This window comes from Camelus ferus, chromosome 1, assembly GCF_009834535.1.
Source record: "Camelus ferus isolate YT-003-E chromosome 1, BCGSAC_Cfer_1.0, whole genome shotgun sequence".
Taxonomy (NCBI): Eukaryota; Metazoa; Chordata; class Mammalia; order Artiodactyla; family Camelidae; genus Camelus; species Camelus ferus.
This window is the reverse complement of record NC_045696.1, coordinates 109,636,742-109,708,275: the sequence shown is the minus strand read 5'-3', so window position 1 is coordinate 109,708,275 and position 71,534 is coordinate 109,636,742. Positions and strand designations below refer to the sequence as shown.

Genomic DNA, 71,534 nt, shown 5'->3' with positions numbered 1-71,534 from the left:
AATTTAAAAATGAAAAACAAAAATCTTTAAAATTTACCCACATCTTTACTGTTTGTGGCTCTCTCCACATTTCTGTATAGGTTACAGAGTTTAGATATTTTGTGGGTACCTCTTTCTGGCATGCTTTCCTTGTCTGTAGGGATGTTATTTTTCTCCTGATTTATTATTTTTTGTAATAACTTTGTATAGTAATTGACCATGGTACTGTCTATTACTCAATTCAAGGTGCAGTTTGAGCTTTTAGAACAAGGCTATTTTCAGGAAAGAGTTTCTTACTTTACAGAGACCCCTCTTCTGTTGTTTTGTGATTTATTCAAAAACATAGTAGCTTGCTTTCTTGGGTTTCTTGGTTTTATTCCTTTGTCTGCTTTGGTCTAAACCTTTTTTTTTTTTACTTCATCCTCCTTGTTCCTTTCCTACACAAAGTTGACTCCACTTCCACCAATGTCTCTTGCACCAAATTGCTACAGATCATTTAGGTCCTCCTTGGGAAAGGTGTCTTCACGTCCAGTCCTAGGTTATCTCCCTGCAGGATGCCCCTAGGGAGCTACAGGCTTATGCTTGACACTGGGGCTTCTAGGCAGACTCTCTTCTAGAGTTTGACCTGCTACAGAGTTCTCAGGTTCTGCTGCCCAAAACCTCAGAGACTGTTGCCTCTGATGGACTTGAGTTTCTGCCACCAGTTTCCCCACCAGGAGAGCCACCCTTGCAGTCTTGAGTGGCACAGACCCGAGGCAGAAGCCTGAAGTTCCTGGTCCACCAAGAACTTTTCCCCGGCACTAGAAAAGAGCCATCAAGTACCCTACCTTCACTTCCTCCCAATTCTAAGACTTAGAAAGAAGACTAAGGTAGATCATTAATGTTTAGTATTTCAACATGTTGGGGGTACTAATGCGCCCCTTTGAGGATTAATAAAATCCTGAGACTCTCACCCTAGTAACACACACACACACACATGCACCCCTTGATGTACAATTTTTGTGTATTCATAGCTCCAGCCCAGTGATTCTTCTGCAAGCTCACATCACCCTCCCCTGGGGTGAAGGAGTTTAGATTAAGGAGCTACTTAATCCATTTTCAGGTCAATGCTACCCTCTGGGGCTAATAAGTCTTGTTGCATATATAGACACATTTCATATATTTATGTAAAAGGCCTATCTGCAGAACATTTAGGGCAACTAAAAGGGTAAGATAATTCAACTGCAGAAACCAAGAGTGGACACCAATTGACCACAAATCTGTGTAGGTCAGAGGTTTACTTTGGAACAGCTGAGAAGCGAGGTGGACTTTGCTAGACTTTTTCCATGGCGAGCCGGGACATCAATGGCGTTTGCCATTGGGGCGGTAGAGGAAACTGTGACCTGTTTGTTTTACCCCAAGAGCACTAGACTCTGCTCAGCTTAACCAGCCCCTCCTCATGGGCCCACCGGAAGATCCCGGGACTTGGATTCTCTTGGCAAAAGAGCAATGGGAAGTGAAATCCCTAAATGATCTTAGAAGACAATGTGAATGATACCTTCCAAGAAAGCGTGTCACAGGGTGGTGGGGATAGCTCAGGATGCTGAGCCCGAAGTCCTAGTTCTAGCTTTGTCTACTTTGCTGGGCACCCTACCAGTTATGTCCTCTGGCTGGGCTTCAGTTTTTCTGTCTGTAAAATGAGATCATTGTGCTAGATGCTCTTGCAGGGTGTGTTTTGCTCAAGGGCCCGCTAGCAATGGAAGAGGCCATAAAGAAATTATGTGGGGCCACTTCATTCATTCACTGAATGTGATTACTTAGCCTGGGCTGGCCGTTCTGTAATAATGATAGTCACTGCCATCTGTTGGTGACTGCTACCTGTCAGGCAGGACTAGCCCTTTAATAGCACTGTGAATAATCTTCAAAATGACCTGAGGAGGTAGGTAACCATATTCCTATTACTAAAGAGAAAGCAGATGCTAGGAATAGATTAGTAAGTTGTCCAGCATCATGTAGCTTCTAAGTGGCCTACGATTCAAACCCAGGAGTCTCTGACTCCAATTTCATACGCTTTTTATTCCACAGATCGTGCAAGACAACACCCAGTATCTGTCCTCAAGAATGGACAGGTGAATAAAAGGCATGCACAATATGCAGAGGCCTGAGGGACCTCTGGACAGATATTCCATCCTGGGACAGATGCCGCCTGTTTCACAATTTTGCCTGAAATCAACCCAGCCATGGGGCTCTAAACTGTGCCCCTGGCCCTGACATCTAACCCCTCCCCATCTTTGCCATAAATGTCCAAGTGACCTGCAAAGAGCATGCCCGAGAAGACCAAATTCTCCTGCATGCCTGCCTTTGATCAGGGACTTTCGTTTATTTACACATGACAGTTTCCAGAGTCCACTCAGCTTCAGGGTCAGTGGCTTCTGTACCTATTTGCCTAGAGGCCAGCTGCAGCTGGGTTAGGTTGAACGTTATACTGATAAGGAAAGGGTTTTCTTAGGAGGTTCTTTTGCTTGCAGAATGGAAATCTCTGGCTTTCGAAACAAGGACAAATAGGCTCTAGTCTGTCCCATTACATTCTAGAAGAATGACTGAGTTGAGGGAAAGGAGCCCAGAGGTTTGTTTAATGGTGAAAAATGCTGACCATCCTCTGTTCAGTTATTCCTCATTCTGCCCACGATCCTGCTCAGCCCTTCACAGTATACTGTGTGACTGTGGAGACAGGTAAAAAGCTCCCCTTTCTTTTCCTTTTCCCTGCTTTGTTCTCTTTCCTTCCCTTTTTTGTTCTTTTCTTCAGTTAAAAAATAGTTATTTGTTCTCCTCCTTTTCCTTGAGGTGGCCAGAGGCAGTGGAGCCTGAGAGACTGGGGCCAAGGGCAGCTGGAGGATCAGGAGATTGATTATACACAGAGGAAGGGAGCAAATAGTTAAAGATACTGAGAATATTGGGATCCAGCTTTCTCACTGCCAGAGAGAAGGGAGTTGCAAATATGAGGAGAAAGAAAACTAGATTTGCTGTGGTGTTCAGCTGGAATCGGAGGAATCGGTGTGAACTCATGGTTGGAGAAAGAGACGGAAATGGATAGAGGTGTGTGTTATTATGGAGATCTGTGTCAATATCTATATATCTGTCTCTTGGGAGGTCCTACTGTCAGTTTATCTCCAAAGCAGTGACCACACCTAGCACCCACGTTTTGGTTCCCAAATACGATTCTGTGCTAAAAGGATAAAGTGTCTTAGAGAAATGAGATTCCAGAAACAGAGATTACAAGAGCTGAGATAGAGACACTATGAGGTAAGCCTGAATGTCTTATTCTACCAAAAAGTGAAGTGCTTAAAAAATTATCGGGCTTGTGAAAAATAGCAGGCGCGAGCCTGAAGGGCCACAACAATCTGATCATCAAAATAAGGGAAGAGGAGGATTCCTGGAAGATGGCAGAGTATAAAGCACCAAGAATTTGTCTTCCCACCCAGACAATAATTACAGCGGTTGAATCTGTTTAATATAAGTATTTTTGAACTTTGGAGTCTATTAAAAGCTTCCAACTTCTAGGCGAAGGCTTAAAGGGTAAATTGCCATTAATTGCAGTCAATCTCAGTTCTTAGCTTGGCAGTGGCTACCCATCCCCCTCCTCCCTGCCTCATGTCAGGTAGCTGCGCGTGTATTCCAGGAGCAGCTTGCACATAGCTTGTGAATCCAGGGTGGGCAATAAGGATTCTGTCGTGCAAATATTGGGGATCTGTGTTACGGTCATTGATTGCTGCTTCTGAACATGGAAGTGCAGATACAGAGGAGGGAAGTCATTGTTATTGCCCCTCCCCTCTTTGTTGCAAGACCTTCCTCCTCCAAGAGACTTCCAGAGGATTTAAAGGACTGACACCTTTTTATCCTCTCCACCCCCTTCATTTTTCTGTCTTTCTCCCTTTTGAGAGCCAGACCTTTAAGACTAGGGTATTCAAAAGCAAGTACATATTCAGAAGAAATTAGAAAGTCATGTGCATACCCAGGGGAAGGAACAGGATCAAAAATATATCAAAAGACCTTAAGTTTGTATTTCAGGCTGATCCTTGGCACAGAGATAGCCTACAGCAATAAAAACAAAACAAAACAAGAAAAAACTGTAAACCCTGAGGAAGAAGGAGAATCTGATTTTCAGAGTTACTATATTGTTAGATTCAAATCTCCAGTTTTCACAACAACAACACAAACACAAAGAATACAAAGAAATAGTACGGCCCATTCAATGGGAGGAAAAAAACAAAACAGGAACTAGTCCTGAAAAAGACCTCTTGATGGATCTACTGGACAACAACTTTAAAATGACTGTTTTAAAAATGTTCAAAGAACTAAAAGGAGATGTGGAAAAGGTGGGGAAAAAAAGATGTATAAACAAAATGGAAATATCAATAATGAGATAGAAAATATAAAAAGAGAAACCTTAAAGAAATTCTGAAGCTAAAAAGTACAATAACTAAAATAAAAATTCAATAGAGGGGACTCAAAGGCATATTTCAACAAGCAGAAGAATCAGTGCACTGAAAGATGGGACAATTAGAATGATTGAGTCTGAGGAATAAAAAGGAAAACATGGAGAAAAAGTGAACAAAGAATAAGGGAACTATGAGTCACCATAATGCAGAATAACATATGCATTGTGGGAGTCCCAGAAGGACAAGAGAAAGGAGTGGAGAGAATATCTGAGGAAATAATGGTCAAAAGTTTCCTTGATTTGATGAAATATATATATTTTATTTATTTATAAATATATATAAATATTTATATTATATAACTCCAAAAAGCTCAACAAACACCAAGTAAGATGAACTCAGGACGTACTCTGAGACATATTTTAACCAAACTGTCAAAAGCCAAAGACAAAAAGATAAGTTTAAATGCAGAAAGGGAGAAGCAACTCTTGACATACAAGGGATCTTCAATAAGATTATAACAGAGTCCTCTTCAAAACCTTTGGTGGTCTGAAGGCTGTGGGCTGATTAGAGTGCTAAAAGAAAGAAAGAAAAAAAAACAAACACTGTCAATCAAGAATCCTATATCTGGCAAAGCTGTCCTTCAAAAGTGAGGGAGAAATTAAGACTTTCCCAGATAAACAAAATCTAGGGGAATTTGTTACCACTAGAACTGCCCTGCAAGAAACACTAAAAGGAGTCCTGCAGGTTGAAATCAAAGGACACTAGACAACAACTTGAAGCCTTCTGCAGAAATAAAAATCACAGTAAAGGAAAATACACTAGGGATTATAAAAGCTAGTATTATTGTAACAATACTCGGGTGCAACTCTCCATATTGTTTTCTACGTATATAAGAGACCAATGCATAAAAAATTATTAGTTTGTGTTTTCAGACACAATGTGTAAAGATGTAATTTTATGACATCAGACAACTGAAAGGGGTGGAGAGTGGAGCTGTAAAGAAGCATTTTTGTGTGTTATTCAAGTTAAGATGGCATAAATTCAAATTAGAGTGTTATAACTTTGGGATGTAATTTCCATTAGTGAGCATGAGGAAAATAGCTCAGAATACACACAAGAAAATGAGAGGAAAATTAAAATGTTTCACTACCAAAAGAATCAACTAAACACAAGAGAAGACAGGAATGCTGGAAATGAGAAGCAAGCCAAAAAAAGCTATAAGGCGTATAGAAAACAAATAGTACTATGACAGAAGTCCCTCTTTATCAGTAATTTCTTTCAATGTAAATAGATTAAATTCTCCAATCAAAGACAGAAATTAGCAGAATGGGAAGAACACATGATCCAATAATACACTGTCTATAAGAGACTTACTTTGGTCCAAAGACACAAATAGATTGAATGTGAAATGGTGGAAGAAAATATTCCATGCAAATAGTAGCCAAAAGAGAACAGTGTTGGCTATAATAATATTCGACAAAATAGACTTTAAATTTAAAAGCTTTAAAGAGATAAAGAAGGACATTATGCATTAATAAAGGTTTCAATACAGCAAAAATATATAATAATTACAAACATTTACAAACCTAATAATAGACCACCAAAATATATGAAGCAAAAATCAACAGAATTGGAGGGAGAAATAGTTGTACAATAATAGTTGGAGATGTCAATACTCTACTCTCAGTAATGGACAGAATAACCAGATAGAAGGTAAGCATGGAAACAGAGGACATTAACAATTCATTAAACCAACTAGATCAGACATACAGAACACTCTACCCAACAATAACAGAATATACATTCTTCTCAAGTGCACATGGGACATTTTCCAGGATAAACCATATATTAGGCCACACATTAAGTCTGAATAGATTTTAAAAGATAGCTATAATACAGAGTATCTTCTGACCACAACAGAATGAAGTTAAAACCAATTAACAAGAGGAAAATTGGAAAATTCCCAATTTTGTGGAAGTAAAACAATATACTCTTACACAACCAATGGAACAAAGGAGAAATCACAAGTGAAATTAGACAATCCCATGACCAAGTGGGATATATTTCCGTGATGCAAAGACAGTTCTACATATGCAAATTGATCAGTGTAATACATCACATTAACAAAATGAAGGAAAAACCCTATGTGATCATCTAAATTGAAGTAGAAAAAGCTTTTGACTAAACCCAACAGTCTTTCATTGAAAAGAATCACTCAACAAACTAGGAATAGACGTAAACTAACTCAACAAAATAAAAGCCATAAATGGAAAAACCCACAGCAGAAATCATACTCAATAGTGAAAGACTGACAGCTTTTCCTCTAAGATCATGAACAAGGCAAGGATGCTTATTTTCACAACTTTTGTTAAACACAATAATAGAAGTTCCAACCAGAGCAGTTAGGCAAGAAATAAAAATAAAGGCACCCAAACTGGAAAGGAAAAAGTAGAATTATCTCTGCTGGCAGATAGAATCTTTTACGTAGAAAACCCTAATGATTCTACCAAAAAAAGTGTTACAACTAATCAATAAATTCAGCAAAGTAGCTGGATACAAAATCAACCCACAAAAATGAGTAGCTTTTCTTTTTTAAAAAATGTTTTTGTTTGTTTGGGGGGAGGTAATTAGGTTTATTTATTCATTTTAATGCTCTACCACTGAGCTATACCCTCCCCCTCTCAGCTGCTTTTCTATATAACAAGGAACAAGCCAAAAAGGAATTTAAGAAAACCAATTCATGATAGTTTCAAAAAGATGCTTAGAATTATCTTGACCAGAGAGGTGAAAGACTTGCACAATGAGACTACAAAACACTACTAAAAGAAGTTAAAGAAGACATAAAATAAATGTAAAGACATTCCAAGTTTAGAGATTAGAAGACTTAACATTGTTATGATGTCAATACTACCCGAACACTCTACCGATTAAACGCAATCCCTATCAAAATTCCAATGACATTTTTTAAGAAATAAAAAAAAAATCCTAAAATGCATATGGAATCTCAAGTGATCCTGAATGGCCAAAACCCCCTTAAATAAGAAAAAGCTGGAGGACTCACATTTCCTGATTTCAAAACATACCTACAAACATAACATTCTATGTTACAGATATCAAAAGAGCATGGCACTGGCACACAGACAGACATAGACCAAAGGCATAGGATGGAAAGGCCAGAAATAAACACTGGCATATAAGGTCAAATGATTTTCCACAGAGGGCCCAAGTTATTCAGTGGGTGACAGGACAGTCTTTTCAACAAACTGTGCTAAGAAAACTGGATATAAACATGCAAAAGAATGAAGTTGGACTCACACCTAATACCATATGAAAATTACCTCAAAATTATTGAAAGACCTAAATTTAAGCCCTAAAAGTATAAAATGCTTAGGAGAAATCATAGGGCAGAGGCTTCATGACATTGGCCCTGGCAGTGATTTCTTGGATGTGACATCAAGGTACAGGCAACAAAAGCAAAAACAGACAGATTGAACTTAATGAAAATTAAAACTTTTGTGCATCAAAAGACACTATAAGCAGTGAAAAATAACCCATAGGATGGGAGAAAAACATTTGCATATCAGATAACTGACACAGGACTAATATCCAAAATAAATAGAAAACTCCTAAAACTCAGCTACAGAAAAATAAACAACCAATTCAAAAATGGGCAAAGGACTTGAATAGAATTTTTCTGAAAAGAAATTATATGAATGGTCAATAGGCACATGAAAAGATGCTCAACATCACTAATAATTAGGGAAGTACAAATCAAATCTACATTAAGATACCATCTCCTATCCACTGGAATGATAGTATCAAAAAACCAGAAAGTAGTAAGTGTTGGTAAAGATGTGGATACATTAAAACCCTGCTGGTCTTAATCAACCCACTGCTGGTGGGAATGTAAAATGGTACAGCCATTGTGGAAAACAGTATGGAGTTCCCTCAAAAAAATTAGAGAATTACCTTATGATCCAGAAATTCCACTTCTGAGTATATACCCAAAAGAATTGAAAGCAGGGTCTCGTAGAGATATTTACACACCCATGTTTATAGAAGTACTATTTGCAATAGCTAAAATGTAGAAGCCACCCAAGCATCCATTCTTAGATGAATGGATAAGCAAATATGATCTATACATACAATGGAATATTTTTATTATTCAGCTTTTAAAAGGAAGGAAATTATTGACATATGCTACAGCATGGAAGAAGCTAAGACATTACAGTAAGTGAAGTAAGTCAATCACAAAAGGCAAATATTGTATGATTCCACTTAAATGAAATACTCAGAGTAATCAAAAATCACAGAGACAGAAAGTAAAGGGGTGATTGCCAGGGTCTGGCAGTAGAGGAAAATGAGGAATTATTGTTTACTGTTTTATTACTGAATTATTGTTATAGAGTTTCAATTTCATAGCTTGAAGAATTCCGGAGATGGATGACGGTGACAGTTAGCACAATATGAATATATTTAATACCACTGAACTGTACACTCAAAAATAATTAAGATGATAAATTTCATGTTATGTATATTTTAGCACAATAAATAATGGGAAGAAAGGAATGATAGTAGAGTATTATATATAACCCACTGAGTAAAAAAGAAACCCTTACATCCATGTTGATAAAAACAAACAAAAGGAAATAAAAAATTAAATAGAGAAGAGAAACACTCATTTACTTTAGAATGTCAATTGATAAATATACAAGGAATGATATAATCAGAAAACCACTACTTGGCAACCAGTATGGTAATAATTGATTCAGGCCAGAACCATCAATGAATGCTAAAACGGGGGGATGAAACTCTGATGAGGAAAAAAATATTAAGTAGTCTCAAAATACCTCCCTACAAACTGCTCATTAATTACAAAGGGAAATTTACAGTGTGGAAACCTGTCAGATACCACCTTGACCAAGCAGAGGTAACAGAAGTGATAATGGATGCGTTACTATTGCGCTCCTTCTAATGCAACACCCTGAGAAGAACCCAGCATCATTTCTGTGATCTTACTGCCAGAAATGCACACGCTGAGTCAAATCATGAGGCAATTTCACACAAATTCAAACTGAGAGACTTTCTACAAAATTCTGCTAAATACAAGATAGTATGTCAAATCACACCGCAAGGGTCCACATCATTCAAATCCAGAATCTTGGAAAGGAGAAAACAATGCAGTTTCTTCAGTGAGTAAGTAGCATAAAAGGTAGGAGGGCTGTTTTAGAGTAAAAGAGATTTAAGAGATACCACCAATTCAACACCTGGATCTTTTTTTAGTCTCTAATTTGAACAAGGTATCAAAAAGATTTTTTAGACAACCAGGGAAATTGACTTGGATGGTAATAGGGAATAACTGTTCATTTTGACAAGTGTAATAAATGCAGTATGGTCATACATAAAAAAAACTGCTGAGCTGTTAGAGATGCATACTTTTGAGGGAGAAATAATATGACGTCTGTTATTCCAGGAAAAAAAGAAGTGGGTGGATGGATGATAGAAGGTTGGCAAAATACTGACAATTGCTGAAGTTGAGTAAGATGTGCATGTGAGTTTATTTCATAATTTTCTCTACTTCTGTGTATATCTGAAATTTTTCATATATATGTAAAAGAAGGAGGAAGAGGAGAGAAATCTGAAATATAACTTAAACTATAGCTAGTCAAGAGGTTAATTTACTTCTTAATGTGGAAACATTGGAATAAACATTAGAACTATATAACAATTGTGGTGGATATAGGTCTACAAATACTTATTTAGTAGACTATTAATAATTTTCACTCATACTAACAGTCCAGTATCAAGCTACAGGAAGAACTTAGATAATTTTACTGATAATGAACACCTGAATTGGATAGACAAAGCAATTATATTTTAGATGTCAGTACTTAGAGTTAGACAGAAAAGTTCAGAAAAAATCAAATACATTCTGTTCTTATCTTGATATGCTACAACCTACACAACCAACCAAATGTCTATGTAAGGTCTTTTGCATTTCCATATACACTTTGGAATTACATTGTCAATTCCCACCAGAAAATATAAAACACTTATTGGGAGTTAGATTGTGAGTGCATTGAACCTATGTATTAATCTGGGAAGAACTGACATCTTTTAGCATTGGGCCGCCACTCCACTTTCTGGGTATAGCCCTTCATTAATATATAGTTTCTTTAATTTTTCTGAGCAATATTTTATAATTTGGAATGTAAAAATTTTAGACATCTTTTGGTAGACTTGTTTCTTAACATTAGTTATTCTTACACTCTTTTAAATAGCATTTTCATGTTTTTTCATTTTGAATATAGAATTATAATTGATTTTTGTGCATTTACCTTGTATCCAGCAATACTGCCTAACTCATTTATTTTTCTAATATTTAACCTTGTTTCTTTAGAATTTTATACATTTACTATCATATCATCTGTGAAAGTAAAAGTTTTATTTTTCCCTTGTCAATCCTTTTATTTATTATGTCTTTTTCGTACCTGACCAGACTGGCAAGGACTGCAAGTGAAAATGTTGAATAGAAATTATAATAGCAGACCGTCTGATCTTTTTTCTCATCCTCAAAGGGAAAGCTTTCATTGACCATTTCACAACTAAATATGATTTCATATATAAATTTCTAATGTACATGTTTCACACACACACATACATACATTTTATCAGATTAAGCAAATTTCCTAGAATAAGTTTGCTAAGAGAGTTTTTAAATAAATGGTTATTGGATTTTACCAAATGCTGTTCCTCTACCCACTGATAAGTTCATATAATTTTTCTCCTTTATCCTGTTAATGTGATCAATTACAGATAGATTTATTTTTTAAAAGATAACTAATATTCCTGGAATAAATTCAACTTGGTAATGATTTAGTATTCTTTTTAGATATTGCTGGATTCAATTTGCTAATATTTTGCTTAGGATTTTTGCATCTATGTTCACAAAATGTACTTTTTTAAATCTTTGTCATGATAATCTTGATGGTTTTTGCTTTCAAACTATACTTACTGGCCTCAAAAACTTAGTCAAGGAGTGTTCCTTCTTTTCCTATTACAATGTGTGTAAGATTGTTTTAATTCTTCTTAAATGTTTGGTAGAATTCATCAGTGAAGCTATCTGGCTCTGGACTATTCTTCATGAAAAGGGTATTTTTATGGACTATTTTTACAGAGAAAGAATAGAACCACAAGAATCGTTCATTGTTCAGGGACTTCTGAGGGCCAGAACTGAGAGAGAGAGAGAGAGAGAGAGAGAGGGAGGGAGGGAGGGAGAGAGGTGGTGGTGTGTGGCATTTCAAGTTACCTGACAGTTTCCTAAAAGGACTCTGCTGTTGGTTCTCAACTATCTCGGCACTCATCCCTGAGCCGGCAGGTCTGCAGGATAAACAGAGTCTCTGAGCACAGTTCCCAGGATGCCGGATCCCACCTTCCCGCCTTCCCGATGACCCGGAGGCAGGTCTTTCAGAAGCGAAGCCCTGGTGCTGGGCAGAGAGCAGTGAGGGGATTGGGGAGGAGGGGCTGGTTCAAGCAGACAGAAGCTCTTTGTTTGCTCTGCTTCTTTGTAAATGAGGCAACATTTGAAAACAACAAATATTGGTTCAGAGAACCAACATCTCCGTGCCCATCCCCTCTAGGCCAGCCACCCAGCCCCCTGCATGTACACACAAGTTCAGCTCTTTTGACAAAAGGGCCAATTCTGTTGAAATTTCGGAGTTTTATTCAGCTTGTGGTGGAAAATTTGGGTCATGACTTAGACTGGTTTGTAGCTGGAAGCTTGCTTCTCTCTCTCTCTCTGTTTCTCTTCTCCCTCCCTCCCTTCTTCCTTTCCTTCCTCTCTTTCTCCCCTTCTCTTCTGGAGAAATATAGAGAAGATCAATATAAAAAAAAAAAGGAAAGAAGATCAAAATCAAGAAGGCAGCTGTGGTCTAGAGAGGGCTGGGACTCAGGAGATTTGAGTTCAGGTCCCAGAGCTCTGTGAATGAGCACCTGCTATTTTACTGCAGTGTCCACATCTAAAAAATGGGGGCTGATCTCATCTTCTAAGACAGTTGGTCAAGATCACAAAGCCTTGCCCCAGAACAGTGCCTGGCACATGGAACAGCTGAAAAGATGATCCTTTCCTTCCACCAGAGCATGACAAGCCAGTGCATGCCTGAGGTTCTGCGGTGGGGACACCCAGACCTCTCCCAGAGAGACAAACCTCTCTGCAGACAGAAACGGGGGGCTACGCGTCTGTGGAGAAGTGGCAGGGCTAGGAGTGCCCTGTTCCTCAGGGTGAGCCCAGGTGAGCCCTTTGGCCTCTGTGTGTCCCCATTTCCTGGGAGAGTCCGGATCCCTGGTGCATTGGTACATATGCTCTGGAAGCAGACTGCCTGATTGTGCACCTGGCTCACCAGCTGACCCTGACAAGTTGTTAACCCCTTAGGGCCTCAGTTTCCTCATCTCATCTGTAAAATGGGATTCTAATGTACCAATCTCGGACAGCTGTGGTAAGGGCCCAGTGAATCTCAGTAGCTGTTAGCCATCATTAAGCTGTAAAAGAGGGACAGTGAGCTTCCCAGCTGCAGAGTGTCTCCAATAAAGAATTAAACACCATATAAGAGAGCGCAGGGACAAGTGTCATGGGCCAGAACACTGATATTTTAACCTCTCTCCTCCAAACACCCCCATCCAACCAGCCTTACAGCCAAGGTGGGTGAACATATACACCCACAGCTGGCCTTTCCCCTGCCTCCGGGGAGGGGCAGACACTCTAGCTTGTCCTCCTGAGCAGGAACCAAGGTCCACATGAGCAGATGATGGCGGATCCGGTTCTCTGTGTCTCCTCCAGCCCTTCTTCAGACCCCTGGGCTGTGCACTTTTTCTCCCTGCGCATCTTGGCCTTAGACTCAGAAGGCTCCATCGAGGCAGGGCGTGGGGTTGGCTAGCCAGAGTGGTCTCTCTGAGGGACTCGGGCTAGTCTGTGGGCCTGTTCCCAGAGGCGCTGCCTCAGGAAAGACTCACTGTGTGAGTGCAGGAGGGTCCCAGGGGGGAGGATCATGGTCCATCTGCCCGCCATGCCCTCCACTGAGCTGCCCTGAGTTGGTGGATTAGCTCCACACTTGGCAACTCTCCTTCCTGCTTCTGGGCAGACTCTGCAAGCTCATGCAGGGCCTGCAGAGGGTCTCAGATGTGTGTGGGCATCCTGCTCTGTGTAGTCTCCTCCCAGCCAGCCCTGCCTCTGACTTTCTACCTCCAGCTTCATCTCTGTACCCTAAGGTTCCCCACATGAAGCCAGACTCCCCTAATGCCTGCTGGGTCATTCCTGGCTCCCTCCAGCAAAGTGGTCTCCAAACCTGGGTTTCCCAAGGCTTGAGGAGGAGGGCCCACGAGGGCAGGGGCTGAGGAAGGGTGGCAGCTGCCACTCTTCTTCATGGTAGGGCAGGGATTTGGAGGGCTGGGATTGTCATATGTCCTTACCATAGACAGAAAGTCCCTGCTAAAGCAGTGCTCTCTGCGGTGGGGTATGTGTAACCCCTTGTATGTGAGCCAACTTACTGGGGTGTGGGAAATAGAACTTACCTTCCGGTTATATTTACTCTTCATGCAAAAGATGAACAAGTTAACACTCACCCCTATTTCATATGGGGATGAGTACCGTCTCGCACCTCGTCTACAGGCCAGGCCGACGCATCATGGAAGGACTTTGAGGTGTCCTGAAGGAAGACAGGGAACACCTCACAAGGGGTGGGGTGGGGAAGGGGGTGCCGGAAGGTGCGACTCCCTGACTTGTCCTTTGCTTTTGGCTTTTGTGGCTCCACATTTTGTGGTTTGCATGTGCCCAGCAAAGTGGATGCACAGATTAGGTAATGTGGTTTAACTCCTCAGACCTCACAAAATGCACAAATGCCTTAGAAAGATTCCTGCAAAGAAACGAGAATTAGATGATTCTGGTAATACTAACACAGGTGAACAGAAATCAAATGACACTACTGACACATCTAGTGTAAATTTGTTAGTGTAAATAGGACCAAAAACAATGGTCATCTGATTGGATTGGTTAAGAAGTAACTTAAGAAAATCCTAAAATTATCTTGATGACTCTCTGGACTATGGATTTACAGCTACTATCAGAAACTTTGCCCTTTCCCTAAGTGTGTATTTTACCTTGAAATATTGTTCGTTGTGTATAGGGCAGAATAAATAGAGATTTTAAAATAAATGTTTCATCTTTGTCTCGTTGTTTAAAAAAATTTCTATTCCTCTCATGATTGAAATGTACACAATACTAGTTTTAAAAGTATATACATAGAATGGACCACCTCAGTATTTTCCGGATAATGATGGGCTATCAAAATGGTTTGGAGACCACTTTTCTGGAGGGAGCCAGGGATGACCCAGGGCCTTGAGATCAGGCGACATCCTCTCCTGGGTCCCTTTCTTTGTGCTCCTGTGTCACTTTGTTCTGTGTGTCACAGAGACTTGACCACATTCCCGGGCAGCTTCTTGAGGGAGAGACTCAGACTCCCTTGTAACTCTGTCCCTAGCCAAGGTGTCCAGCAGACTGTATGACAGGAAGGAAGGTTATCAGTCCCGGGTCTGTGTGCAAGGGGAGGGCCAGTTCCTCCGCAGGGCTTTAAGGGTCCAGGACGGAGCAGGATTTCTGGGGGCACCTGGCAACAAGTGAAGGAGGCTTAGCCTGTTTTTGACTCGAGACCAGCTTCATTCTTCTCTCACATCCTCTCCCAGGAAGGTCTTTGCCTGTCATTCCCCTGTTCTAGTCTGCATTTGGGGCAGTGCCCTTCCCTCTTCCATCTACGGAATGCGCACGACCAGCTCTGGCACCTCGGGATTCGGAAGCAGAGCCATCCCCGTCCCTGCCTTGGGCAGCTCTGCTCCTGGCACAGAACAAGTGCGGGTTAACAACGGGTTTATTTTTCTTTCCCTCTAATCAGCATTTTTCTGCTGGACTCCATCCATGGGTCCGTCCCAGAGGTCAGGAAATGAGGCGATCAGCCAGGGCGCGGAGAGAAGGGGGAGGGCTGAGGGGCGATTGGGCAAGCGGGCTGCGCAAACATAGGCCTGGTCAAAGATTGTGCTTGGCCAGCCCCGCGGGGGATAAAGAGGCGCCGGACGCAGGGAGGAGGCGCAGAAGCAGGTCCCTCTGCGCTTGGCATCCCGCATCTCATCGCACCTCAGACCCGGGAGGATGAGGCTCGCCGTCCGCGCCCTGTTGGCCTGCGCGGTCCTGGGTGAGTGCGGGCCCTGGGAAGGCCCGGAGTCGCTGAGCCCCCTGAGCCCCGGAGCCCGCCGCACCGGCCCTGGGCTTAGTGTTCTGGCTGGAAGCCCGGGACCTCTCCTTTACTTCTCCCCGCCGCCCCTCTGCACCTCCTTCAGCACAGCCTCGGGGACAGCTTTGGGGCAGCTTTACACCAGCTTGCATCTGCTGGCGCTGCCTGTGCCTCTGCCACTTTTCACGCTCTCCCTGCTTCCTCCTCCTCATACCCAGTAAATCTTGTAGTAGGGGAATACAATAAATTGGGGCACTTCCATCGTGGTTTAGCAAATCCCTTCGCTGCGGTTTCAAGCAAGTCCAAACAGCTTAGAATGGCTTTCAAGACCTCCCCCAATGTGCCCCAATCCCCAAGGACGGTCTGATGCCCCATGGATGCTGCTGATGCTCTCCATGGCCCGCTAATGAGGCAGGGCTGTCAAGGGGTTCAGAGTGTGGAATTTGAAGCCAAACTTTTTGGGTCCTTAGCAGTGAGAAGGGTACTATAGCCTGGACTGGGAGGGTCAGGTGAGAATAAATGAGACCACAGATCCAGGCACTAGTGGAGTGGACTTTGCTGCACACATCTGTGCTTCAGAGCCTGTCGCTGGATGGCCCTCCCACACCCATCATCTCTTGAAACTGTTGGGCCCCCTGTATCTTCTAACTTTTGCCTGCCACTCATGGGGCATTTGTCATATCTTTGGAGCCTTCTGTGTGAGGTTATTTGTCTCTCTGAAAAAGTTAGCCCTTGAGAGTCCACCCACCTTGCCTGCCTTTGCCCTCCCCTCTTCCCAACTTCAGAAAATCTCATAGGGCTGTGGAAAGTAAATACATGACTGAGGGCAAATTCCTGCCCTGGGACCTCAAGAGGGATAGTTTGGGGAGGGTTTGGAGAAGTGGTTTTGGGGAGGACCTGCCACTGACCCCCTGTTGCCTGCTTTGATTTCCCAAGGGCAGAGGTAGAATAAAGGGTGCTTGGGGGGAGTAATTCCCTACGGCCCCTCCTTTTCTATCTGGGAGAGCCATTCCCTCCCTGCTCCTGCTTTGTGCTTTGCGGATATTCATCAACTTCCCTAAGTCAGCCCTGTGCTGTTAGTCCACAGAGAAGAAATGACAGAGGACTTTGGGGGCAGTGCCAAATGCTCACATCATGGGGACAACATGTCTGCAAATATGTGGATTAATAACTACAGACATGGCTGGCTTTAGCTTCTCCCAGTGGCAGCCAAAAAGCCTAATGGTAGAAACTGAGGGATGGGTCATCAGAAACAGAGAAAAACATTCAATACGTGGAGTTTCTAGTTATTCCTGAATCAAAGGATGACAGACAAGTGTCACAAACAAATTCATTGCTTCATCAATCATTTACCCCTATCTACTGGCCAAGAAGATGGAAAACAACTCAACGTTATCTTCTTTTGTTCCCTGGGCAGAGACCAAAGTCTGGAGACCTGGTCTACTAACTAGAGACCAGCTACTAACAGGCTAGGTAACCTTGGGTAAAGTAGCCCTCTCTGAGCCCAGTTTCCTCATCTCTAAAAGATACTAAATACTAAAAGATGTAATGCCTACCCTTCTGGCTTCCCAGAGTTGTAGCACTGAGCCAACACCTTGATGTAGCTAAAACTTCCTTGTGCATCCTGAAGTCTGTGTCCCGTGGCAGGTCACAGGCCATGACGATGAATGAAGGAGACTCAGAGAACAGAGGAGCAGATCACTGTCTCCAACTGAGAGCTGATGGTCAAGCCGGCATCCCTCTGACCAGCACAGGCTGGTCAGTGGGAAACTAAGAGGCCACTAGTGTGCCCATCACTTGTCCCCAGACTCAGAGTGTAGCGGAGCCCATGCCCTTCATTGTTTGTGGACAGGAGTGGAAGGAGGGCAGGACAGAGGGGATGCAGCCTTCATGACCCTTCCGAGGGTGCAGCTGTCTCTCCCACTGACACAGGGATCTCTGGTGTCTCTCCCCTAGGGCTGTGCCTGGCTGTCCCTGATAAAACTGTGAGATGGTGCACCGTTTCAAGTCATGAAGCCAGTAAGTGCTCCAGTTTCCGTGAAAATATGAATACTGTCCTTGAGGCTGGTCCTGTTGTCTCCTGTGTAAAGAAAACCAGCTATCTCGACTGCATCAAGGCCATTGCGGTAAGTCACTGCTGCCTAAAGGAGAGTGGAAGAAAACCCATACTTTCTCTTTCTCCTGAGGTGATTCTGTACTCACAGGTAGGGGGTGGCGTGGGGAGCAGCCAACTCCTAGTGCTGATAAAATCACTTCAGAAGTGGAAATAGGATCGGTCCACCTTTGATGAGTCGTAAAGCAAAATCCAACATACTCTGAAAGGGGACTATTTTGAGCCACTAAGTTCTCTGAACTCAGAGAATAAAACAAGAGTACTTACTATCAAGATGACCATGTAACACTGTTTTGGAAGTTCTCGATGCATTGCAAGATATAGATGAATGATGCACGCAGGGAAGAGGAATACATCGTCGTGACTGCAGATGATGGCTGATCCCTTTGATTTCTAGGTTTTCCAAATACTCTTCACTCCTTCAGCATTGTTCCTGCCCATCTGAATATGTGTCAGACCCTGTGCTGGGCAATGGGGCTGCAGTGGTGAATTTAAACACACATGGTCCTTACTCTTGAGGAGCATACAGTCTAGTCAGGAGAGAAGAAAAACATGCAAATAAGTAGACATGTAATTTCAAATTGTGTGATGGACAACAAAGGAAAAGAAACAGAAACTCTCAGAGGAAACTTGCTTTGGCCTGGGTGTCAGGGACAATCTCCCTGAGAGGGAGCAATGAAGCTGAAACCCCAGGGATGAGCACAGGTAAGCCTGCCAAGGGCTATGGGTAGAATATGCCAGCTGATGAACCATACCATGTGCAAAGGGCCTGAGACATGGGGAGAGCTGGGCTTGTTTGGGTTTCTGTAGGGAGGCTAGGGTGACAAGAGCAGAGCCGGCAGGAGACTGGAAGGAAGAATGAGGTGGGAGAGGTTTACTCAGCCAAATGGAGCATGATTAACTCAAGGATCAGTGATTTGGTACAAACAACTGGACTATTCCGTGGTTTTTCAAAAAAACTGAACCTCAGTTACTATCATGGGTTAATTATAATTCTTGATTTATTACATGCTTTCAGCTTTGGTATATGCATGCCCCTCTTTGTTTTTAAATATATTAATAATATGAAACAATGTTATCCACAAACCCACTAGAGGTTCTTGGAACTTTGTCATTAACAATAGCTCACTTCTAGGGCGGCTGTGTGGCCGCACTGGATTCTGTGGGAACAGCACCACTCAGGGTGATGTAAGCCCTTGCCCTACTTACAACTACTTATGTGTTTCCCCATCCAGCGCAAACAGAATCCTTAAAATTTCTTGCCTTTTATCTTAGTTTCAAGACTTTTATAGGTATGTGTGAATGTTCATATAGTTTTGCTTCTTAAAATATTTTATAAACATGACTTTACTATGTGCTGTCTTCTTATACTTGTTTTTCTCCCCCCACATATTATGCTAAGATTTCACCCCTATTGTTCATTCATTTTGAGAGCTCTACAAAAGTCCATTGTGTTAGGGTACCACAATTTATTTTTTCTTTTCGGGTCATTAGGCATTCGGGTTGTTTCCAGTTTTTTGTTTTTCTAATCAGGGCTTGAGGAGTATTTCTATACAAATCTCCTGGGACACAAGTATTAATAGTTTTTCTTGAATATAGATGTAGGAGCAGATTTTCTGTGCCATGGGATATGTGAGTATTTTACTTTTAAGACAATGCCAAATGTATTTGGGTTTTAAGCAAATCCAATGTAGTTATTCCAATTTCCACTCTCACCAGCAGTGTATGAGAGACTAATCCATATCATTCTTGGTGAATTTGATATTTTATCATTATGAAATAATCACTATTTCTGTCAGTGCTTTTTGACTAACCTCTATTTTTCTGATACTAACATACTACATCAAATCTATTTTGGTTAGTATTCTCCTTCTGTATCTTTTTCTTTTCCTTTTTTTTATTGCAGTACCATCAGTTACAATGTGTCAATTTCTGGTGTACAGCACAATGTCTTAGTCATGCGTGTATAAAGACATATATTCGTTTTCATCTTTTTTTCATTAAAGGTTATTACAAATATTGAACATAGTTCCCTGTGCTATACAACAGAAACTTTAAAATCTATATATAGTGGCTAACATTTGTAAATCTCAAACTCCCAAATTTATCCCTTCCCACCCCCTTTCTCCCAGTAACTATAAAATTGTTTACTATGTCTGTGAGTCTGCTTCTGTTTTGTAGATGAGTTCATAATGTCCTTTTTTTCTTTTTCTTTTTTTTAGATTCCACATATGAGTGATATCATATGGTATTTTTCTTTCTCTTTCTGACTTACTTCACTTAGAATGACGATCTCTAGATCTATCCATGTTGCTGCAAATGGCATTACTTTATTCTTTTTATGACTGAGTAGTATTCCATTGTGTAAATACTGAGTCTTTTTCCATTCCTTTATTTTTGACTTTCTATGTGTTTATCCTTCAGGTGTGTCTTTTGAAAACTGTATATTGCTGGATTTTGTTTATTAATGCAATCTGACAATCTTATTTATTTTACATGGTAAATTTAGACCAATAATAATCATTATCATTGATAAATTTTGACTTATTTCTGCCATATTACTTTTTCATTTCTCTTAGTCCTGCTTGCCCCCTAATTTCTGATTTTTCCTTTTCTGATTTTTAAAAATTGAGTTTGTACATGTGTGTGTTCATTTAGATTGTTTTCCCTTTATTCCTCTTTTCCCCCACTGGTAGTAAACTTAAATGATTTATTTATATTCTTTAATGATTTCCTTTCAATTTTTACTGTATAATTTTAGCTTAACAAATTTTACAGTAAAATAATCCTGAGTCCCCTTCTGAAACAATAAAAAAACTGAAATACAGTAACTCAGACTTCCTTCTTCCCTGATTAGATATTACTATTTGATATTTTATGTCTATCTTTTCTTAACCCTGGAATGTAGACATTTCATGTATTTGTAGACAGTATATATAAATACTATACAAATATGTGTGTGTGTACATACCCAAAAATTCAGAAAGAGGGAGGGAGGAGAGAGAGAGAGGGAGATTTGGATTTACCTAACGTTTTTGCCATTTGATCTGTTTACCATTTCTTCTTATATTTCAGACCATCCTTCTGGAATATGTTTTCTTCTTGAAATATGTTCCTTTGGTGCCATTTTAGAGTCAGTCTCTTGGTGTTAAACTCTCTCTGTTGTTTGCTTGTTTGTTTTGTCTGCAAATGCTTTAATCGTCCCCTTATTCTTGAATGATAATTTTTCTGAATGTATAATTTTAGTTTGACATTTTTATACTGTTTTAAAATATTATTCCACTGTGTCCTGATTTTCATTGCAGTCATTGAAAAGTCTGGTGTTAACCTGTCATTCCTTCAATCATCTTCTCTCAGGATAACTCTGAGATTTCATGCCCTTGGTCTAGGATGCTCCATATATTCACTATGATATTTCCAGTTATGAAATCTTGGTACTTATCTTGCTCAGAATATCCTAGATCTTTGGAGTTATGGTTTTCATCGGTCCTGGAAAATTTGCAGCATTATCTCTTTAAATACTGCCCTTTCTTCAGTTCTTTTTTAATGCTAGGATCCCAAGAAGACACATGTTAGGCCTTCTTTAATCTAGCTTCCATATTTTTTAACCCCTCTTTCATAGCTTCTGTCTCTGCACCTCTTTTTAGCAGCATTCAGGATAAATTCTTCAGATATCGCTTCCGGTTCCCTAATTCTCAATTTAACATGTCTACTCAACTTGTTGCTGATTCGTTCACTTTTTATTTCAACAGTTATATTGCTTTGCTTCTAGAAGCACCAGTTTAAACAATTTTTCTTTTTGTCCCTGATAATTTCCTTCTCTGTGCTTATCTCCATGATTGTAGCTTTCACTTTGCACATAAAGTACACACGTTGTAGCGCTTGTTCGTTGCTTCTGACAATTCGAACCTCCACAATCCTTGAGGGCCCAAGTCTCTTGTTCCTGTTGATGTCCATGCATTGTGGCCTGCCTCTTTGTGGGTTTGGTTATCTGCACCTGGGAGGTCACGTGTGATTTTAATCCTCCCCCTCCCTGCTGGTTCGGGTTCCCTTGGGAACCCCTGTTGCTCTCATGGACCCCATGAGCTGGGACTTGGCTTGTTGGTTCCGGAGCCCCTGAGGCCCCAGTGAATCTTGCCCAGATTCCTGGTGTCTGGACCAAGAAAGCCCCAACCTCACTGCTCTAGAAAAAGCTCTTGTTTGTTTACTAATTTCCTTTTGGGGTGGGTGAGGAGAGCCTCTGGAGATTTCACCTACCTTTTGAGATATCAAGAAAGCCACAAAGATTTTGTCATATACGGAGTCTAGTTGTGGAATAAGAGAGTCCTTCACCAGTTGTGAATGTTTTCAATGGCACTGAAATGTACACTTAAAAATTATTAAATGGTAGATTTTATGTTATATGCTTTATTACAACAAAACAACAAAAACAATTTCAACCATTGAAAGAAAAGTTTCAGCTAGACAAATATATTGTTTGGCTTACATTATTATTTTATTTCATTTAGAAATAGTATTGTTTTATTACTTATCTGTAACAGGACACAAATCATGGAGCTATAGTTTCTGCCTTGTAATTTAAATCAGTAAGAACTATTTATGGAGTACCAGCAAAGGCTTCAAGAAAATCATTCTGATTAAAGATACTCGAAGCAAGAAAAAAGGCAATTAAAATATGTTATTAAGTGCCTATATAAAAGACAGTGCTAAAAAAAGGAGACAGTGCTTTCCCACTTTAAGAGAAGATAAATTCTAGACATAGTGGGAAATTATCTATAATCTTTCAAATGAACTATTGGTTTAAAGATGGGAATTAGTAGAAGCAAAAACTAAAAACAAAAACAAAAGAACCAGCAAGTAACAGTGTATTGGAAGAAATAAACCCACACTGCCTGGATTCAAACCCCAGCTCCATGACTTACTAGCCCTGTGGCCAGGGGAAGTGACTTAAACTTTCTGTGCCTCTATTTTTGTATGTGTAAAATGCAGCTGAGTTGGACAGTGGCGTCTGAGTAGTTGATCAAATGAACCATCAGCCATAATAGATGTAATAATTAGCATTTAACACTCAGTTCAGAAAATAAGAAAGAAGTTAAACCCAGAGACAGCAGCAATCCCTGAACAAAAGACTCCTGCAGTTATGTGGACCCAGGGCAGGAAGGAAAAGTACTGGGTATTAAATCAGAGTAGAGAAGAGTGTTTTCAAGGCTCCCTTCCGCCATAAGGCAGTCTTGACAGAGGTACCTTAGGAAGACCTCAGCAGAAGGCCCACGATAAGGAGGTCACCAAAGGAAAGCACCTGGCTTGAAATGTAAACTTGCGTAAGAGCAGGGCCAAGGGGAGGAACCGAGACCTTGACTGCAGCCTCTCAGAGCCGGTCGTGCTTGGCCATTGCACCCAGGCTGGTGCTGGGTGGCGGGGGGCAGGTTTCCCCCAAGAGGCCTGCTGGTAAAGCCTCTGTAATTCGGGTCAATCTTGTAAAATCACAGTAGTTTTCTGGGCTGAGAGCTGGACTCCTCACCAGCGAAAAGAGAAAAATGAGCCATTCCTTCCTCTCTGCACGAGGAGTAAAAATGTGGTGGCCAAATCCCCTTCACCAGGGAGGGAGAGTCAACTGAAGCCCGCGGTGTTGTGTGAGGTCTCGGCCCCAGATCCAGGGAGCCCCGCCAGTCACCCCCATGTGCCCAAGTATGAGTAGGCCTTCCTCGGACGTAAGGGCTTCACTGGAGTCTGGTCTGGTCTCTTCCAGGACGATGAAGCTGATGCTGTGACACTGGACGCGGGCTTGGTGTTCGAGGCCGGCCTGAAGCCCTACAGCCTGAAGCCGGTCGTGGCAGAGTTCTATGGGACAAAAGATGGTGAGTCCCCCTGGGGGTGGAGGAAGGCGTCTGTGATCTTTGCTCTCTCCTGGTAGATGCCGAGTCTTGTCTCACTTGGGCTGGTAATGGGGATTAGATCCTGATGAGATTCCCCCCGCTGGGGAGTGAATGGGAAATGAAGGACCCCATCGACCACCACAGGCACAGCTCAAGGGCTCTGGGTCTTTGGGCTGGTTGAGGACTGGTGCTCATGACGCGGACCTCCTGGGCCAGAATGTGTGCTCTCTGGAGAAACAGAGCAGGTTGTGTGCCACCGAGCTGAACCATTGGGGCTTGGAGCTGTAAAGAGGAGCCCGCCAAGAATCCCAATCAGAGGAGAGACCACAGAGTCAGTGCCCTGACAGCCCTGCATCTCTTCTGAGAGCAACCCAACTGTCCCTGGGCCTCTGTCAGGGGACAGGAACACTTAGACAGAGCCATGATGTGGCCTCTGCTGCCACAGTTCCAGTCTCCTGGGGGGCTTGGCTTGGTAGGTGTAAGGCAGACACTCCCCGCAGGATGTGAGGCTAGGCAAAAGCATCGGGATGTGCATGTACGTGGCCTTCGTGCTCCTGGGTTTGCCTGAAGGGTTATTACCAATGTCTCCTCTGTGGTCCTTTCTTTCCCCCACAAGCCTAGGGAGGTTTTTTTGATCCTTCCCTCTTTACGACCCAACCCACCATAAATGTTATCCCTGGGTTCCCCTTTCTTACTCAGGAGCCCAGTAGTGATGAGCAATGCTTCCCTGGGGCCCAGTTTGAGAGTCTTTCATTCACATTGTGCCTTTGCAGAACCACAAACCAAATATTACTCTGTGGCCGTGGTGAAGAAGGGCAGTAACCTCCAGCTGAACCAGCTCCAAGGCAAGAAGTCCTGCCACACAGGCCTTGGCAGGTCCGCTGGGTGGAACATCCCCATGGGCTTACTTTATTGGGAACTGCCTGAGCCACAGGAATCTCTTCAGAAAGGTAAGTGGGCAGGATGGTGAGTGCCCTCGGCAAGCATCTCTTCTCCAGATGCCCATACGGGCTACACCGGGGTCACTCAGAGACGATCCAGTGGTCACGTGTGATGACTCTGAGAGTGGAGGTGGGAGGTTAACTAGCTTTAAACTGGCAGGTCTGCTGCACCGGCAGCCGTTAGGGGCTGTCACAAGAGTCCTTTTTTCTCAGAGCTCCCAACACCCCACTAGAAGTGGTCCTGAGGAGTGGGGAGGTGGGGGAAGGGCATCAGGCCGGATGGAGGGCTGCAATCAGGGCCAAGGTTGCTGGGCCCCTCTGTCCACTTCCCTGGGGTGCTTTCCTGTCTGTGGCTGATGTGTTTCCCATTCTGCTGGAGCTTTCTCTGGTGGCTATCCTATCTTCTGGCCATGAACTTGGCCTGCACCTCTCCAGGCAGGTCCCCTAATCTCTCGGGCTCCCTGAGGAGACCTCTCTCTGAGTTGTTCCAGTCGGATAAGGCAGGGAAGGGGGCTGACAGTGACCTGAGAAAGGCCTTGGTTGGTGGCAGGCACAGGCCTGGTTCTGGGGAAGGGGTTGGGAGGGCAGAGGTTAACTCATCCCTTTTTGGAAATCCTTGATCTTGAAGCGTGAACACTCACAAGGGCGAACTGGGTCTGGGGGTGCTGGTTTTGTTTGGGTCTTGCTCTATTCCCTCGCAAGTCTGGGCCAGGGGCTGTAATTGCTTCTGGCCAGGCTGGCTCATGCTCTGTGCCTCTGTTTCTCCACGTTGAGCAGCAGCGTCCAGTTTCTTTGCGGCCAGCTGTGTCCCCTGTGCGGATCGGACAGCCTTCCCCAAACTGTGTCAACTGTGTGCGGGGAAAGGAACAGACAAGTGCGCCTGCTCCAACCACGAACCGTACTTCGGCTACTCGGGGGCCTTCAAGTGAGTGGGACCAACTCCTGCTCCATCTGGGCTCCTAAGTGTCCGGTGTCCTCAGGCTGGGGCTCCCTACAGGCCAGCGCGTACTCCCTTCCTATGACATTGAAAAGGGAGCCCCTCTCCTGGGACCCTTACTGTCTCCCGAGAGTTCTCTCAGTGGACTAGGCAGAGCCTGAAGTGACAGGCATGGCCCTAGTGTCCACACCATTCTTTGGTGACAGACCCTCTGCTTTCCACTGCATCAGTGTAACCCACTCAATGCACTGGCCTCTCTCCTGCCTGCCTTCACTGCCCCTGTGCAGGCAGCTGATGTGGCTCCTTTCTTGCTCCCTCATTCCCCTTGGTTATATCCTAAACTTGTATAGAAAGCCAAGGGCACCTTTCCTCCTTCAGGAGACCCTATGCCTGTATCCTCCACCGGAAGTTTGAAAACATTTTTCAGTATATTCAATGCCTTTTTGATGCTTTGGGGCACATGGTGAAGGACCTCCAGGTCCTGTGGGCTCATCCCCCCAATTTGGTGGTACCCTGGATGGCAGGACACCATGGTGCTTCCACAGCTGCAGGTCTGAGGACAGGCTCTGCCCTTGTCCCAGGGCTGGACAGTGGGGTCAGACCCTCAAGCCTGAGAAGAAGGGCTTGCCCTGCAGGAACTCTCCTAATGAGTCTCTTACCCACAGGTGTCTGATGGACGGTGCTGGGGACGTGGCCTTTGTCAAGCACTCAACGGTACTGGGTACGTGATGGGGAAGAATTTGGAGTTCCCCCCCAAGCAGAGGGCCCTCCTTTTCTTTCTGCCTCCTTTTCAATGTTCAGTAGTCAGAGATGAGCATAGTGTGCTCCACCTTTATCACTGCTGGGGTGTTTACCTGTGCAGAGGTGTGTGCCTGTGGGGTGCTCCCGTGGACTCCTGGGCCTCTTTCCATCATTCAACCTCCTGGACACAGGGATCCTTCCTCCTGGTCAGTGTTGCAATAGCAAAGGGTTGGGGGCAGGTCTGGCTGACCTTGGCCTGTAGTAAGCCTGCCGAGATGAAACCTATTGTGGGGTATAGGCAGTCACCCTGAACACATCAGAAGCTTCTTGGCCTATAACTGGCTGTGGGATCTTTGGCAAGTCAGTTTCCTTCTGGCCCTCAGTGTTCACTCAAGGCTTCTTAGCTCACACAGTTTAGGATTCAGTGGGGTTGCAAGGGAGAGGAGGGTACAAGGGCTCATGGCTCTGCCTGCAGTCAGCTCATCTGGGCTTCTGTCCCCCAGAGAACCTGGCTAACAAGGCTGACAGGGACCAGTATGAGCTGCTCTGCAGGGACAACACCCGGAAGCCTGTGGACGAATACAAGGAGTGCCACCTGGCGCAGGTCCCTTCCCACGCCGTCGTGGCCCGCAGCGTGGGCGGCAAGGAGGACTTGATCTGGGAGCTTCTCAACCAGGCCCAGGTATTGAATCCACTGTCCTCTTTCCTGCTTAGCAGACCCTGCTTGGATTAGGAGCATCTTCCTTCACTCCCTTCTTGCCACTGTAGAAGTCCTTCTGTGTTCAGGACATAGAAGTGAACACCACCTGCTTGTATGAAAGCACCCGGCAGGGCCTCCTCTCAGAGCTGCACAGAGCCTGGTCCTACGGCCTGGTCTGCCAGACCCTTACGTTTTGGACTAGTGACATGAAGATGCTCCTTATTGCTCTATTCCGTTTCTCTCCCGATGGAAGTGAAATGATCTCTCTTCCCACGTCCCTCAGCCTGACTGCAAGGGAGTAACACACACAGCCAGCTCTCCTCCTCTAGAGCAGCAGAACGCCAGAGCTGAGCCGACCTTCTCGCGCCCTGCCCTCCCATCTGCCCATCAGAGGTCTAAGTGGCAACCACACGGTGTCAGCCTCCGAAGGAGATGCATTTCTTGTGCTCAGTGAGCTCTCATCCAGCCAGGGAGACAAGCACAGAAACACATTCAGGGAAATCAGGTGTTAACGTGGCTCAAGAGGGCTGTGAATGGAGAAGGTGCTGGGTGGGAAAGAGCAGGTCCAGCTGCTCTCTCTCCTGGCATTTTGAAAATTTCACGGTTTTCATTTGGTTTCCTGGGTTTTTAAATTTTCTTCAGTGCCATATTGCGGCCTCCCATGTTGCTGTAGTCATTTGGTTCTGTGTTTTATTACAAACAGCAACATTTTGGCAAAGATAAATCTACGGAATTCCAGCTCTTCAGCTCCCCTCATGGAAAGGACCTGCTGTTTAAGGACTCTGCCAATGGGTTCTTAAAGATCCCCCCTAAGATGGACTCCCAGCTGTACCTTGGATATGAATATGTCACTGCTATTCGTAATCTAAGAGGAGAAACACGTAAGTATTTGGGAAGGATCATGTGACCCTAGGAGCTTGGAATCTGGTAAGGGTGGGGACCAGCGATACTCTTTCCAGGTCCTGAATGCCTGTCCCGATGATCCTTTATCTGCCTTGCCTGTGCAGCCCAGTGTTAGATGGATGCTGAATGGCGTTAGTCATCATGAGATGGGCCTGGACAGCACCAGAGGGCATTAAGGGAAATTCATGCTTAAAATGACTTGAATTGATACCAGCACTTTCCCTCGTATAAATCAGGGCCACCCTATCCTACCTTGAGAAGCCAATTAACCTGGCACAAAGTAAGTCAAATAGGATGAAACTGCTACAAACTTGCACGTCTGCAGCCAGTATTATGGTCAATATGTGCCATGGTGAAGCTGGAGCTTTAGACAGGTCAATCCTACTCCTGAATTTTTTAAGTAATTGGGGGTGAATTTGAACATTCATTCAACAGACATTTATTGACCATCTAGCCATACACTGTGCTACGTGCTGAGCATACAATGATGAGACCAAGATCTGTTAGATTCTGCTGTCATGGAACTTTCAGACCAGCAGGGAAGACAGATGTTCAAGGAATAGTCACTCTGTTGAATGATCAATTAAATATGAGAGATTTCCTCAGCAGAAAAAAAAAAAACAGAATAAAATATTATGGCTTTATAAGAGTGCAAAACAAAGGAAAACAGATCCTGGAATTGAGGTGAGGCTCCCCTGAAGAAGTCTCTTGAGCTGAGTCTAAAAGTTGGGTGGGTGCCCATGTATTCAGCAGATGTTTACTGCACTGACCATGAATCAGGCACTGCCCCGAACATCAAGCGGCCCATGGAGAACAAGACAGGCATGGCCCTTGCCCTGCCACACTCATGTTCTCCTGCAGGGAACAGACAGTAAACAGTGACTAAAAATATAACAACGGCTCAGATGGTTAAATGCTATTTCTAAAAGAAGAGGGGGAAAAAACAGCCTGAAGTGATCGAGTGCCTCGGGGCTGGAAGGAGTACTGGCTGCTGGAAAAAAATAACTTTAAGCTAACTTAAAATGATAAGAAACCAACCAAGAAACCGTTATTGCCTTTGATTCTAAGAGATGAATTCCTTGAGTGGGATCTGTTTGTTTTGCCAAAAAAATTCTAACATTTTCATGAGGACAGTTAGCTTCATACTGCCCAGCAGGCAATATCTGAGGGGTCTCGTCTCTGATTCTCTTCCTTATGTTCTAGTCCCGGACACCTCAAAGGATGGGTGCAAGAAAGTGAAATGGTGTGCAGTGGGTCACATGGAGAGGAACAAGTGTGACGCATGGAGCGTGAGCAGTAGCGGGCATATAGAGTGTGAGTCAGAAGAGACCACTGAAGATTGCATTGCCAAGATCATGGTACGTCTCTCCTGCCTCCGCAGGGCAGCATCCTTGCCACTGCTGCCTGCCTGTCCCAAGGCTGAGTGAGTGTTCCTGGGAATGATACGAAAGGCCAGGTTCCTAGGAACATTGCCTTCACTGTGGGTGCCCAGCCCCACGGGAGCTTCAGGACCTTTGAGCTGGTGGATCTGAAGGGCTCCTTAAGGCTCTGTTTCCTCCTGGTGTTACAACCCTGTTAGAGGGCAATCTGAGGCATGTCTGCTTAGGGAGGGTGGACCTCAGTGTGGGTGTGCCGAGACCCACCGTGGGCTGTGACAAGGGTGACAGAGTCGTGTTACTGTGCAAGCAGGTAGAAGTTTAGCTTTGTTGTTCACAAGAGCATTCCATGTTTGCTTTTAGATAACTGAAGGGCATAAAGAAGAAAATACATAAAAATGAATCATGACCGTCTTATCAGAGGAGATCCTGTTAACAGGAGGATCACATCATATACAACTTACTACCCTTTTCTCACCTAATGTTACCTAGGGAGCTTTTCTCTTATCACAAACCATTCTTTGAAAATACAATGTCTTAATGTTGACATCTATTTCAGAGTATGAATGTGCTGTAAATTGTTGAGTCATTTCCTTGCTATTGAGCATCAAGTTTGGTCCCATCTTTTTGCTATTATGAATCATACTTGCATGTTTTTGCCCACTTAACACATTTTGCTCGAACAGTTTGCCACATTTCCTCAAAAGTGTATTTTCAGGCCCAATGGGAAGCTTGGCAGTCTTGCTGAATTTAAGCATCTCTGAAATTTGGGGCTTATTAGCTCTATTAAATCATATAAGTTTATTTGACTCATTCATTGAAGATCTTGTATTGACCAAGCTCTGTAAAAGCACTCAGCCAATGTGGCCAAGATTCGGGGCTGGAGCCCCCATCAGGAGGCACTCTATACTGCAGACACAGCTCAGAGTCCGTGACTCCACGCATCTGCCTTACAAATGAGAATTCTTGGTGTCACAAAGGTGTTGTGAGAGTCTCTGGGACAGTGCGTCCTATGAGAGGACAGGGGGACTAAATGTGGTCTTTGCTCCTGAAGAAACTAAGCACCCAGAGTTGATCATTAGTTCATCATGGTTTGGATGAAAATGAGAGTACCTTTTATTTTCTATGTTGGAGGTGCCTGACTGATCCTTCGGGGGTCCGGTACTAGCACCTTCTGTCTCCCAGGGCCTTCACATCCAGTGTTGGCCAAGGTGGCTTCAAGGAAACAGTTGGCAGGGCATGTGGGACAGAAGCTGGTCTCTCTTCACCTGCTGTGATGTGCTGTGTCTTTGCAGAAAGGAGAAGCTGATGCCATGACCTTGGATGGAGGCTTTGTCTACATAGCGGGCAAATGTGGTCTGGTGCCTGTCCTGGCGGAGAACTACTGTACGTGGAGGGGGCGCATCTCAGAGTTTCATTGCCTCTGGGCCATGGAGAGAGGAGATGGAAAATCACAGCCAGATTCATACCACATGGGCCATAAAGCTCTTGCTGACTGAGCATCTCCCACTTCCTAGGCTCTGGGCTCCCTCACGGCTAGTCCCCACAAGTATCTTGAGGGATGGTCTCTTCTACTGTACCTTCCACAAGGGAGCTGGAGGCTTTGCACCAGGAAGTTCTAGCTAAAAGTGACCCCTATTCCGAGGACAGCTGGATTCTCAGCTGGGATTCCTGGCAGGTCTTCTTGCTTCCCAAACTCATACATCTCATGTTGCCCTGGTGCATGGATTCAAGTATAGTCAGCAGGGATCTCTGTGGCCATGGGACAGATAGAGCAAAAAACTTGAAATGTGCAATTTGGGGCTAATTCCAATAAGCTAAAGTGAACTTGAAAAAGACAGCCTGGACCTTTTGGGAACTGCTGTTATGTAGATAGTTCTCCTGGCTCTGTTTATTCTCAACTGCACATGGGAAAGACGATTTCCAATCTACAAATGAGTGTTTAATGACTTCTTCCTTTTCTCCTCTCCAGACACTTCTGGCGAAGCTTGTAAAAGCACACCAGAGAAAGGTGAGTTGGGGTTGGTAACCTCATGAGTTTAAGAAAAATTCCCATTGCTTTTGGGAAAGGGTAAGAGAAGTTTACATTTAAATCAAAAGTACATAAGAAGCCAATTTTCAGAATGCAAAAGAATCATGGGAGAAGGGTAACTAGCAATGAGGATTGCTCTTCTACACTTCCCATGACTTGCACACAGGATTTCTCATTTAATCCTATAAGGTAGCTCTTGTATCCTCTAAGAATGCATAAGAGGACCAACAGCTCAGAGAGATTACAAGCTATCTAGACTCCGACATCCAGCAAGCAAATTCAGGCCCTCCCCACCACTCCCGACTGTCTCACATTGCATGAGGCCTGCAAAGTTTTAGCTGAGAGTTAGCACCAGCCAAGGAGCCTTGCTTATATGTGCCTGGCAGGGCTGACGAGAGTGGCTCACACAGGCAGATGTTTAGGGGCATGAAATTGCCCAGCCTCCCAGCCAGGCGGAAGGCCCAGGAACCCAGGCCAACCCGGCTCTCACCCAGGGCTCTGGCTAGGGGTAGATCTGGTAGGTGTGGCAGGAGCAAGACAGGAAATCTTATCAAGGTGGGCCCTGGGGCCCATGCTCAAGTCCCTGCCGGTCATTTCCAGCCATTTGTGTGCAAGTCTGTCCTCATCACTTTTCCCAGCTACAACCTCCCAGCCTCTCTCCAGCACACTAGGAACCAAGCTCTTTAGTTAAAACTAGAACCATTCTTATTCCATGGACAATAAAACTTGCATCTTTTCTGTTGGAAACAATTTCCTGAATTAATTAAATTGGAAAACTGAAATCATGAGTTGACATTCTTTCTATTCCCAGTTTTAAAGACCAGCATGTATTTGCTGTTAAAGATGGCAGCTAACTTGACTTTGACAGGTTTCACTTAGCATATTTATTCTGGTGTAAACTTATATTCTCCTTAGCACAAAACATCTGGCCAGAATATCCTTACAGTTTATCGCTCATTTACTACTCTTTCCTAACAATTGTTAATGCATAGAAAGTACTCTTGAGTATCCATTCCTCTGCTGCTCCACAGTGGAGGGTGAGTTGCTGGTTTATAAGGTCAGTAGCTTCATGCATTTGGGGAAGGGCTATACACCAGCCAATGCTCTGATGATAATGTATTCTTACTATTGTGTTTTTCCAGTTCAGATTCATCTCCACCTCCTGGAATGACTTGTAATTCCCCTCAGTCAGTTGTTGGGAAGACCCTTTCAAAGAGAGAAGGAATGATTTGGGATAACTATGCTCCATAGGGAGGTGGCAGGCTTTGATTGTAGACGGACACCCTGGAGGCTCCAGTCATGTTAACACTCCCTTTTTTGGTGTCTTCCTTGTAGGGTATCTTGCCGTGGCTGTGGTTAAGTCATCATCAGGTGATGATCTCAACTGGAACAATCTGCGAGGCAGGAAGTCCTGCCACACCGGAGTGGACAGAACTGCTGGCTGGAACATACCCATGGGCCTGCTCTACAACATGATTAACCACTGTGACTTTGGTGAGTGAGCTCTGAGAGGGCACTGTGGTCAGGACCAGGTGGAAAGATTTCAGGGAAGAGTGCGGTACGGTACAAAATGCTGTGGCCCTGGTTCTATGGTAATACAGTTGGTTTAGTGAACTTCAAGGAAATATCTAAAAGTAATGGTAGGGCTGAGGAGCTGGATCGGAATGGTTCTTCTCAGTTGCATGCAACAACTTAAGTCAATATACATCTACTTCTCTCTCTCTCATACAAAAGACCAGAGATGAGCAGTTCCTGGCTGATACTGTCATTAGAAACCCAGGCTCCTTTCTCTTCCTTCTCCACCATTCTGAGCATGATGCCTCTGTCTTCAAGGTCACCCATGGTTGCCATTACATTCATGACAGGCAACCTCAAGGAACAAGGAGGAAGGGCACTTGAAGTATATGCCACCTTATTAAAGCAGCCATTCAGGAACTCAAACCCAATTACTTCAGCTAACTTCTCACTGCCCCCAAATGGGATATATAGTCACATTTAGATGTAAAAGAGGCTGGGAAATGTCATCTTTTATTTGGGCATGTTTCTGCCCCAAATAAAACTAGATTTTTGATCAAAAAGTTAAAAATAGAATTACCATATGATCCAACAATTTCACTTCTCGGTATTTATTGGAAGAAAACAAAAATACTAACTTGAAAAGATATATGCACCCACATCTTCACTGCAGCATTATTTATAATAGCTGTGATACAGAAAGAACCTAAGTGCCCATCATGAATGAATGGATAAATTGTGGTTTATATATACATACAATAGAATATTATTGAGCCATAAAAAAGAAAGAAACCTTGCCACTTGCAACAATGGCAAGTGGATGGACCTTGAAGGCACTATGCTAAGCGAAATAAGTCAGACAGAGAAAGACAAATACTGTATGTTCTCATTTATATGTGGAATCTAAACAAACAAACAACAAACTCAAACAACCTGAGCTCATAGACACAGAGAGCACATTGGTAGTTGCCAGAGGCATGAGTTGGGGGTGGGCAAAGTGGGTGAAGGTGCTCAAAAGGTATGAGCTTCAGTTATAGAATAAGTAAGTCATGAAGATGTAATGTACAGCATGGTGACTATAGTTAATTATGCCATACTGCATTTTTGAAAGTTGCTAAGAGAGTAGGTCTTAAAAGCTCTCATCACAAGAAAACAATTTTTTATGTGATACATCACATTAACAAAATGAAGAATAAAATCAAGTGATCATCTCAATAAATGCAGGAAAAAAGCTTTCAGTAAAATTCAACATCCATTTATGATAAAAACCCCTGCAGAAACTGAGTACAGAGGAACACACCTCGACATAATAAGGGCCACATATGACAGACCCACAGCTAACGTATCCAACAGTGAAAAGCTGAAAGCATTTCCTCTACGATCAGGAACAAGACAAGGATGCCCGCTTTTGCCACTTTTATTCAACCTAATTTTGGAAGTCCTAGCCACAAGAAAAAAAAATTTTTAACTCTGTAAGGTGATGTATGTTAACTACACCTATTGTGGTGATCATTTCACAATATATTTGCAATAGCGAATCATGTTGTACACCTGAAACTAATATAATGTTACATGTCAATTATATCTCTAGTAAAAAATTAATGGAAGAACAAAAAGGCAAAAACCAACTTGATCTTTGTTACTAAGAAACCCTGGCTGGACAGCTACAAGCCTTGCTACGAGACTTTCTAGGTGGTGGGAGGGATCCTGGGGTCTCTTTAAGATCTTGGCAGTCTCACCGAATGACTGCTCAGCAACTAGGCCCCTTCAAAGGCATGGAAATCAGTTTATTGTGTGTCCTCTGATTATCTTCAGTTATGAGCTTAGTTCTACCCCCTAAAAATCTGCATGTAAGTTCACTATGGACATGTTTTCTTATGGTTCTTATGCACTTTAACTTCCTGAGCTACTTTAAAAGGAGAGGCCTCTAAAGACCGCTACGCACCAGGGAAGTCCCGTGTGTGTGCTGGTGGAGGGGAGGGATTTGGAGATGAGACCGCACTTCTATACTGATGTGTTCTGCGACATCAGTTTGCCAGGAAGTACAGTGTGGCTGGGTCGACATTCAGCAGTTCTGTGGCCCACCCGCAAGGGCACCCGCTCTGCTCTCCTGAGCTTCCCGGCAGTTATTCAGCCACGGGAGAGCCGGTGAACTGGGAGTAAAATCCCTCAGCACTTTCTTGCACTTGGAGTTCTAAGTCCTGTTAAAGACTCTTCTAATAAACAGCAGAGGGAAGAAACGCCTGAAAGCAAGCGGCACAAGCTCAGGGAGCGAGACCTCCAATTTTACCCTTTGCAGGTCGTCTTCCATCTCATTTCCATCACTTCTCTCTTTAGACAAGTGACGAGACTATTGGGAGGCCCGTGGGATCCCCGCCCCCTGAACTGTGATGGTCACTAACCATTCCCAATCTCAATCAAGTTTCCTTTTAAAGCCTACAGACTGGCAGGTCCTGAGTTGGTGGCAGGTCACAGGATAAGTATGTTCTACCTATCCTGGGCCATACCCACCTGTGATGTGTTAAAAAAAAAAAAAAAAAAAGGCCACTCCTATTGAGTCAGGAAGAGCTGACTCCATCTCATTCTCCTGCACAGATAAATTTTTCAGTTCAGGCTGTGCCCCTGGGTCTCAGAAAAACTCCAGCCTCTGTGCTCTGTGTATCGGCTCCGAAACGTCTCCGGGAAAGGAGTGTCTTCCCAACAACCATGAGCGATACTACGGCTATACAGGGGCTTTCAGGTGAGTCTTATAACCTTCATGCAAATATAATAATAACCTCAGCCCTGACAAGATTCCTTTTGAGGAACTCAGGTGAGATTCTTACGTTCCCAGCCTGTTAGTCCTTCCTGTTATGGTGCCACATTTACAGACGTGTGTAGAGACCTGTGTGAAGTGGCATCCAGGTCCCTCAGGACACTGTCTCTGGACCTGTCGGTCATAGACAGCAAAGAGTGGCAATATGGTGCAGATGAGAAGTTCCCAACAGGGGGCGATTGGTCCCTCAGGGGACATTTGGCAGTGCCTGGAGATGTTTTTATCAATAGGGTTGGGGGTGATACTGGCATCTAATTAGTAAAGGCGGCTCAACATTCTGCATGCAAAGGACAGCACCCTACAATAAAGAATTATCTGGCCCCAAATGTCACTAAGTGCCAAAGTGAGGAAACCTTACTGTAGTTGAACAAACATAGGAGTCAACCGTCGGACTCATGCTCTTCTGTGCACCTCTGGGGGAACCACGGAAATATGCAAAAATAAAGTACGTGATTTTTACATTCTGAGTAGCACCTCTGTCTCATGGAGTCTTTATCATTTTTTAAAGAGACACCAGTGCACCTTATGACCGTATTACTTTTTACCTACCCTTTCTGACTCAGGCCTGTGTCACGTAGCAGTTCATGAATCCATCAACTTCACGATGATGGTGGTATTATAACCAAACTTCTCACTAGGGAAGGAAAAAGCAAAGATTACCCCAATTTTCCAGTTAGAACCACCTTGTGAGTTAGAGTAAATACAATTCACAGTCCACAAGTTTCCAATTTTGCAAGTAGACTGTGAATAAGGAATCACCTTGCTGGAAGACTGCCCTCCTAATGTCTGTGCTGATGCAAGGAAATGGATGCAGCTCTGTTGGAGAAACTGTGCCAGAATTTAGAATTTAGTGTGTAGAACTGAGACTGTATAACTGCAAAGCCTACTAGAGGTGTTGTTTCCTTTTTCTTTGTTACTTACATCCATAATATGTAAGAATTAGTGATAAAGTGGGAGTCACAGTTGCTACCAGATGGCCAGTGCTGGTTCTATAAGGTGACCTTCCTGAATGACAGAGGTGTCTCTGACCTCTTTTCTTCTCTCTCCCTGTCTGGGACCCTGCAGGTGTCTGGTTGAGAAGGGAGACGTGGCCTTTGTGAAGGACCAGACTGTCATGCAGAACACAGATGGTACGTGCACAACCCTTTGTTCCCGTAAATCAGGGTCACTGGTTCGCTTGTGTTCAAGATGACTTTGTGGAAGTGTTATGGACTTTGTCAGGGTCCAGAGCTCTGATTCTCAATCTGTCTGTTCAGTGAGGAGAAAAGCGTTCTCCTGGGAAGGCAGAGTGGCAAGAACCATGGGGTTCCCAGTGGCTCTGACTCCCCTCCCAGGAGCCTTCCCACAGGTGCAGGCCCTGTGCCTCCTTTCCCCTAAATACTTCAGGGCACATTTCCTAAGAATGAGGGCTTTCTCTTACATACCCACATCACAATGACCACGATAGGAAATTTATACTAACATGGATTAAATACTCGTCATGTCCATAGTCCCTATTCAAATTTTGTGAATTATCCCCCAAAGGTCCTTTATAACTATTGTCTGTATTTCCAGGCCCAATATATATTTAAATATACTACAGGTCCACTGAAAAAAAAAACACACAGACAGTGGCACCCCTGTAGGAATGAGCACCTAAGACCTTGGCTTCTAGAACCATTCTCCAATAGAAGGAACCAGGGACCCCTGGAAAAAAGCTGATTCTGGGACAGGGGCAGGAAAAGTATACAGTGAACCCAGAACATGATGCTGAAGCGCTCAGAGAGATGGGACATGTCAGAGCACAGGACCATTCTAAAGGCCCTCCACTGACCAAATCTGGGACATTTTGAGCATTAAAAGAAATAGTTGTAAGAAAGAATAACCCATTGAATAAAATAAGAACACATGAGTCCATCCTGATTAAACAAATGAGTATGAAGGGAAAGATCTTCCTTATGACAGAATGCTAATTCTAGATGTAGAAATAATTATGAAGCTAAAACAACTACTATTTGGCAACCAATATAGTAATAACTGATTCAAGCAAGGACCTTCAGTGGGTACTAAACTAGCGGGTGAATATGTGAATATTAGATGGCTATGACATTAACAAACACGACAAAAACTTTTTGAAATGTTGGTAAGAATGAGCATTCCCATCTGTCCACTCTGTATCACTAGCTGCTTATAGCACCCCCTAGAGTCCAGGTGGTTATTACTTCCCTCCCTTCCTCATGCCCTTTACCCAACCTCATTTCGAATGAACTACTGCAGGACCAACTCCTCCAAGAAGCCTTCCCAGATGGCACACCCCATCCCACAACAGAATCCTCTGTCCACACTGCTTTTAATGTCGAATTCATCACCTTCTGTAATAAACTGGCTACAGGGACGCTTGGAGTCCTTTTCCCCTCCTCTTATATTCCATCACCAGCCACAGTATGTGGTACACAGAAGTTGCTAAGTACACACTTGAAGGAATATTGGTTTGGCTAATTTTTCTTTCTTCCCTCCTGTTATTTTTGCCTTTTCCTTTAAGGGCTGTCCTTTTTCGGGCTACCTGAGTGTTACCCCAGACTGGTTCTTTGCCACCCCCTGATTTCTTCTTGTACCCTTCTGAATAGGATCTCTATTTGCCCCTGGGATCATTTTTATGTACAAAGTACACTGGCATTGCAACCTCAACTTGTAGGAATCCAAACTCCTCACCCTTCTCTCAAAACCCAGTCCTCTTCACACAGCCTCTGCTCCTATGGAAGGGCTTCAATATACGCCCTGCCAGTCAAGCCTAGATTAGTCTCACAGTTAGTATGTTTTTGTTTCTTCAGAATATGTCTTCATTAAATCCTATGGTATGTTGTGATATGGAAGAGTCAGGATACAAAGGCATGTGGACTGTATGATCTAATTACGTAGATATGTGTCTGCATATTATACGAGGGTCTAGAAAAGAGACCAGAAGAAAGGCACCAATGTTGAAAGTGAATGCTGTGGGATTATAAGGGTTTCAAAGTTTTCTTCCTTCAACTATAGCATTTTACAAATAAGCCACAATAAACAAGCATTATTGTTATTGGAAAGAACATTTTTTATCATGCCCTTCCAGATGCCCACTGCTCTTAACCCAGACTGAATCATTTCCCTTCTTATTTTTCCTAATTATCCTATTTCAGGCTGATGCATTAACACTGATTTCCATTCATAAGTCCCCAAAGATCCACTTTGCTTCCCACCTAAATGCTATACTCCATCCCACACTCAGGGCGTGCGGGGCCTGGGCGTGTTCAGCCCAGCTGCCCAAGACTCTGTCCCAGTGGGCTGCTCTCTCCCACCCATTAGAAATACCAGGCACCTACTGGTCCCTGCATCTTGCTAGAACCCGCCATTCTCCCACAGAAAAGCATTCCTTTCTCCTCTCAACCCTATGCATGTTACAGGACACACCTGAAACCTTGCCTTCTCCAGCTACCTTTCCCAGGTTAACGTGCTCTCATTGGGCTCACTCCCCAGCTCCCATAGCATTTAGAGTGTGTCACAAATAAAAAATATAAAATGTTATGATCTGTGCCCTGCATTTTTTCCTCTTGGTATGCGTGCTATTTCACCTCCAATAAGACTGTGTCTTGCAGAGGGCTGAGAACATAGTATTGAATAAATGCTTAAATTGCTAAGTAGAATAGAATGGGTTTGGAGAGAATCAGGCTGGATTTCATTGGAAGGTGTTGAGGTAGAGGGACTAGTAAGAAAGGAAAGGAGAAATATTAGAAGGTGAGCAAAAGATGTGTGCAATTGCTGGTGGGGAGAGAGTTTGGAGTTTTCTATTCAAACCGAAAGTGTCCACTTGAGAGTATAGAAAAAGGGGTGTTTTTTACCTTGTATATAAATAAGTTTAAAATTTTGTGATAGCTAATTCATGTATTAGTTGCTCAAGTAAATGAAAAAATTAAATAAAAACTAAATTAAGAAAAAGACCACAATCCTGCATTTTAGAAGAGAAGCACGAATTGGGAAAACTTATTTGAGAATTGCCTCAGGAGGAAGGAGCTTAAACCCTGAGAATGGGTGAGATTCTCTTTTTTAGAGAGAATACAGAAACAATGAAGCAGAGGGCTGAGAACAGGAATATGGACCTGTACACACAGGGGCATGCGTGCATTGCACGCAGAGCTAGTATAAAGGAGCCCGGTTTCAAACACTGATCCACCTTCCAAAGGGGCATCTGGGGAGAGTTCTTTTGCTTGCTAGTGCCTGATGGTATAGCACAGAGATTGTCAACCTGCTTAGAGGGTCACAGTCTTCCTATGCTGGAGCATGAGGTCCAAATGCTTTGGGATTTAGTAGAAATGAAGATCTTTTTGAACATCATCCACAGAATGTGGCTCACTCTCCCCAGCTAGGTGGGCAGATTGGAAGGCATGGTTGCTGGGAATTCCTGGCAAATCTCTGCCTCTCCACATCACTGTAACCTCTGCTGGCTACTGGGTCCAGGCCCTCCACATGCCAGTGTGTTGGTCACATCCCTGCCCTGAGGGTGCCTTGATCAAAGCTGTCGCTGACCCACCTTTTCTGTACCCAGGAAGGAACACTGACGCGTGGGCAAAAGACCTGAAGCCAGAGAATTTTCAGCTGTTGTGCACTGACGGCACCAGGAAGTCTGTGAACGAGGCTGAGAGCTGCCACCTGGCCAAAGCCCCACATCATGCTGTGGTCTCACGGGAAGATAAGGCAGCTTGTGTTCGCGATGAGCTACTCAGACAGCAGGTATGGACCGGCCAGGGCCTCCAACCCTTCCTTCCCCAGGTGGGTGTGGACTGTTTGGGAGAGTTCACAGCCAAGTGCCAGCCCACATTCCAGCATTCTTTTTCGGAAGGCAAGAATTGGGAGGGCATGGATTGTGGAACTGGGTCTCCCAGGCCTGGCTCCTCTTGTATCTTCTGCTCACCGACGGCCACACACCATCTAATGCACATTTCCCGGGTCTAAGCATCTCCCTTCCAGCTGGGCTCTGACCTTGCTCTGTGGTACCCTCACATTCCCCCGCCTCTGCCTTTTTTTTTTTAAATGAAGGTGACTGGTCCTGTTTCCCAGCCCTTCTTGATACGAGTCATGAAACGTAGACTGTGTTTCTCTTGCATAGGCAGACTGAGAACCATTCCAACAGGCAGAAAAACCCAGGAACCCTACCCTGAGGGAGCTTGTCCTCTGGGGAAACAACCAACCGGGGCTGGCCTTGTTGGGGAGGGGTCTGCCTGTGTGTTCTCATCCTCCCCCCGCAAACACCACCCACCCTCAGCAACAGCGTCCTGCCTGCTGATCCACCATCAGTTTTCTTTTCTTTTCTTTTTTTGATTAAGATAGCATACCTTTGTGAGTCCTCTTAAGGTAAATGATACTAATAATTAGTATTTAATAAACATTTCCTGGGTTCTAGACGGAATGCTAAACTTTTTGTAATTATTATTTCACTTATAATCTTAGAAGGCCTAGAGGAGTCAAGCCTCTTATCAAGACAGGATCAAAGATGCAGTCAAACATGAACTTTCAGCAGCTACCTGTACCAGCCCTCACTGGGTGGCTTATATTTAATATCTTCTTTGATAATAACACTTAAAGGGGACACGTTTTTGTCCTCTCATTTCCTGGAAGCAGTCTCCAAGGCCATTGCCAATGAAGTGGGGAAGGGAGATGGGGCCAGGATAGACCCCACAGAGGACTCTGGGGCCTCATGGAAGCATGGATTTGGGGTCCATAATTGTGTGAATGCCAGGTGAGGGATGTGGGGAGATCCTGGGACATCCTTTGCAGCCTCCCTTTCTTCCCAGGGCTGGTTCCCAGCTCCTTTAGCCTCCTCCTCCAGCCCATCCTTGTGCTCCCAGCAGCTCTTTGTCACAGGTCCTCATGTGCTTTCTGTCCATTTGACAGCTTGTATTTGGAAAAAATGGAAATGACTGCTCGGGCAGTTTTTGTATGTTCCAGTCAGAAACCAAGGACCTTCTGTTCAGAGATGACACCAAATGTTTGGCTACACTTCCGGACAAAACAACATATGAATCCTACTTAGGACATGCATATGTCACGGCTGTGTCTAACCTGAAACAATGTTCAAAATCAAGTGAGTAGAAGGAACAGCATGGGGAACCTGCAAAGCAAACACAGTCGGGGTTCTGGGTGCTGGACACAAAAGGAGGAGTGGGCTGTAGTCACCAGGAGATGACCAATGGACAAGAGAAATAATGAGGGAACAATGCAATCCCAGTGTGAATGAAAGGCTACTCGTATGCCCAGATGGTTAAGGGGACATGGCTGAGGGCACTGAGGCAGTGAAATGCTTGGACATGCAGAATTCCATGCTATTCCTAAAGAAAGGAAGAGAGTGATGCATCTATGCTAATGGCTCTCTCTAAACTCCTTTTTATACAGAGCTGCACTGTTCGAAATGGTAGCCTCTAGCTGCATGGGGCTAAATTTATACTAATTAATATTAAACAAAATTTTAAATTTAGTTCCTCTGTCACATCAGCCATTATTTAAGTGTTCCACAGATACATGTGGCTCTATGTAGGAGACCAAAGAGAACATTCGCAGCATCGCAGAGGGTTCTTTTACATGGCGCTGCTCTTGAGAGCTCGAACAATGATCGGTTCTGGTAACTCTAAAGTTGTCCTACACACTACAGGCATACCTCAGAGATTGTGTGGGTTCTGTTTCAGAACACTGCGATAAAACAAGTCACATGAAGTTTTTGGTTTCCCAGCGCATGTAAAAGTTATGTTTGCACTACACAAAAAGTGTGCAATGGCATTATGTCTAAACAATGTCTAACAATGTACGTATCTTAGTTAAAAATTCTTTATTGCTAAAAAATGTTAACTATCATCTGAGCCTTTAGCGAGTCATAATCTTTTTGCTGGTGGAGGGTTTTGCTTCCATGTTCATGGCTGCTAAAGGATCAGGGGGGTGGTTGCCTAAGGCTGGAGTGGCTGTGGCAATTTCTTAAAATAAGACAACAATGAAGTTTGCCACGTCAGTTGACTGTTCCTTTCATGAACCATTTCTCTGTAGCATGTGTTGCTATGTGATAGCATTTTAGCCACAGTAGAACTTCTTTCAAAATTGAGGTCAGTCTTCTCAAGCCCTGCTGCTGCTTTATCAAACAGGTTTACGTAATATTCTAAACCCTTTGTTGTCATTTCGACAGTCTTCACAGCATCTTCACCAGGAGTAGACTCCATCTCAAGAAACCACTCTCTCTGCTCATCTATAAGCAGCAACTCCTCATCCATTAAAATTCTATCATGAGATTGCAGCAAGACAGTCACATCTTCAGGCTTCTCTTCTAATTCTAGTCCTCTTGCTGTTTCTACCACATCTGCAGTTACTTCCTCCCCTGGAGTTTTGAACCCCTCAAAGTCATCTATGAGGGTTGGAATCAACTTCTTCCAAACCTGTTCATGTTGATATTCCGACCTCTCCCATGAATCAAAATGTCCTTAATGGTGTCAAGAATGAGGAAGCCTTTCCATAAGCTTTTCCGTTGACTTTGCCCACATCCATCAGAGGAATCATTATCTATAGCAGCTATAGCTTTATGAAATGTATTTCTTAAATAATAAGACTTGAAAGTCAGAATGACTCCTTGATCCATGGACCGCAGAACGGGTGCTGTGTTGCCGTCACTGCAACAGCATGAATCTCGCCGTCCCTCTCCATCAGAGCTCTTGGGTGACCAGGTGCACTGTCAGGGAGCAGTCATATTTTGGAAGGAATCTTTCTTTCTGAGCAGCAGGTCTCAAAAGTGGGCTTAAAATATCACTAAACCGTGTTTTAAACAGATGTGCTGTCATCCAGGCTTTGTTCTTCCATTTCTAGAGCACACACAGAGTAGACTGAGCATAATTCTTAAGGGCTGTAGGACTCTCAGAACGCTAAATGGGCATTGGCGTCATCTTCAAGTCACCAGCTGCGTTAGCCCCTAACAGGAGTGTCAGCCTGTCCTTTGAAGCTTTGAAGCCAGGCACTGACTCCTCCTCTCTAGCTATGAAAGTCCTAGATGGCGTCTCCTTCCACAAAAGGCTGTTTCACCTACATTGAAAATCTGTCATTTAGTGTAGCCACCTTCGCTGACTACCTTAGCGAGGTCTTCCGGAGAACTTGCTGCGGCTTCTGTATCAGCGTCCGTTACTTCCCCTCGCACTTTTACGTTATGGAGACGGCTTCTCTCCTTAAACCTCATGAACCAACCTCTGCAAACTTTTCTTCTGCAGCTTCCTCGCCTCTCTCGGCCTTCACAGAAGTGAAGAGAGTTCAGGCCTTGCTGTGGATTAGGCTTTGGCTTAAAGGAATGTTATGGCTGGTTTCATCTTTTATCCAGACCACTAAAACTTTCTCCATATCAGCTATAAGGCTGTTTCACTTTCTTATCATTTCTGTGTTCACTGGAGTAGTATTTTTAATTTCCTTTAAGAACTTTTCCTTTGCATTCATAACTTGGCTAACTGTTTGGCACAAGAGGCGTATCTTGGTTTTCGACATGCCTTCGTCACTGAGCTTAATCATTTCTAGCTTTTGATTTAAAGTGAGAGTTGTGTAACTCTTCCCTTCACTTGAATGCTTAGAGGCCACTGTAGGGCTATTCACTGGCTTAATTTCAATACTGTTGTGTTGGTGGAGCAGCCAAAACACACACAACATTTATCGATTAAGTTTGCTGTCTTAATGGGCATGGCTGGTGGGGCCCCAAAACAGTTTAACAACAGTAACATCAAAGATCACTGATCACAGATCACCATAATAATAATGAAAAAGCCTGAACTATTTAAAGAATTACCAAAATGTGACACAGAGACAATGAAGTGAGCAAATGCTATTGGAAAAATGGTGCCAATAGACTTACTGGACACACGGCTGCCACAAACCATCAATTTGTTAAAAAAAAAAAAAAGAAAGAAACACAATATCTGTGAAGTGCAATAAAGGGAAACACAATAAAATGAGGTGTGCCTGAACTCATCTAGGACATCAGTTTTCTAAGAGTTAGAAGACGGTGAAACACACCTTTGCACCATAGCTACGTTAGACATCATTTCATCACGTGGAATCATTTGGAAGACGTGGGAGAATACCGTGTAGCTATAGGGCGAGTATTCTTCGGCTACAGAGCCCAGGTCCATGAGCCACGGTCCTTAAGATATTGATTCAGCAAGTCTATGCCAGGTTCAGGGCTTCTGCATTTTAAGAGCTGTCCACATAATTCTAGTGTAAGGAACATGCTTGTCAATGGCCACTGTTGTGAGCACCCCAGTTATATTTACCTAACCTGTATCATTCGTGATGGAGGAGACTCTGACTCTGCTGGACCCTGCTCCATCCCCAGCCCCTAGCATGGAAGCCGACACGTGCTGGGTGCTTAGCGCATCTCCTTATGTTAGTTTCTCACCTGACTAAAGAGGTCAGAGAGGAGTCCTCCTAGGTTCCTTCCAGCCACATGGACTCAGGTGTGGGAGCCCCGTTCATAAGACACAAGGTGGGGGATGATGTGGGGCAGGGAAATCATGTCACCATCCTTGGTGTGGGGCCCAGTGTAGGTACAGGGGCTGTGCAGGGAGGAGGAGGAGGCCACTGGGGGAATGGCCATGTCCACCCATCAGAAGAGCAGGGCAACAGGTCTGAGTACCTTTTTATCAGGCTTAACTGTTAATTCACTCAACAGAAAATAAATACAGGTAGATTTTAACTGTCCTACCTCTCTGCTTTGCGCCCACAGAACTCCTGGAAGCCTGCACTTTCTACAGAGATTAAAATCCAAGAGTGGGGGCCACCACCTGCTGGAGATGGGAGCTCACATGATGCATATGCTTCCCCCTGGTTTTGCTGGCTTGAGTGGTTTGGTTGCCTTCACAGTTTGGTGGTGGTGGCACCTCTGCAGGACAAAAAAATAAATAAAAATTATTATTGGTTTTATCTTTTTAAAATTTCATTTTTTCCTAAATGTTTGGTCTGAAAGGATTTCTTTTATACCATCTGACTAAACACATGTGCAGCTAGCCCTTCCTTCAGAGCTCAAGATCCGTCTGCACTTTGCCACAGCCACACCTTCTGGGTACAGTCCCAGTTGCAATTCTTTCTAAAAGGGATCTGCATGGTAATTATAATAGCATTATAGTAGAATCAATGGCACATGGCTGTGCGTGTGTTTGTGTGTGTGTGTGTGTGTGTGTGTGTGTGTGTGTGTGTTGCTAGGAAGGGGCAGGAAGGAGGATGTGGGGTGAGTATTGAGATGGGGTGCTCAAGGCAGTAGAGGAAAAGAATACAGATTTAAATATTTAAAAAATAGTTTTAATACATTTCATCAAATATACTTGAGGCCCTGACCCTTAAGTCTTGGAAAAGTGAATCACTGGAAATTCTTCTTGCTAAAAATCATCCTGGACCCCGATTCCCACAGCAGCCACTGCCCCATCTCCTCCCCTTCTGAGTGGAGCTCCTGAAAGGTGGAGCCTCTTTCTGTCCACACTTCACTTGTTGTTAAAGGCTGAACACACAGAAATCAGCCTTCTGCTCTACTCACTCCCCTGCAGCTACGCTGGTCAAGGTCACCATCCACCTGCCAGCTGTGAAAACCAATTTCAGTTCTTTTATCCCGGAGTCTGTTGACACTGTTCACCCTTCCTTGGAGCTCACCCCAGCTTCGCTGACGTGGCAGCTCTCTGCTTTGGTGCCTCCCTCTCTGTCCATTTGTGGTCTTACTGTGGGTTCATCCTACCAGTTCTGGAAGTGCAGGGTAATCTTCCTGGGGTCCTTCTCTTGATCCAGTGCTCTTCTCACTCTCCAAATCCTCCCTAAGGAGTGAGAATGCCTCCTGGGCATCTATATCTATAGCTCTGATCCCTGCCAGAGTCCCACACTTATACCTCCTCCTTCCTGGGCATCGATACTGTAGAGTTCTCACAGTAATCCGAAGTCCAACAAATAAAAGGCGAGGTGATCATCTTGCCTCTTCCTTCTCCTGCCTCCCTAATCCTACTGTTGTTTCCATGTGTTTCATATCAGTTAAAGACATGGTCTGCTACCCACTCACAGGAGTCGTAAACCGAGGAGTCAAATTTCAATTCGCTATTTTCCCTCATTCCACATCCAATGTCAGCAAGTGCTGTTGAATGTGCCTTCTAAACAACTCTGCGGTTTGCCCCTTCATTCCCTAATTCCTACCACAGCCTCAATTTACACTCAGGGGCAGAGCTGCAGGTAGGGGGTTTCTGGACCCAAAAGTCTACATCTCTCAAGTTTCTAGTATCCAAGGAAACAGACCGTGGGTCCACTTTGCAGTCCAGACCTGATGTTCACGTTTTCACACACAGCCCTGTTTTCCTTTGAGCCTAGCAACACTTGACTTTATGCAATATCCACCCAAACTCCATCCTCACCCTAAATTCTATGATAACTCTTTCTTTTCCTTTGTTTGGTGAGATGCCCCACCATTCCTCTGGCATGCGGTCTGTCTTACTGCAATGAGTCAACAAATCTAATTTTATCAGCAATGCACTGCGTACCTACTATGATCCAGGCACTGCTCTCGGGACTGTGAACACAGCAATGCATATTATAGTCTCTGAAAATAATTTCTGTTCATTTTTATTTATTCCTCCCGTTACACTGCCTTCCTGTCAGTACATCTGTACAGAGAAATGTCTGAAATCATGTTCACCAGACCCTATAGGTATAAAAATTAAGGTGATTTGTGGCTTTCTTCTTTGATCTTTCATTACTGCTTGAGTTTTTAATATAGTAAACATGTCTCATTTTAATTCTTTTTTTTAATGCTCTATTTTTTCAAAGAAACAGAGTTAAAGAGATAAACCAGGATAGAAGAGTCACATGATTGGTGTCCCTGAGTCTGAGATAGGCTCTGTTTTGTGATTTGGAGCTACTGGGAACAGAAGAGGGAAAATGTATCCAGTGAATGAGCCATTTTAATTAGTGGAAGAGAAGGAAAAATCATCTATGTTGGTTTTGTTGTAACTCTCCACCTGCTGTTAGAAGCAGGGAGCAGAGCACGTTCAGCCAGCAGCAGTCAGTATCTGGGAGTCCTTCTTCCACACTCATCCCCACAGAGCCCCAGGGGTGCTGTGGAGCCCTTGGGGCGGAGATGTGAGAGGACAGGAAGCCGCTGACACCATCCTCTCCCGCTCTCCTTCCTGATCATGGTGGCACCACCTCCTCACTCGAATGTGGAAGGTGTGCACATTTCTTCTGCCTTCATAACACCCAGGAAACAAACTGAAAAAACAATATGACCCTGTCTTATCATGTCAAACCCTTCCTTCTTCATGCCCAAATTTCACTGCCAACACAGCACTTGTTCACTCACAGAGCTCTGACTACAAATCCTTATGCAGTCAGCCCAGTTACAGCAGGTGTTCTCCATGTCTGGTCCTTCCCCTCTTCCCTGCATTTTTAGTCCCTAAGAGAAGTTATAAAGGAGCTGTGTGTGCACGCGCGCGCGCGCGCGCGCGCGCGTGTGTGTGTGTGTGTTGGGTGGGGGATACAGAGCAGGGATCAGGACCATAGAAAGAAAAGAAATAGAATGTGGTATGATTACTGTCAGTTCTGATACTTTTAATTGATAATGCTAACTTAAAATATAGTAGGTGGTTTACTCCCTTTAACCTCACATCCTAAACATCCTTCCCTGATCTGGAGTCCCTGTTGCCCAGCTTTATCAACAAAATGCCTGGAAAATGAATTGTGCTGTGTCAGAGCGTATAAAGGCACCCAACTGCCTGGGATCACCAGGTGGGTTACTTAACCCCCATCTCAGTTTGCCTTCTGTAAAACTAGGATAGTGGGTCATTGTGAGGATTATACACATTAATAAAGTATTTAGAACAATGCCTGGAACTAGCAAGCACTCATTAACATTAGTAATTAGTCTCATGACCCACCCTCTTCTCCACCTCCTACAGTCTTGCTTCCATAACCCCCCTCCCAATCCTCACCCTGATGTTTCCCCTGAGCCCACTTTCATTCAAGCCTCATCATCTGTTGCAGAGATGCTGCTATTTCCAGGACATATTTTACTCCTGTGTCACTGACTCTCCCTTCTTAGGCTTCTTGGTGTGGTCCCCTCTCCTCCTCACTCTTCGTGAGCTCCATGATTTAATGACCACTTGTTAACATATGACTCTCAAGTGAAAATAGCACCTACTGCTGAAACCTCACATTCGTTCACTGTAACACCTGCTTGATATACGATTTTAGATTTCCTAGAGTTAATGGAAACTCCACATACACAAAAGAGAGGTGATTTTCATCCTTGCTCTGCTCCCAGCTCCAAAGTCTCTCTAACTGAATTCTCTAATTTATGTTAAGCACTTTGATCTTCCCAATAATGCACACCAACTGCTTCAGATGCAGTCTTGGTAACTCTCCTTCTTAACTCGGCGTATCCAGTTAATCACCAAATCCTATATATTTTCCTTCTAAATATCTCTCATAGCTGTGGCTGCCTTTCCACACTTACCTCTGTCCCTGGCTCAGCCCCTGTGCCTCATTTGTCAAAATACTGCAATAGTCTCCAGCTAGTCTCCCTGCCCCCAGTCTTTTTTCTCTCAAACCACAGCTCTCCGTTGATCTGCCAATCATCAATCTCACCTCCAACCAAAAATTCTTACTGCATTCTGGATAAGGCCTAGGTTCCTCAGCATAGCACACATTCCCTTCAGGCCTGGTTTTTGCCAACATTTCCTGTTTCATCTTCTGCCACTTATGCTGCAAAGACACCTGTTAATGACAGAAACTGAAAACCGGCAGAGCCCCTAGGCTGGCCACTTCTGACCCGATGAGGTGTTTTATTTGGGCCACAAGTTTTTATTATTTGCTGAAATTTGAAAAGTGGAAAATTTCCCTTAAAAACCTTTCTTTCTGGCTTATCTTGAAAAACTGAAGAACTGGCCACCGTGGTCCCACATACCTGCCTGGCAGAGTGGTGGCTGCCTCCTTTGGGCAGGAGTGCCAGCTGCAGTTTTCAATCATCCCCACCCCGCCTATGGATTTTCCTGGCTGCTTCCCTTAATGTAGGTATTTCAGTTGCAGCCCTAGATTTACAGTGTGGGGACATCGAATTGCTCACTTTCTTCTGCACAGAGCACCCTTTTTTCTGTCACGCCTGAAGAGGCTAATGGATCCTTCTTGGCTCAGTTCCTGGCATTTTTCTCCAGGAACTGTTCTCTGAACCTACGATGGACTAAGCGTTCCTACTTGCATTCTCATATCGCTACTTAAAATCCTCTGTCACCCCGTGCCACATTATATTCAGATGAAATGTTTGTGTAATGCTTGAGTTCCTCGTAAGACTCACCTCTCAAATGGAGCGACTGGAAATCCTCAATAAAGATTTCTTGAGTCATTCATTTTATTCACCCATCATTTTGTCAAGAACCATGAAGAGAGCGGCGACGTTTGACTCACACACCTGTGGCTGGCTGGCTGCCCAGTCTTTCGGCGGAAGCCCGAAGTCCAAGAGAACTACAACTCCCATCAGGACCTTCGGGATTCCGGCCTCTGAAGGAGGAAATACAATTTAGGAACTACCACTCCCGTGATGCTCCGCTGCGCACGCCTGCGCAGAGCCCAGGGCCACGTTGCTTTCGCGGTGCCGGATACCACGCATCCCAGCCATGGCTTCCGCGGACTCCCGGCGGGTGGGGGATGGCGGTGGTGCCGGGGGCACCTTCCAGCCCTACCTGGACTCCTTGCGGCAGGAGCTGCAGCAGAGGGACCCGACGCTGCTGTCAGTCGTGGTGGCGCTCCTCGCGGTGCTGCTGACGCTAGGTAAAGAGGCGGCCGATGGATGTGGCGGGTGCAGGGCGGGCGAGGATCCGGGCTAGGACTGGGCTTGTGCAGACCGTGGACGCGCTGCAGAGATGGCACCTGGGGGGCGTCTGGAGAGGGAGACCACCCCTTATACCACCCTGCTCTCCTGCCTGAAGCGGTAGAAACAGCTCTATGTTAAAGGGGATCCCTCGCGACCCCCGGAGTGACTTCCTGCTCCTTGGGTACGGGTTACTAGCCCCTGTTCCTCCTGAGCGCGATCCCCGCCCCGCACCCCCGCCTTCTATTGCTCTTACTACTAGACTTAAAGGGTCTTTGCTCCAAGTTTGAGCATTCTATGTTTGCGAGCTGGGTGCTGGGGTACGAAGTTAATAAGGCAAGACTGCGCTTGAGTAGTACACAGTTGAGGTAGGGGCTGCAGATACAGAAAAGTTGACAGTTGATAGTGGCTGAAACTCAGCGGATCTCCTAACGACTACAGCAACGATTATAATGGTGGTAATAACAGTGAAAGTAAGTTCTGGAATGAAAGAAGTGTTCTGTGGTAGACTTCTGTTAATTTCCCCGGACCCAACCGTACACGGGGATTGTTGACAATCAAGGCATAATTTTGGTTTTCTCTATTCCACAGTGTTCTGGAAGTTCATCCGGAGCAGAAGGAGCAGTCAAAGAGCCGTTCTTCTTGTTGGCCTTTGTGACTCCGGGAAAACATTGCTCTTTGTCCGAGTAAATGCTGTGATTTACACCTCTCTTATTAAACTTGATAGGAAATTTTAGGGCATCCCATTATTCCTGGGATTTTTTTGCACTTGCCAGATACTGACATTTAGCCTTTATCCCATTTAAAGATTTTATATATTGACTACTTTCATGCTGTGGCTAAGGATGCCAGAACAGCTGAAAAGATACAAGACAGTAATTGTCACACAGTGTAAAACTCTTTTTGTGACAAACTCTTCTGAGAGTTTGTCAAAGAAACTTTTTCAAAGGGGGATTCTCAACATCTTGGGCTAATTAGGCTTATTTTCACTAATGTTTATATTTAGTCTATTTAGCATGTTTAAATGTTTGCTTTTTTGCTACAGAGAGTAGCAGAGGTTTTCTCCTTATTACTTTTTTCAATTTTTATTTAAAAAATAGCCTTTTTTTGTTTGTTTTTTGGGGGGTTATTAGGTTTATTTATTTATTTTTTATTGGAAGTACTGGGGATTGAACCCAGGACCTCATGCATACTAGGCATGCACTCTACCACTGAACTGTACCCTCCCCCATTACTCTTCTTTTTGAGAGTATAAATTATTTCCCTTCCACTAAAGAAATATAATTTCTAATCATCAAAGATGTTTAGAAATGTTAATGGAAGGTCAGTAAATTTGGCCACTAACCACTTGAAGCTGTTATTTGAAAATAATAGTGTAAAAATCATAGTTTTTTTCCTTCTTTCATTGGGAAGAGGGGAATGAAGTTTGCAATTAATTAGATTTTTCTACAAGCAAAGGGAAGAAAATCAGTATGGTTCCTTTCAGCTGTTGCAAGCTGATCTAACTCTTAGAGTAAAAATACTTACTTTAGATTGCTGTTTATGTTTACTCTGATCTCTGACATACTATTTTGTCTTTTTACAGTTGTTAACAGGCCTTTACAGAGACACTCAGACTTCCATCACTGACAGCTCTGCTGCGTACAGGGTCAACAATAACAGGGTAAGGGGTTTCGAGAATGTTGGGGGTCTGACAATTTTACTTCCTTTTGTCAGGAAAAGACATTTTTAGGATGAATTACTCTGAGGGCATAGGTACTATTTATAGCTTATTTTTATGGATAAATATAGTCCATGTGACAAATTCTGCTCTTAGCCACCCAAGCAGTAGACTTACTCCTGCCCTCCCCTGCTTTTTATCTCATGCACACTGATGTTACACTGCATTTGATTAGTTTTTGTTTCTATGTCTTCTTTCCAGCTTTACCATGAGTTCTTAAGGGTGAACATTAAGCCTTTTTCTTCTCATTTATGTTTTGAATATAAAGACTTAGAAAAGTCTAAGTCTCCTCCTTAGAAGTAATAATTCACCATTTTCTTCCTGTGTAGTCTTCCAGGTGGTCTGTGCTGTATAACTATATGTGTTTATCCTTAACTTTTTTTCTTTTTTAACACTGTCCCCCACCCCACCCCCTTTTTTAAAAATTTAACAATATGACTGATACTGCTGATACTACTTGCGTTTGTTTTTCCTTTTTTCCCCTCCTCGTTTGCATACATAGCACTACCTGGTTGATTTATGAGCTGCCTAGTATTCCATTTTGTGGCTGTACCATACAATTAAGGTTTTATTTAATAAGAGACCTATTAACAGACATACAGTTTTTTGTTGTTACAATCTTTTGCTTTTACAAAGTGTTACAATGGCTCTGTTAAAGAGTATACATGAGTATATTTCAAAAGTGCCAATAAGGAATCATGAGAAAGGACTTTTTATGTACCTATATGTCTCCAGAATTAGACAGTGACTGCCAAGTCGATTATAATGCTTAAGAAGTATTTGGTGAGTGAGTGGAGGGAAGGTGGATGGCTGGTTGGAGTGGATGTATAGATGGGTGAATTAGAATGCTGACCGTAGGAACCTTTTCCCTTTCTCCTTGGGTCCCCCTGACTCTTCTGTTCCCTCCAGAATTAACCATTATAAGCAAAGGTAAAGAGACATTCTTTTCAATGTCTTAGAGATTTTTTTTCTTTTTTTAATAATAGCACTCTTTATGGCTCAGACTTTTTGAAACTCCCAAGGATTCAGATTTTGAAATTTCAAGTTTGGGAGTTCTTTAATTCTTGAGGCACTTGTACCAGATTTTTCAAAGTGGGGTATTCCAGGGTATGCTTTAGACCTGTACTTTCCAATAGAGTAGCCACGGTGTGACTACTGAGCACCTGAAGTGTGACTAGTTTAAGTTGAAGGGTGCTGTAAGTATGAAATATACACCAGGTCTTGAAGATTTGGAATGAAAAAAAGAATGTAAAATATAAATAATTTCTTGAGTTTTAAATTATATACTAAAAAATAATATTTTAAATCTAGTATTTTAGATACATTGGATTACATAATATATGTTTTAAAAATTTGACCTGTTTCTCTTTTAATATGACTATTAGAAAACTTAACATTACATATGAGACTTGCATGTTTCTATTGCATATGTAAAACACTCCTCCCTTCTTTCTTCTCCTACCCCCTTTATGTTTTACGTCTAGTCTCTCATGACAGTAACATACTTAGCGTTGTAGCTTATGAATTGTTTATAGTATGTGGTGTGGTGCTGATTATGAAATGTGGTAGTGGGTCCCAGCCTGAGGTCCCTAGACTCTTACCAGTATTTTAAAAAAAAAAAGGCTAATACATATTGTATATTTACCTATAAAAGACTGCTCAGACTAAGCGCCAGTTCATAATGTATCCAGCTGTAATTAAGTCAAATCTGTGCATAGTGCTGACCCCCTCCTGCTGAATAGCGATTGAGGCTGTCTGTGGAGAAGGTAGAGCATCTGAGAAGTGATGCATGAGTCTGATGCAGGTTCTAGGGCTATACCTGAGAGCCTTATCATTGAGCATAGTCACATCTGCATTGAACCTGAGTTCAAGAGTGAAGGCCTGGAAAGAACAGCATGTAAGTGGGTGCTTAACAAGCCTGCTCAGTAGGGGGACAGCCCCACCCTGTTCGATGATTGTCCCCTGGATCAAGAATTGACACAAAATATTAACAGAGTTGGAACAAATAAATGATTTCTCTAGTGGGCATACATTTTTAATTAACTTATGGTAGAAATATGAAGGAATGTTTTGTTTTTATAAAGGTTAGGGATCTCTGTAGTGGTAACATGCAATGTGATGGAGTGTAGGTTCTTACATTACATTATTTAGTTTGTGAATATTTATTACTGATTTTGCTTTTATTCATACTGGTATATTTCCTCAGCCTCAGCCTCACATGAACTTCCCTAATTTCCCCAGACAGGGTCAGTTTCTCATGTACCCTTAGAACATTTATCAAAGTTGTAATTTTACATTTACATGTAATTTTACATTGTGTTGATCTTTCTGATTATAAGCTCTGTTAGAGCAGGCACCACGTCAGATTTTGCTCATTGTTAAATCCCCAGAGCCTCCACTAATGATTTATAAATAGGAGATGCTCTGTGAACATTTGTTTGATTCATTAATTGGCAGTATTTTCTTTCTTAGTTGTACCTGAAATAGTAATATGTCATTTATTTGATTCATTAATTAGTTACAGTGACACTTTTGGTTCATTAATTAACTGGGTTACAGTTCTAATACCTGAGATCTGAAATGAATGATTTATGTTACGGATGTGAATCAAGGTGAAACATGAATTTAATATTGTTGCTGCCATCCTTAGGGGACTAGCCTGACCTTGATTGACCTCCCTGGCCATGAGAGCTTGAGACTTCAGTTCTTAGAGCGGTTTAAGGCTTCAGCCAGGTAAGTAGGAAGTGAAATGAGCTTGTCTGAACTTTGTACATAAAGGACACCTGTGTTGTTTTTCTCTGGTTTTGGGAGGCAACCTGGTGTCCTGGAGTGGAATGAGCATGGACCCTGGGGTCAGCCGTTTCTGGGTTGCAAGCCCACTTACACTTGGATTATATAAGATAATGTTTCAAAGTGTTTCTCAGAGTGTTCAGAAAGCATTTATGCTTATTATCCTGTTGATAAATTTTTCATTTACTCTGAGGACAAATTTAATAATGTGTAGAATTATTAAAACTGAATAAAGAATTTTAAAGCTAGATGGAATCCTAGAAGTTATTAAAATCCAACATTATATATTTCTATCCTTAGATTGTCTAAAATTGATGCCTGAAACATACAGAACAATATTTTCATATTTCTTTTAGTATCATCCTTGTGTTACTGACTCTTTCATTTCCTAAATTTCTCATGCTTCAGTTTAAGACACTTTATTCTTTTTTAGTCTCTAACACTAGTAAGAACTTGAGGGAAATCAAAATACCACATCTCATGGATTTTAAGACACATTTTAATATCTATTTGGAATGCTACTTACAGTTGACAGTGTTACAGTTTAATTGGCAGTATTTTCTTTCTTAGTTGTACCTGAAATAATAATACGTCTTTTATTTGATGGACTCTTTGGTTTGATGGAATGAGCTAGTTTTTTCCTTCCTTATTTTTGAAGATATCTTGGCTTGTATTTTTTTGTTGCTTCCTTGCCCACAAGGTGGTGGTGATGAGCAATCTATCATAGATAAGACTGTTATTTGATTTAAAAAAAAAAAACCCAAACTTTATTTTTAGACAGTTTCAGGTTCACAGCAAAATTAAGCAGGAGATACAGAGATTTTCCATATAACCTCACCCCTACACAGGCCTAGCCTCCCCTGTTATCGGCATCCTCCACCGAAGTAGTACATTTGTTACGATCAGTGTACCTAAATTGACAGGTCATAAACACCCAGAGTTTACATTTTACGTGAGGATCCATTCCTGATGTGTGTTCTAGGAATTTGAGCAAATGTATAATGGTATGTATTCACCCTTACAGTACCATACAGAGTAGTTGCGCTGCCCTAAAAATCCCCTGTCCTGTCAGTTCATCCTTCTCTCCCCTAACCCGACAACCACTCATCTTTTTACCATCTCTATAGTTTTGCCTTTTCCAGAATGTCATATAGTTGGAAACATACAGTATGTAGCCTTTTCACGCTGCCTTCTTTCACTTAGTAATGTGCATTTAAGATTTTCCAGGTCTTTTCATTGCTTGAGTCCTCATTTCTTTTTAGTGCTGAATGATGTTTCATTGTCTGGCTGTACCACAGTTCATTTACCCATTCACCTACTGAAGGACATCTTGGTTGCTTCCAACTTTTGGCAGTTATGAATAAAGCTAGTTTTTGTGTGAACATAAAGTTTTGAGTAAATAGCAAGGAGCAGATATCACAGAATCATATAGTGAGAGTGTGTTTAATTTTGTGAGAAGTCACCAAACTGTCTTCCAAAGTGGCTGTACCACTTCGCATTCCCATCAGTGCTGAGTGACAGCTCCACTTGCTCTGCATCCTCCCCAGCGTTTAGTGTTGTCAGTGTTTTGGATTGTGGCTATTCTAATGGGTATGTAGTGGTATCTAATTGTTTTATTTTGCATTTCCCTAATGACATATGACGTGGAACATCTTTTCGTATACTTATTTGCTATTTATAAGTTATTTAAATCTTGTCCAGTGAGGTGTCTGTAAAGATCTTTGACCCACTTTTTAAACTGAGTTGTTTTCTTACTGTTGAGTTTTAAGAGTTTTTACATATTTTGGATAACAGTCTTTTATCAGATACATCTTTTGCAAATATTTTCTCCCAGTCTGTGGCTTGTTTTCTCATTCTCTTGATGTTGACTTTTGTAGAGCTGACATTTTTATCTTTATTGGAGTCCAGTTTATTGATTCTTTTCTTGGATTATGTTGTATCTAAAAAGTCATTGTCAAACTCAAGATGATCTAGGTTTTCTCCAGTGTTATTTCCTAGGAGTTTTATAGTTCTGGTTTACTTTTAGGTATGTGATTCATTTTAAGTTAATTTTTGTGAAAGATGTAAGTTCTGTATCTAGACTCTTTTTGGTTTTTTTTTTTTTTTTTTTTGCACTCTCCAGCACTATTTGTTGAAAAGACTGTATTTGTTCCTCTGTCAAAGATCACATGACTATTTATGAGGCTCTCTTTTTGGACTCTATTCTGTTATATTGATCTTTCACCAATATCATGTTGTCTTGATTACTATAGTTTGATAGTAAGTTGGTAATGTCAGTTCTCCAGCTTTGTTCTTCGGTATCGTATTGGCTGTTCTGGGTCTTTTGCCTCTTCATATAAACTTCAGTATCCACAAAATAAGTTTGTGAGATTTTGATTGGAATTGCATTAAATCTATAGATCAAGTTGGGAAGAACTGACCTCTTGATACTATCCAGTGTTCCTATCCATGGAAGTGGAGTATCTCTCCATTTTTCTAGTTCTACTTTGATTTTGTTGATTAGAGTTTCATAGTTTAGTTTTCCTCATATAGATCGTATGATGTATTTATACCTGAGATTCCTTTTGGAGGCTGCTAATGTAAATGGCATTGTGTTTTTAATATCAAATTCCATTTGTTCATTCCTGATATTTGGGTAAGCGATTCATTTGTGTGTCAACCTTGTATCCTGCAATTCTGCTATACTTGCTTGTTAATTCCTGAGCTTTGTTGATTCTTTCAGATTTTCTACACAGACAGTCATTTCATGTGCTACAAAGACATTTTCATTTCTTCCTTCCTAGTCTGTATACCTCTCACTCCTTTTCTCGTCCTAATGCATTAGCTTGGAATTCCAGTACGATGTTGCAAAAGCAGTGGTGAGATGGGACATCCTTGCTTGTCCTGGTCTTAACAGGACAGCTTTGACTCTTAAGTGCTGTTGATTTTTCAGTTTGGTCAGTTTTTTACTTATTGTTAGAATGCAGTGGTGAATTCCAACTTCTTTCATGCTGGAATGGAAACTGAAGGTTGTGTGAGTTTTCATTCCTTAGATGATACAAATCCAGAAATGATAAATTTTCCCATAATTGGGTTTTAATTTCTAATTAAAAATTTTTTTCTTTTCCTGTTTTCATTTATAAAGTTTTTAAAAATAATTTTCAGTGTAATTACTCTTTGAATCAAGTATTTTGGGTAACTAAAACATTCAAAATATGAAGATACAAATGAACTTAAGTTATAATCACCATAAATGCAAATTCAAAAGTCATTTAAATAAAGTGGACCCTTGAACAAAATGGGTTTGAACTGTGTGAGCCTACTTGTACACTTTAAATTATTTTTTTCCTTTTTTTCAAATTGAAGTATAGTCAGTTTACAATGTGTCAATTTCTGGCATACAGCATAATGTTTCAGTCATAGATATACATATATATTCCTTTTCATATTCTTTTTCATTATAGGTTACTGCAAAATATTGAATATAGTTGCCTGTGCTATATAATATAAACTTGTTGTAAACAGGATATTGTAGGCTCTTGTTTTGTTATCCAGTCTTCCATTCTGTGTCTTTTGATTAGCGCATTTAGTCCATTGACAATTACAGTAATTATTGGTAGAGGTGTGTTTATTGCCATTTTAAACTTTGTTTTCCAGTTGATTTTGTATTTCTTTTTTGTTGCTTCCTTTCTCTTTCTGTTTTTCCTTTTGTGCTTTAGTTCTTTTGTGTTAGTTTGGGGTTTTTTTGGTTTTGGTTTTTGTGACTCTGTTGTATACTTTTGATTTGTGGTTACCCTATTTTTCAAGTATGTTAACCCAATACTACATCTCTTTGCTTCAGACTGGTAATGAGATAGGCTGAAACATACCTTAAGAAGAATGAAAGGACAATGTACATTTTCTTGCTCCCCCTTCCCGTAATTTATGATTTTTGTGTCCTCTTTTTACATCTTCGTGTTTATCCTCTTGCAGTTCATTGTAGTTATCACATTTCCAATTGTGATTTTTCCCTTTTCTATAGCTTCCTGCTTTTTTTCTATTTAGAGAAGACATTTTAATATTTCTTTTCGGATAGGTTTAATATTGCTGTATTCTTTTAGTTTTCGCTTGCCTGAAAAATTCTCTATCTCTCCTTCTAAAGGATATTCTTGCTGATACTAGGTTGCAGATTTTCATCTTCAGAACTTTGAATATATCTTGCTTCTCCCTTCTGGCCAGCAATGTTTGTGCAGAGAAATCAGCTGAAAGCCTTATGGGGGGGGTTCCCTTATAACTAACTCTTTGTTTTTCTCTTGCTGCCTTTAGAATCTTTAACTTTGGCCATCTTAATTATAATATGCCCTAGTGTAGGTCTGTTTGGATTCTTCTTGTTGGGGACCTTCTGTGTTTCCTGTACTTGGATATCTGTTTCCTTCTTTAGGTTTGGAAAATTTTCAGTCATGATTTCTTCAAATACATTTTGATCCCCTTTTTTGTTTCTTCTCCTTCTGGGACCCCTGTTATGTGTAGACTGGCACCTTCTACTCCACCAGCTCTCTTTCACTTGATATATACTACAGGACTACATGGTCTGTGGTTGGTTGGATCTGCCAGTGCCAGACCTTGGATACGGAGTGCTGACTGTGAAGTTACACACAGATTTTTGACTGTGTAGAGGGTCAGTGTCCTTAACCCCCACCTTGTTCAGGGGTCAACTGTGTATTGATCTGTGACTTCTTGGTTTTTAGCCTTACCTTCTGAGTTCATCAAGTTTCCTCAATCTCATTTTTACCCCCTCTACTGGTTTGTAATATGCTGTTTCTACTCTTTCCATGGTTATCCTCTGCCCTCCCCCCTTCTTTTTAACATCGATTACTTAGCAGAAGTTTAAAATCAATAATAGCAATTTTCTTTAAATGAATCTTAAAATTCGTAGCTTTGATCTTCCTTCCATCTTCCTTTCATTTTATTTTTCTTTCCTCCTTTTTAACCCCCAACAGTAATATTTTTATCCTCTATTTGTTGATTACCTCGAATCACCAGGATATATATAGATTTCTTTTTTCTCCATTACTTCTTGACTCTTAATCTTCCCTTTTGATTCAGTTTTCTTTTAATTTTCTTTTAGATATGTTTCCAGAAATGCTGAACAAGACATAAGGTTTCTCATCTTTTGTTCATTTGAAAGTTTTTTCATTGGCCTTCATTTTTGAGTAACTTTTAGCTGAGTATAAAATCCTGGTGGTAGTTATTTCTTTCATCACAGTGAAGGCTTACTCTTGGCTTCAGATATCTGTTGTTGTAGGTGAGAAAGCAGGTGTGCAGTCTAATTGTCATTTCATCTGTCTTTTTAACCTCTGTTCAGGGGTGATTTCTAAGTTTTATCATGCTTGGAATTCAAGTGTGCTGTTTCAGTTTAAAGAGTCACCTATTCAGTTCTGGAAAATTCTCAACATTATCCTTTCAGCTAGTTCTGTTTCCACATTCTCAGTTTCACCTCCGGGAACTCTTTTTAAATCATCGAACCATATCATTTCTGCCTTTCTTGCCTCTTCTCTATCGCATCTTCCAAGTCTTTTTACTGTGCATATAGTATGATGTTTTCATCTTTGTTTTGTAGTTTACTGTATGCTTTTCAACTGTGAGTATTCTCTGCTTAACTTTTCCATTGAGTTGTTATTAATTTTGTTTATTCTTTACTTCTAAAAACATATCTTTTAAAATCAGCCTGTTTGTTTTTATGCTAACTTTATTCTTTTATTATGGTGTCTACTATTCTCTTAAATAGTTTAAAATATTTTATCAATTGCTTCATTATTTTTAGTTTTGGGTGCTAATTAATCTGTCTTTGTGGTTCTTCCTCATAATGGTTTATTTTCTGTGATTTGTAATTTTTGATCCAGACCCCTTATTCAAGGGAATTAGATTTTGTTGTTGATGTTGTGATTGCTGTTTTTTTTTTATTGATTTAGGATGTGAAAGCCTCTCTCCAGAAGGGGTTCATATTTCCTTCTATTGGGGGCCGTAAGGGTTCATTGAGTCTGGCCCAATTTTTATATGACTCTTCCTGCTTGGGCATCTGACCCTGAGAAGGTGTAAATTCATACCCTGTATCTGTGTGTGACACAGGCGACCCAGTGTTTCAGTTCTTCTTGGACGATTTTCCCACAGTGCTCTCCACTAGACTGCTTTTAAGTTCTAGGCTTTGCACAGAGTGTTTCATTTCCAGCTCTCCAACTGCATATTGGCCATTGCACATTCTCCTGGGCATTCCGACCCTCATCTCAAAGGCCTGTTACCTGCTGTTTTCCTGGACTGCTTTGCTTTAGCTTTGACACGTCTTCATTTCTGGCACATGAGGATTCTCACTGTTTCTGCCTTGGGTTTGACCCTACCTGGTCACACGCTTTCTAATTTGATTATCCTTTTAGTTTTATCTGTCTTCCACTTAGGGACCAATATTCTTTGTAAGACAGAAAAGCATAAACTCTGTAGGTCAGTGTGTCACACCCCTTTGCTACCTGAGCTTACCTTGAGTTCTCTAGGGCATATTGTCCCACTACTTCGTATCCTAAATATATTACTTCCAGACAGTCTGTGCCGCAGTAATTTTTGTCTGGCTAAAATTCAGCCAACCTTTAAGTCTTCTTGACCAGATTTTATGTCAATGATCTTTTTGTTTGTTCCTGCTACAGCGGATGCATAGATCTGTCTAGTGTTTTATCGCATGGTTTTGTGTATGACAACTTCCAGGACTTGAGGGGAAGCATCATTTCCTGTTGTCTTTTTAGATACAATCATTGATACATAGTAGTAGTCAGTAGCCCTTTGTTCAGTATTTGTGCTATGTGATTACTTGTGCACACATCTGCGTGTGAGTTTGTTTTGTGTTACTCATTAGGATTGAATTGGACAAAATTGAGAATGTCATTTTTCTTTTTCTTTCTTTGTTTCTTTTGGGGGAGGGTAATTAGGTTTGTTTGTTTGTTTGTTTAAATGGAGGTACTGGGGATTGAACCCAGGCTTCATACATGCCAAGCACACTGCCACTGAGCTGTATACCCTCCTCCTGTTTCTCAGTATAATACTGCACTCTTGCATGCTCACTCTTTTTTTTCCCCCTTCAGGGCTATCGTATTTGTTGTGGATAGTGCAACCTTCCAGCGAGAGGTGAAGGATGTGGCCGAGTTTCTGTATCAAGTCCTCCTTGACAGTATGGGTCTGAAGAACACACCATCATTCTTAATTGCTTGCAATAAGCAAGGTACCCTCATGTCTACTGGCAATAATAATTGATATATTTCTGGGATTGCTAGTTAGAATTAATACAATTATCTACAATTGTTATTACTGAGGATGACAGACAATTGCTAATGAGCTACATAACATAAGGATTTTAAGCCTTAAAATTTATTTATACTCCTGCGTTTTCCTTAGTCTCATTACCAGGCTGTTCTCAGGAATGACAAAGGAGTGACGATTATCAATTGTTATTTGACACATGTTTTATTTTTTTTAATTATAAATCATTTTACTTTACCAAATTAAGTTCATCAGACTGACAGTACGTCTTATCAGATACACAGTTGTGGGAGGACTGGGTAGAGTCTCTCCTTTCAAATAAGTTTGCCATTTAGCACATTTCATCTAGGGGAGTTTGCAGAAGTTGTTTTTCTTTAACCTCATAAGCATGAGAACCTTTTTAGTGTCACCCGGTAAAACTAGGTTTCAACTTCACTACCTGTAAGATCAGGTTAGGAGTGATGTCAGCATCACGCGGCATGAGGCGTCTCCATTGTCTCTCCCTCTTGTTCTGCAACTAGTAAAACATCCGTAACTGAACAGAGGTTCCCATGCCCAGCACACTGGGATGCTGGAGAGACCCACAAGTCTGTACATCTGAAGGTGGGCGGCCTGGACACGTAGAGGAGGCAGAAGACTCCACCAAAAACCTATTGGAAATAATAAATGAATACAGTCAAGTTGCAGGGTACAAAATCAGTATACAGAGATCTGTTGTGTTTCTGTACACCAACAGCAAACTAGCAGAAAGAAATTAAGAAGACATTCCCATTTACAATTGAAGCAAAAAGAATAAAATTCCTAGGAATAAATTTAACCAAGGAAGTGAAAAACCTGTACACTGAAAACTGTAAAACATTGTTGAAAGAAATGGAAGACAAAGAAATGGAAAGATATTTTGTGCTCGTGGATTGGAAGAATTAGCATTATTTTAACCATCTATGGATTCAGTGCAACAATCCCTATAAAAATCCCAATGACATTTTTCACAGAAATAGAACAAAAATTCCTAATATTTGTATGAAACCATAAAAGGCTGCGAATAGCCAAAGCAATCTTGAGAAAAAAGAAGAAAGATAGAGGTATCATACTCCGATTTCAAATTATACTACAAAGCTATGGTACTCAAAACAGCATGGTATTAGCAGAAAAACAGACATACAGATCAGTGGAACAGAATTGAAAGCCCATATATGGACAATTAATTGACAACAAAGGAGCAAAGAACATACAATGGAGAAAGAGCAATCTCTTCAGTAAGTAGTGTTGGGAGAACTGGACAACCATATATAAAAGAATGAAACTAGGCCTTTTCCTTACACCATAGCCCAAAATTAACTCAAAATGGATTAAAGACTTGAATGTAAGACCTGAAACCGTAAGACTGCTAGAAGAAAACAGGGAGTTTTGGACTCTGACGTTGGTTTTAGCAGTATCTTTTTGGATCTGTCTCTTCAAGCAAGGCAAACAAAAACAAAAATGAGCAAGTGGGACCACATCAAACAGAAGCTCTGCCCAGCACGGGAAACCATCAACAAAACAAAAAGACTACCTACCAAATGGGAGAAGATATTTTCAATTCATACATCTGATAAGGAGTTAATACGCAAAATATATAAAGAACTCACATAACTCGACAACAACAAAAAAACCCAAACAACCTGATTTTAAAAAGGGCAGAAGATCTGAATAGATTTTTTTTCTGAAAAGGTACAGATGGCCAGCAGGCACATGTGAAGATGTTCATCACTAGTGAAGAGGAACGTCATTAGTTACCAGGGAAATGCAAATCAAAACCACAGTGAGACATCACCTCACACCCATTAGAATGGCTGTTGTCAGAAGAATGAGAAATAACCAGTGTTGGGGAGGATGTGGAGAAAAGGGATCCCTTGTGCACTGCTGGTGGGAGTGTAAACTGGTGCAGCCACTATGGAAAACAGTATGGAGGTTCCTCAAAAAATTAAGAATAGAACTACCATGTGATCCAGCAATCCCACCATCTGAGTATTTATCTAAAGATAATGAAAACACTAACTCAAAAAGATACCAGCACCCACTACTGTGTGGTGACGGGTGGAAACTAAACTTGGTGGTGAGCACGCTGTAGTGTACACAGAAGTCAGATCATAACGTTGTACATGTGAAATTTATATAATGTTGTAAACCATGTTACCTCAATAATGAATGAAATAATCTCTCCTCTTTCCTAAAAAAAAAAATGAAAATAAGATAGACTATTTGATCTTCATAGGCCTCTTTCAGATCTAATATTCTCATTCTACGAAGAGCCTGGTGCATTTCTCAGAGGCAAGCTAGTAATAACTGTAACAGTGACTAGTCGGGAATCAGCCTTAGGATCATCCCCTGACCTCTTTATTTCTTCTGTTCAGTATAAGAAGAGGAAGTAATGTTTATTTGGCTTCTGCTGGTGTTAAATCAGTGCTTGTTTATTACCAACGTGCACTTGACGCTGTAACATACCATCTTAGAGTCAGCTGGAAATGTGCTTAGTTTACTATTATATGACCGGTGTATATGACAGGTAGGGTATTTCTGTCGGACTGTGGGCTCTTGTTAAAAGTCAGAAAGCTGGTAGTTTTTCTTTTTGTTAAACTGGCTGGACTTATATATGTGGGTTGATATAAAAGGTCTATAAGATGTGGCAAACTTTAGTGAAGGAACTAACCAATTTTAGGGTCACTAAGTTAATATATTTATAAGTATTATCATAATATAAATATTCAAATATAAAGCTTACTTTGATACAGGAAATACTAGTAATAAAAAACTTTTAAAAAAGTGGTGAGGCAGAGAAATTTACTGGTTTAAGTAGGAATTTTCCATATGTGCAAGAAATCTTGGGAAAAGACCCTTTCTGCTTTAAACTGCAAAAATGTCTTTATTTCTTTACAGACATTACAATGGCAAAATCAGCAAAGTTAATTCAGCAGCAGCTTGAAAAAGAACTGTAAGTAAGAATAAGTCCTATTAGTTAATTGTGTATCTTCTTAATGTTTAGAAAATGTGAATAAATCACTTGGCATCTTTGGTTGTGTATGGTTATCACAGTTAGCCTGAAGATCAGTGTGAAACGTACTTGTTAAATAGCTGACAACAGATTAGTGGAATTACAAAAATTATTCATGTGGATGTTTATAGATATTCAGAATTTTTGTGGAAAGTTCTCAAGTTTATTGAGACTGTAGGCTCAGTTTATTTTCCCATTGTTTCTAGCTCATTTATAGCAGATATGAAAGATTTTAAAGACTAAAAAATTTGAAGGCCGTGAAAGTTTGTGTTGACAGAATAAGAAAAGAAAACTTTGGAAGAATGTAAACATCTATGATACTATTTTGTAGCTTACCTTTTTGTTTTCAAGCTACGTAGCAGTATCATTTAACTTAATTTTGGTATTTAAGAATTTGTAAATTAAGCTGTAAGCTTTTGTTTTTGGTTCATTTGTTTTATTTTATTCTTTTATTGAAGTATAGTTGGTTTACAGTGTGTTAATTTCTGGTATACAGCATAGTGATTCAGTTTTATATATATATTCCTTTTCATATTCATTTTCATTATAGGCTATTAGAATGATTTGGGGGGGTAATTAGGTTAATTAATTAATTTATTTTCATTATTTATTTGATGGAGGCTCTGGGGATTGAACCCAAGACCTCCTGCATGCTAAACATGTGCTCTACCACTGAGCTGTTACCCTCCCCCCAAGCTATAAACTTTTAAATTTTAAGGACTCTAACATGTTTTTGTTGTTATTGTTTTCTAAGAGCTAGCTAACAGGTTGCTTACATAGAAAATACTATCAACATTATAATAAAGCAGGTTACTTTTTCTTATTGCTGTTGTGTAAGGACACTTCTAATTAAAGAATAAAATGAGGGGAAATTGTATAAATTCAACTTTTAGTACATTTTTCCCCACTGTCATTTACGTTCTCCTTTATTCATTTAACAAGCACCTGTAATGCATCTAGTGTATGCGGAGACTTGCACTCAGGGTGTGGCTATAGGAGGAAGTGTGATGGAGCTCTTGTACGCGGGAGGTTAGAGTCCAGTAGAAGACAATTTGCTTCAGGGGTCGACATACCCCTGCTAAGGGTCTGCAAGCGAAGAGTAGCTTTACATTTTTATAGGACTAGTAAGAAAAAAGGAAGAAAAGTAGAAAAATATGTGACTGAGATTAAATGTCACCCACAAGCCCAAAATAAATTTAATTTATTGCTGTTTACAGAAAAATTTTACCAGCTCTGGTCTGTCATTTTCTGTGGTTTCTTTTTTTTCTTTTTTCCTTTTAGTAGAGAATAATATATTTAATTCCATATGCTTTAGGTTTATTTATGTATTCATTTTAATGGAGGGGCTGGGGACTGAACCCAGGACCTCATGCATACTAGGCATGTACTCTACCACTGAGCTGTACCCTCCTCCCTAATTCCATATGCTTTAAGCTTTTAATATATAATTGAAAAGTTAGCCAATCAGATTTACCAAAGACATCATGCCTTCAAATTGAATATCAAAAGAAAAAAAATTAACCTTTTTATTGAGGTATAATTGCTATCTAGAAAGCTATACATACTTAATGTACACACCTCGATTTAGGGATAAGCATATACCTGTGAAACCACCACCATCAAAGCCATAAAAATGTCCGTTACTTTCTGAGTTTCTTCCTGCCTCCCTTATTAGATTATTCTGAATTTTAGTATGTTTTTACTGTTACAGCAAGTTTTATACTTTCATATGTTTTCATGTTGTTAATTAGTGTCATCTCACCTTGAAAAAGCCCCTTTAGCATTTCTTGTAAGGCAGGACTAGTAGTGATGAACTCCCACAGCGTTTGTGTGTCTGGAAAAGCTTTTGTCCCTGTCTTACATCTGTTGCAATAGTTAAGAATTACCTTTGTGAAAAAAGTGATCACTATTATTTGTGAATGCATTTTTCAAACAGTATGGTCCAAGTCTTCCCATGTTTAAAACACATTTTTCTTAGCCCATTTGCTTTTCACTCTAAAGAGCCATAGAAAAACTATACAGAAAGAAATATTATAAAGCAGCGAAATTAAATGTTAAAAGAGTTATAAAGGTTAATACCAGGTGAATTAGGAGTCTAATTTTAGTTTAATCCTGTATTTATAAGAATTTGGCCCCTTCAGCTTTGTAGCATTTCATAGTCTTCTGAATCAGAGTTTACTATTTTTACGTGGCCTTAGGGCAAGAACTGAATTCATGTGATGTTTGGCTTTTTTGCCTTTTAAAGTTTTTTTTTAATTGTAAAATACCTTACATATAAGGGAGTATATATGACATATATATTGAGTCTAAAGAATACTAAAATGAACACCCACAGACCCAGCACCTTGCTTAGAAGGCCCCATGTACTCGTCCCCAAATGCTTTTCCCTTTTTCCCCCAAGAAATAAGTAATATCTTAAGTTTTGTATTATTTGTTTTTTAAAATACTTTTCCCAGATGTGTGTGTCTTTCTAAACAAGGTATTTAGTTTTTCCTGTGGATTCGTTACTAACTTTCATGAAATCTTCAGCACCAAGAAATGCTTTATTTGTAGGAGAGCAGATTGTCACCCTGTCCTCTGCTCCTGGATTAGCAGGAAGGTGGGGAGCAGACAAATGAGCGTTGCTTGCACTTCTTATTAGGGCCAGCAGGTGGCAGTTAAGTGACTTGAACTGGGAAAGTTTTAGTGGCTGAAGAGATTGGAGAGTAATTATCCCCAAACTGGATGTGAAAACCTGCAGTTTGTGTATTTCTGAGCTCTGTATCCAGATGGACTCGAGATTAATATAAATACCCTATTTATCCCCACTTAACTTTCAGAAACATAAAGTTTTATAATATTTATAGCATGTAATTTTAAAATACATTTTAAAACGACATCATACAGGAAATCCTAGTAGAAGAGGGCTCCAGTCTGAAAGAAGGTTGGTGTGACCTTGGTTCGTTATTGACCTGCCGTCATCTGGCCATGTAAGCTTGGACCCCTGGCCTGTCTTTCCAAGAGAGTAACTCAATAATCTTAATAGCTAAATTAACAGTTTTATGATTAAGTATTTAAACGAATGCTGAAATATTTAGGAATTAATATGATTTCCTAAAGGCCTTTAATCATTATATAAAAATTAAGCTCTTTTTGTTTCCTGACTCATTTTCCTTTTGCCTCAACAGCAATACTTTACGAGTCACCCGTTCCGCTGCCCCCAGCACACTGGACAGTTCCAGCGCTGCTCCCGCTCACCTGGGAAAGAAAGGCAAAGAATTTGAATTCTCACAGCTGCCCCTCAAAGTGGAGTTCCTGGAGTGTAGTGCCAAGGGTGGAAGAGGGGACACCGGCTCTGCTGACATCCAGGACCTGGAGAAATGGCTGGCTAAGATAGCGTGATGAGCAGATCCAAACACAAGACGTGACTGTGTGTGTGTGTGACTGACAGTTTTGGAAAAGGACATGGTAGTCTGGAGTTGATAAAGACGGAGTGCAAATGTAGTTAGAAACGTTTCCCTGTTCTGGAAACAAATTATTGTTAAAACTAGCATGGAATTTTTTTTTTAGGTTCATTTCTCTCTTATTGCTCTCAAGCGAGTCACTTTTATTTGACTCACGTGTCTTCTCTTTTTAAAGTGAATGTAACGTCTCTCTAGCATATGCTTGATGTAAGGTAAAGGTTTAACAAAAGGCATGCATGCAGAGAGCATCTTATCATAAGAGTATGGAATCATCTGAAAAGTCTTCTTATCCTCTGCTTTGGTGCTTTGGTCCCTTTTTCCTGAAAACAGACCTGTCTGTGTAGGGAACCAGTTGATTTCCAGTTGTCCTTGACATTCACAGGCAGTACATCATCTAGTCCTCTGTGAATCCTCAGATTTGTAGGTGCAGTTACGATATCTTCTCCCCGGGGGAGGGTAGAGGTCAGTGTTAGAGTGCGTGCCTAGCGTGCACGAGGTCCTGGGTTCAATCCCCAGCACCTCCGTTAAAATAAATAAATAAATAAATAAAATAAATACATAAATTAACCTAATTACCTCCCCCTTCCAAAAAAAACCAAAAATAATAATTTTAAAAAATGTATAGTCTCTCGACGTGTGAGGACAGGTAGAAGACAGCAGAGCTGTGTTGACAATGGTCTGTTCTAAGTCAGCTCAGTGACCGGTCCACACTCCAGCCTCATAGCGCGCTGGTTTGAAACCCGTGTTGTGAACCCCTGGAGTCAATCCCAGTTGATGGAACTGTAAGTGCTAAACCCCCAGATGCCAAGGGCCTAGCGTGTTCTAGTGGTTTTCCTTCACCGGGGAATTGATGGAGGTTTAGAAGCTGTTTTGTTTTTCTAAAGGCATGAGGGCTCCTGGGCTGTCTTCATGTGCTGTTTGATGAGCTACAGTTTTGTCCTCTGAGCTTGACTGCTGTGGGACAAACACAAAATGAAAAAAATCCTCTAGATTTTTAAAGTGCTGACGGTTTAAAAAAAAAATGTCAGCCTTTTCAAAGTGATGTGCTTTGCTGTCTTCTTAAACATGTGGCTTTTTTTTTAATGGCTTTTATAAGTGATGAATATATTTCTTGGTGAATAAAACAAGCTGTGTGGCTCAAAGCAACTGAATGGAATGGAATGGTATGGTGAGTACAACTGGGAGCATGTGTTAGGATTCAGGTTCCCTTCAAGTTTCTGGGGCCTGAGATTGCAGCGTACCTGGGATCGAACTCTCTATTCCTGCCTCACACACTCAGGGACAAGCCAGCTAAAGCTTAAAGGGGGACAGGTGGCTGTGGATAAGAGTGAAGCTAGTCCCTGTGAGAACAGTGCAGGAAGCCATGAGAGGGGAGGCACAGGGCACCCCAGGAGTTGCACACAGCCTCAAGGGATGGGGAGACTCAAGGGAGAGGAGCATGGAGCCGATGACATCCCAGTGAGTGTGGTCCCCACAGGCACTATGGCCCAAGCCTCTGCCTGCTGTCATCCCTCCCTGTGCTGCGAATGGGGGGACGCCGGACGCTGCCTCCCCCGCCCCCACCCCCGCCCCCTGCATCACACACCTTGTGGCCGGAGCATGAAGTAGACACAGGCCGACCTCAGGATGTTAGACTCCAACCCTGGCAGGGTTAGCGGGAGGCCTCTGCTGCCAGTGTTCTTACTGTCCCTTGGACTCAATTCCTGACCTTTCGTTATTAGCCAAGTAGTAACTTAAGGAAGTTAGTAAGAATGGTGAACCAGAAACCCAAAAGGAAAGTGATGAATGTGACGTGTTCACATAATCATAGGACGTGCTCACATGAATAAAAATCAATGGCTTGATACATCCGTTAAGAGGCACGTGGTCTCTCAGCTCCTTTTGTGTTGTTTTTTTCTGCTTAATGACGTGTTTTACTTTCTGGGAGGAAGCAATAGACCAGACAAGTGACTGAAGACCTGAAGATGATCTTTTGCAAAAGGAGCGTTAGATCTCAGTGATTCCCCAGTGTCAGTGTGCATCAGAATTACCCGGGATACTTGTTAAACAGCTCCTTTGAGGACCCTGCTTCTGAACATGCAGTTCAGAGGCAGATCGGGGTTGGTGCTGGGAATCTGCATGCTTCACATGACCTTTACCAAGCGCATGGGGCTCCCGGGAGCACCCTGCCAGGTGATCTGGCCTTCTGGAGTAACACTTGTGCCTTTAGTGTGTTTTAAGTCCTTTGGGCCACAGACCCTGATCAGTTTTTCTCACAGGGCGAAGTAAGCAAGCAGGTTACCCCCAGGCACTCTCATCCAGCTTCCTAACCCTGTGCTCCAGTCATCTCATTCTTGTGGGTGTGGGCCAGGGTGAGGTCATGGTCACTTGTCCTTGGGAGCTTGGAAGGGTTTTTGATGAGAGGTCAAATTATCCTCTTGTGGCTCTGGGGCCGTTCAGCCAAACTAGGCCCATTTCTTCGTGGGATGGGAGGCAGGTATGGCCAGAGTGGAAAGAGGGATGTCAGGTCACAGGGAACAGCAGACTAGGCATGACTGTATGTCACAGATGTGACAGTTGTAGCTTGGAACACCACCTTCTTGGGAATGTGGCAGTGTCTGAGCCACTGCGTGTGGAGGGCACAGGGACCTGCTCCCAGGGCAGCTGCCACCTGATGTGAATGACCCTGTGCCCTGCGAGTGGAGAGGTGCAGGCCCTGGCGAGATGCCCCCGTGGAGGGCAGCTGCGATGAGTGAGCCCTGGGCACTCACTGCACTGGGGAATACTGCCCAGCTCTGGCCTGGAGTCCCCACCGGGTACAGAGCTCACTCGCAGGCA

The 71,534-nt window shown here is 42.3% G+C and overlaps 2 protein-coding genes and 1 long non-coding RNA gene across 3 annotated transcripts; 2 read left to right on the top strand and 1 right to left on the bottom strand.

Annotated features, from left to right (window-relative positions):
- The first annotated feature begins 15,474 nt into the window (after window positions 1–15,474).
- On the top strand, window positions 15,475–45,564 carry TF (transferrin). Its single transcript, XM_006179717.3, has 17 exons — window positions 15,475–15,634; window positions 17,630–17,799; window positions 23,536–23,644; window positions 24,436–24,612; window positions 25,381–25,528; window positions 26,206–26,261; window positions 26,785–26,963; window positions 27,685–27,862; window positions 29,088–29,242; window positions 30,556–30,646; window positions 31,233–31,271; window positions 32,628–32,786; window positions 35,403–35,547; window positions 36,688–36,752; window positions 40,181–40,365; window positions 41,527–41,716; window positions 45,368–45,564. The coding sequence occupies exons 1-17, from the start codon at window positions 15,592–15,594 to the stop codon at window positions 45,400–45,402; spliced, it is 2,124 nt and encodes a 707-aa protein (XP_006179779.2). The 5' UTR covers window positions 15,475–15,591; the 3' UTR covers window positions 45,403–45,564.
- LOC116666126 lies at window positions 17,808–45,446 on the bottom strand. The gene is made up of 3 exons (XR_004322980.1): window positions 45,347–45,446; window positions 36,172–36,256; window positions 17,808–18,316 (listed from the first exon to the last, which is right to left on the bottom strand). It is a non-coding gene; the product is annotated as an uncharacterized LOC116666126 (long non-coding RNA).
- A 4,665-nt stretch (window positions 45,565–50,229) lies between the features above and the next one.
- SRPRB (SRP receptor subunit beta) lies at window positions 50,230–70,573 on the top strand. The gene is made up of 7 exons (XM_006179714.2): window positions 50,230–50,433; window positions 51,065–51,159; window positions 52,059–52,136; window positions 54,844–54,926; window positions 62,069–62,205; window positions 65,160–65,214; window positions 68,442–70,573. The coding sequence occupies exons 1-7, from the start codon at window positions 50,280–50,282 to the stop codon at window positions 68,653–68,655; spliced, it is 816 nt and encodes a 271-aa protein (XP_006179776.1). The 5' UTR covers window positions 50,230–50,279; the 3' UTR covers window positions 68,656–70,573.
- The last annotated feature ends 961 nt before the right edge of the window (window positions 70,574–71,534 follow it).

Bases quoted from the DNA above. Each gene is read 5' to 3' on its own strand.
- SRPRB (XM_006179714.2), top strand. From the start codon at position 50,280: ATGGCTTCCGCGGACTCCCGGCGGGTGGGGGATGGCGGTGGTGCCGGG. The intron at 52,137-54,843 runs GTAAGGGGTTTC...TGCCATCCTTAG, and splicing joins ACAGGGTCAACAATAACAGG to GGGACTAGCCTGACCTTGAT. The intron at 65,215-68,441 runs GTAAGTAAGAAT...TTGCCTCAACAG, and splicing joins CAGCAGCTTGAAAAAGAACT to CAATACTTTACGAGTCACCC.
- TF (XM_006179717.3), top strand. From the start codon at position 15,592: ATGAGGCTCGCCGTCCGCGCCCTGTTGGCCTGCGCGGTCCTGG. The intron at 26,964-27,684 runs GTATTGAATCCA...TATTACAAACAG, and splicing joins AGCTTCTCAACCAGGCCCAG to CAACATTTTGGCAAAGATAA. The intron at 35,548-36,687 runs GTGAGTCTTATA...GGGACCCTGCAG, and splicing joins GGCTATACAGGGGCTTTCAG to GTGTCTGGTTGAGAAGGGAG.